Source organism: Durio zibethinus, chromosome 8 (genome assembly GCF_047325235.1).
Source record: "Durio zibethinus cultivar Kanyao isolate XHJ-2024 chromosome 8, ASM4732523v1, whole genome shotgun sequence".
NCBI lineage: Eukaryota > Viridiplantae > Streptophyta > Magnoliopsida > Malvales > Malvaceae > Durio > Durio zibethinus.
Genome location: NC_143169.1, coordinates 3418792 through 3490880, shown reverse-complemented (window position 1 = coordinate 3490880; position 72089 = coordinate 3418792). Strand labels below are relative to the sequence as shown.

The window sequence follows — 72089 nt, the reverse complement described above, 5'->3', positions numbered from 1 at the left end:
ATAAAAATGTCCAAAGCTATGATAATCTTGTCTTTATTGAAAAAAAAATTAAGCCCATTCAACTCCTTACTACAGATGAAGTAAAGAAGAAAGAAAAGCATAGATAGTTGTGCCCCCAAAAAGTCTTAAAATTGATCAGGCCATGAGCAAGCTTGAAGACATATTAAGAGCTATAGAGGGAATGGATTTTTAGATCCAAAGATGCTATCAGGCTTTGCCTAGTACCAGATGTAGTGGTGCCACCTAAGTTTAAAGTACCAGAGTTTGAGAAATATGATGGTACTAAATGCCCTATCACATATATCATAATGTATTGTCACAAAATAGTGGCACATGCTAGTAATGAGAAACTGCTTATGCATGTGTTTCAAGACAGCCTAACGGGATCTACAGCAAAGTGGTATATCCAGTTGGATAGGACCTGAATAAAGACATGAAAGGATTTGACCCGATCCTTCATCAATCAGTATCATCATATTATCGACATGGCATCTGACTACTTCTCTTTGCATGTAATAGAAAAGAAGGCATCCAAATCCTTTAAGCAATATGTCTAAAGATGGTGGATGTAGTTGCTCAAGTACAACCTTCTTTAATAGAGAAAAAAACTACTATGCTATTTGTAAGCACTCTAAAATCACCTTATTATGATAGGATGATAAAAAATGTAACTAAGAACTTTATTGATATGGTGATTTTAGAAGAGATTATTAAAAATACCATTAAAAATGACAAGCTTGAAGGAGGTGAGTCTTCCAAAAGAGCACTTAAGAAAAAAGATAGTAAAACTCAAATTGTGAGTCTTAAAGAACAGCAATTCAAAAGTTACTCTTAACCTACCTATCCCACATACCACCACACGGTGAACCATACCTCTATATTTCCCTACCAATCAACCACTCGACCATCTTATCCATTTTTACCAAGATCTCTTGCCCACCCAATCAGTACTACAAGTAATACTAAGGAACCACGAACCAGAAAAAGCCCCACTTTTGATCCTATACCCATAAGCTATATAGAGTTATACTAAGAACTCTATAAGAACCATCTAATTGCTTATGTCCCCGCCAAACAACTCAAACCTCCTTATCCTAAGTGGTATGATGCCACCGCCTATTGTGGCTACCATTATGGAGTAATGGGCCATTATACTGAAAATTGTTTTTCTTTAAAACAAAAAATGCAACATTTGATTAAAGAAGGGTTGATAAGTTTTGATGCGAGTGGCAGCTCAGCACCTAATGTTAGTGGGCATCCCTTGTCCAGTCATATAGTCAATGCCCTGGACAAAGATAAAAGGCATGCAAAAGAAGGATAGAAGAGATTAAAATGTCATTCAACTAGCTCTATGATGCCTTATATGAAGTCAGGCTGATACAACCAGTGACTCTATGCACTTACATGAGAGGATGCATTCCCAATCAAAAGTGTAAGTATCACAATGGAGCTCTAGGGCATTTTATTAAAAATGTCAACAATTTCACCATGAGATATTAAAATTAATAGACTCTTACCAGATAAAGTTATATGAGGAATCAGGAGCCTTAGAAAACATTAGAGTCGCTATGATAAATAGGTGGATGACAAAACCTATCACTATACGTTGTAAGGAGAAGCCACAATCAATTAGGAGCAAACTTGTTCCTAAACCAATAGCTTTTAAAGTCCCATACCCATTTCTTTATAAAGATAATAAAATGGTGCCCTGGAGATATGAATATGAGGTGATGACTCAAGGGCAGCAAAGGCCAAAAGCTGAAATTGCCAATATAACAGAAGTAGGGGACATAACTAGAAGTGGAAGATGTTATACTCCAGAAACCTTAGAAAAAAACAAGAAAAGAAAAGGAGAAGCAAACTAAATCAGAGATCCTAAAAAAGGATACTTCAAAATCTATGCTTGAAAAAGAGGCTTGTGAGTTTTTAAAGCTAAGCAAGCATAGTGAGTATTCTATGGTGGAGTAAATGAATAAGATACCAGCTATAATTTTTTTTATTATCACTTATCTTGAACTTTGAACCACATCGTAACACTTTGTTGAATCAAGCTTTTTATGGCTCATAATGTATTTGTGAAGCATGTGAATCACTTGGTAGGGAATCTAGTGGTACCACATTACATCTCTTTTAGCGATGATGAGATTCCACCTGAAGGTAGAAGAAGCACTAAGGCATTGCACATCACCATCAAATGTAAAGCCCACATAGTAACTAAGGTCCTTATTGATAATGGATCTACTATTAATGTCATACTAGTATACACTCTAGCTAAGTTATCCTTTGATATGTCCCATATCCAAGACAGTCAAATGGTAGTTCGAGCATTTGATGGGATTAGGTGAGAAGTCTTAAGAGATGCTGAGCTGTCCATCAAGATTAGACCACGTATCTTTAATATAAAATTTTAAGTCAATGATATATCCCTATCATATAGCTACTTATTAGGAAGACCATGGATCCATAAGGCAAGTGCCGTCCCTTCTTCATTGCATCAAAAAATTAAATTTAATGTAAAAAGGCAATTGGTGATTGTGGTCGGGGAGGAAGATTTACTAATAACCCAACTTATAAATGCCTCATATGTGGAAGCAGTAGAAGAATCATTAGAGTGCTCATATAGATCCTTTGAACCTATTAACATAGTAGGCGAATGGCTCAAATTCAGTTGGATTATAGTCAATTAGATGGTTAATAAAGGTTGGAGTATCAGGTTTGACCTGGGCAAAAGTCTACAAGGGATAAGAGAGATTTCCAAGATTGAAGATTACAGTTGCAGATCTGGATTGGGTTATAAAATAAAAAAATATATAGAATGATAGTAGAAAAGCAAAAAAAGAATCCACAGTCTTTCCCTATTTGAATGAAACCTTCATTCCTGAATGATACATTCACCAGGGAGCTGAAGAGGACACAAAAAAAAAAAACCAAAATGGGAAGAAGCTTTTGCTAAGCTATCCATTTATATAGTGGATGATGAAAGTCAAGATGAGGAAGCCTGGATTTATCCATGCCCACTAGGATATGAATTACAGAATTGAAGGGTCATCCAAATGCCTATTGTTTATAATTTTCCTTCAATGTAATCACATCTCCTAATTGTTGATGCCCAAAAGCATTAGGATGAACTCTTATGTTTGGGCCTTTTATGTTTCATTATTTCAATAAAAATAAAAGCATGCATTTTGTTCATTTATTCCATTCCATTCATCACCCCATCAAAATTTCTTGCCAATACTTCCTATTCTATTAATTTTCAGGTCCCCAAATGAATATAAAGATAATCATGACAATGATCCAGGGTTTAGCTATGAAAATTCAATTAATACTGATGAACTTGATACTAAAAAAGATTCTGAAGATTACACTTTATCTTTAGATTTAATGAGGCTAATTGAACAAAAAGATAACTCTATCAAGCCTCATCAAAAAGTTGTTAAACTGATCAATTTGGGTGATGCCAAAAATAAGAAAGAAGTCACGATTGGTACTTCACTCTCAATTGTTGACCATTAGCAGTTAGAGAAGTTACTCCGAGAGTTTATCGATGTATTTGCCTAGTCTCACGAAGATATGCCTGGGCTAAATATTGAAATAGTAGAACATAGGCTACCATTAAAGCCAAAATGCAAATTGATGTAGCAAAAGCTAATAAGAATGAAACTGAAGATGCTGTTGAAAATTAAAGAAGAAGTTAAAAAGTAATTTCATCAAGCTTTTTGCAAGTGACCAAATATCCTAAATGGGTGGCAATATAGTACCTATCTCTAAAAAGATGGAAAGGTACAAATGTGTATAGATTATAAAGATCTTAATAGAGCTAGCCCTAAAGATAATTTTCTTCTGCCTCATATTGATACTTTGGTGGATAATATAGCCTGACATTTGGTATTCTCTTTCATGGATGGATTCTCTAGCTATAATAAGATTAAAATAGCTCCAAACAACGTGAAAAAGATCACTTTTATCACCATGTGGGGAATCTTTTGTTACAGGTTCATACCTTTTGGACTAAAAAATGCTAGGGCAACATATCAGAGGGCCATGGTAACACTTTTTCAAGATATGATACACAAGAAGATTGAGGTGTATGTGGATGATATGATTATGAAATCCAAAAAGGGAGAAGATCATTCTGTCAACCTTAGAAAATTATTTGAGAAGTTGAGAAAGTTTTAGCTCAAATTGAATCTAGCCAAATGTATATTCAGAGCCAGGTCAAGGAAGCTGTTAGGATTTATAGTCAGTGAAAGAGAGATAAAAATGGATTCAGATAAAATTTAGGCTGTCTAGAATTTATCTCTTCTAAGCACACAAAAAGAAGTTCAAGGTTTTTTAGGCAGATTAAACTATATATCCCGGTTCATTTCTCAACTCACTCTTAAATGTGACCCCATTTTCAAACTACTTTGGAAGAATAATCCTGGAGAATGGAATGAATAATGTCAAGAAGCTTTTGATAAGATTAAGTGGTACTTATCAAATCCTCTAATATTAGCACCCCCTGTTTTGGAAAAACCACTGATTCTATACATAGTGGTATAGGAAGGCTCAATAGGATGTGTATTAGGCCAACAAGATGAATCCGGTAAGAAAGAAAGAGTTATTTATTACCTGAGCAAGAAATTTATAGAGTATGAGTCCAAATATTCATCACTAGAGAAAATGTGTTATGCTTTGGCTTATACAGCTAAAAGACTCAGGCAATACATGCTTTACCACACAACTTGGCTCATAGCTAAACTAGATCCCATCAAATACATCTTCGAGAAACCATCATTATCAGGAAGAATCGCAAGATGGTAAGTGATGCTCTCTGAATATAACATAGTATATGTAAGCCAAAAAGCAATCAAAGGAAGTGTCATTGCTAAATTCTTAGCAGAGAGGACTATTGACAATTATGAGCTCATAAAGCTTGATTTTCCAGATGAAGAACTAATGACCATCTCAGAATTAGAAGAAGATGATGATGAGTAAGAAACATGGTAGATGTATTTTGATGCGACCGCTAATGCCATAAAGCACGGGATTGGGGTAGTTTTAATATCTTCAGTAGAACATTATTACCCTATTATGGCAAGATTGAATTTCAACTGCACCAATAATGTAGCTGAGTATGAAGCTTGTGTCATGGGATTACATGCTATTTTAGATAAAAAAAAAAATTGAAACATTAAAGGTATTTGGGGATTTAGCTTTAGTCATTTATCAACTAAAAGGTGAATGGGAAACAAGGGATTTAAAGCTTATTCCTTATCACAAATATATCTTAGAGCTATGTAAACAATTCAAAACAATCCAGTTTGAACACTTGCCTCGTGAAGAAAATCATATTACAGATGCCTTGGCCACTTTGGCTGCAATGGTAAGAATCGATGATATTGCAGAAATTCAGCCCATTAAACTAGATATCAAAGACATACCAATATATTGTGCCAATTTGAAAGAGGAGAATGATGGCAACCCTTAGTATTATGATATTATGCGATATTTAAAAATCAGCAGTACCCAGATCAAGCAACAAAAAATTATAAGAGAATCTTGAAAAGGTTGGCCATGGGATTTTTCTTAGACGGAGAAGTTTTGTACAAACAAGGTAAGGACCAAGTGTTATTACATTGTGTAGGCATTTCTAAGGCCAAAAAGATTATTGAAGAAGTTCACAGTGGCACATGTGAAGCACATGCAAATGGGCATATGATGGCAAGACAAGTTATACGAGCTAGATATTACTGGTTGAGAATGAAAAAAGATTACATCGATTATGCTCGAAAATGTCATAAATGCTAGATTTATGGTAACAAGATTCATGCTCCACCCAGTGCCTTTGCATGTCATAACACCACCTCGACCATTTTCTATGTAGGGGATGGATGTCATTGGGCCTATCACACCAAAAGTCTTAAACGAAAATAGATTCATTTTTGTGATGATTGATTACTTCACTAAATAGGTCGAAGTTGCCTCTTTCACAACCGTAACTAGATTTGTGGTATGTAAATTTATCAAAAGGAAAATAATCTATAGATATGGGCTCTTAGAGAGAATTGTCTCAAATAATACAAAGAATTTGAATAGCAAGATGATGCAAGAAGTATGTGTTCAGTTCAAAATCAAACAGCACAATTCAGCTCCATACCACCCAAAACTAAATGGGGCAGTAGAAGTTGCAAACAAAAACATCAAAAGGATTTTGAAAAAGATGACTAAAACATATAAGGACTGGCACGAGAAATTACCTTTTACTCTACATGCATATTGAATTTCGATGTGCACCTTTACTGGAGCTATTCTTTTTTCTTTAGTTTATGGAATGGAAGTTGTGTTGCCAGTAGAAGTAGAAATTTCATCTCTAAGGGTCCTAAGGAAAATGGGATTAGAAAATTCTGAATGGATTCAAGAATGCTATGAGAAATTGAACTTTATTAAGGAGAAGAGATTGACGGCACTATGCTTGGCCAATTGTACCAAAGAAGAATGATAAGAGCTCATAACAAAAAGGTCAAACCTCATCAATTTCAAGATAGAGAGTTGGTGTTGAAAAGGATTTTTTCAAGTCAGCATGATAATAGAGGAAAATATACTCTGAATTGAGAAGGGCCTTATGTGGTAAAAAGAGCTTTTTCGGGAAGAGCATTGATCTTGTTAGAAATGGATGGAGATGAATTTCCTGGTCCTACCAATTCTGACATAATAAAGAAGTACTTCGCTTGATTCAAAAAAAAAAAAAGAGAAAGTTCAAATCGAAAACCCAAAATGGTTGTTTGAACCTAAAAAAAAACCAAAAAACCACAGAAAAGATAGAGAAGTTCAAGTCAAAAACCCAAAAAGGGTAACTTGGATCCAAAGAAAAAGGTTTTGATTGAAACTAAAAAAGGCAGCTTGAATTGACATCACTTAGGAAGGCATATTAGGGACAGCAAATTCCAAAGAGCTTTGAAGTGTTAAGGCATCAAGTTTTAAGAGATCCAAGATTTGTTGTCATGGTTATCTAATCATTTGTTTTGGGGCATTGCTACCCCAAATAGCTACTCTTAAATACTCTCATTTTATCTTTATACCATCATTTGTAATTTATTATTTATCCAAATAAATGAAAGCCATTTTATTATTCTCTTAGTCCTATACATTGCTCTTTCTCTTTATATCTTGCCATGAATGGAAGAAATGCATAACTTGCATATTTTGAAATTAGGATAGTGATTAATAATTGAACAAAATCATAAGAAGTGTGTGTTACTGTGAAGGATTAAAGGAGACAAAAACTAAGGATGAGGTCTTACTAAATAAGAGCAAAATGGCTTCCACAGCCCTCTTAGAGAAAAGATAAATATGTAGGCTGATGCCAAAAATGTGCTTCTAAGTTTATGACAGATGGTTTCTCTACCAGAGATGCACCTCTAGGTTGATGAAAAATAGTTTCTTTGTCAAATATATGTATTCAAGATGACTTTTTTGCTAAAATGTATAGTGAAGATAAATATTCCAAATAATGGAATATGGTTTCTCTGCTAAAGGTGTGCATAAACGAGAATGCAAAAACCTTAATACCACAATTGATGTTTCATTTACATAAGACATGCACTTGCATTATCCACTCATTTGATCTCGACTTAGGTCAAATTATCTTCAGACCCACGACATCAGTATAATCATTTCTTTTCAACCTCAACTCGATCTTGATTATTTTATTTTAACTTGTGATATCATCCCAATCATTTGATCTCGACTCAGATCAGATCATTGTCAAATTCACAACATTAGTCTAGTCATTATTTTTGACCTTAACTCAGTCCTGGTCGTTTTATTTTGACTTGCGGCATCGTCCCAGTCATTTGATCTCGACTTAGGTCAGATCATCGTCAGACTTGCAACATCAATTCAGTCATTTATTTTCAACCTCGACTCAGCCCTGGTCATTTTATTTTGACTCGCAATATTGTCCTAGTCATTTGATCTTGACTCAGTTCAGATCATTGTCAGACTCGCGACATTAGTTTGGTCATTCATTTTTTACCTCGACTCGATCCTGATTGCTTTATTTTGACTCACGACATTAGTCCAGTCATTTATTCAATTCGACTCCGGTCAGATCATCTTTAGACTTATGACATTAGTTTAGTCATTTATTTACGACCTCAACTTGGTCTTGGTCATCTTTCGACTAGCAATATCATCCTAGTCATCTGATCTCAGCTTCGATCATATCGTATTTTGACTCACAACATCAGTCAATCATTTATTTGATCTCGGCTCTAGTTAAATCATATTTTGATTCGTGACATTATCCCAGTCATTCAACATCGTCTTAGGTTAGATCATTTTACTTTCGACTTGAGGTTCACCCTCGGTCAGTTTTACTCTTTAATTTGACTCAAAACAAAGCGAATGCCTAGGTCTTTGCATCATCTTTGTCTAACAAAGATATGCAAAGAGAAGCAGCTGTAGATACCTTTTTATGTCTGAGTCCATTAAGGTTCAGGCCTGATTGGGCCCATTGAGGTCCGAGCCTAATTGGACCAATCAATGTTCAGGCTCAATTAGGCCCATTTGGGTCCAGGCCTAGGTGAAGAGCTTGTTCATTATTATTATTATTATTATTATTATTATTATTATTATTGTTGTTGTTGTTGTTGTTGTTGTTATTATTACCATTATTATTTTTTTATTATTATTATTTTTCTATTCTTTTTTCCTTCCCCACTACTTTCTTTTTCTGTTTCAATCCACACGTGTATAATGGAATCGAGATCAGAATCCCTGGGTCAAACATAGGATCAAATTATCGAAATTTTAGACTAGAAATCATGCTGGATAAAATGCAATCCCAGGATTTAAGCCTGGGATTGATTCTGTCTGTTTCCTAAAATCATTCCTAAGCCTACCTATAAATTGGATCAATTTTAACACTAACGAATACACAGAAAACACAGAGGAAATTATTGGGGGAATTCTAGGAAAAGTTTGGCAGCAAAGGTTTCTAGGATTCAAAAATTGAAATTTTGGATTTGATTTAGAGTTCTGGTGGAATTTTAGGTTTTTGGAGGTGAATTTAAAGTTGTAAGAGGTTCAAGGAAGGTTTACAATGATTTAGGAATTTTTTTGAATTTTTCTGGATTTTTTTCAAAATTTTTTAGGTTTTTTTGGGTTTTTTGAAAAACTTTAAATTTTCTAGTGGAATTTTTTAGCGAAGGTTGAAGTTTCTTACGAGATCAAGCGAGATTTCTAGAATCCGATATGTTTTCCAAAAATCAGTGGGTTTTTCAATTTTCGATTGAATTTTTTGATGACATTTCCAGAAATCGGTGAGATTTCCAGTTTTCGATTGAATTTGCTAGTGGGTTTTCTAGAGAGAAGTCAAAGGTTTTTTTGCTATAGAGAGAGGCTTTGGGATTTCTGAAGAAAAATGCTAAAGGGATGCCTTGTATACTGCCTATGCATGATGTTGTTCTGGCATCTTAGGATCCGCGTGAACCCGACTTAGGATCCCCGCGTTGGCCCTAGTATCGACCCAACCCGATCGTAGGTTTTCCCATTTCCATTTTATTTTTATTTTATTTTATTTTATTTTCAACCTATTTTTTATATGTTCTGGTTTATTTTTTAAAAATAAATAAAAAGAGATAAAAAAAGGAAAAAAATATAAATATTTCTGTCATTGGTATCTTTAAAAAAAATAATTTTTAAAAAAAAGGAAAAAAAAACCTTTCAAAAAAAGGGAAAAAATAAAAAATATACTTTTTCAAATAATGACAATTTTTATCCTCTAAACTATTTGAGGATTGCTTTGAAGTGAGCCCTACCAAACTATTGGGAGGCTTCACCAATTTTTTCAGGATAAAATAAATTAATAAATCTGATGACAGAGCCCCTACAGAGTGGGATACTAGTCTCCATGAATACTCCTGAGGTAAGAGAATTATCCTAAATTGCTACCAAACTATTGGGACAATTTTAGGGTTGATTCTCAATACTAAATTATTTGGTAAAATTCTAAAATGACCAAGGCTTGGATAATTCGAAATCAAACTAGTACCATCCTTCAAATGGCGCTGTGGGGGTGCTACAATCTTTCCCAGACGTAACTGACTCCCGAATCTAACATCTATTTTATAGATCAGATTCAATCAAGTGACCAATCACACCTAGCCAAAAAAGATTGGTGGCAACTCCTCTTATGCACGTCTAGCGGTAGGTCCATAGATCTATATGTTATGACAACCACTAGGTGACCCGACCCGAGCACTCAACCCGCTTTCAACTCGTGTCCCTACCTTTGGCTTCAACTAAACCGAGCTATAAACCTAGCCTCCAAACCGAGCCTCTAAGCCGTCCCCTGAACTTGAAGCCGAGTCGCATCGAGCAGCTCTAGCCAAGCTGTTTCATTTTTTAGTATTTTTTTTGTTTTTTGGTATTTTTTATTTATTTATGTGTTTATTTTTTTAGTATTTTTAAATGATTAAATTTAGAAAAAGAATAAAAAATAAAAAATATATTTTTTGAGAATAAGTATTAATTATCCAATGATAGAATTTATAGAAATTTCAAATGGTAAATTTTTGTAAAATTCTTAGGTGAGGAATTTTGTCTAAATTTATCCCACGTGATGGAATAATTTAGATAAAATTTTAATGACAATAATTAATACTTATTTTCAAACAAAAAAATAAAAAATTTTGGTTGAAAATATTTGACAATTATCCAATGATGAGATTCTTAGAAATTTCAAATGGTAAATTCCTAAGAAATCTCTAAGCGAGAAATTTCTTTAAATTTGTCCCAAATGGTGGAAGAATTTAAATGAAGTTTCAATAAAAAATAATTTTAATATTATTTTCTTTTCGAAAACAAAAAAAAAAAAGAAGAAAAAGGAGAAAAAGAATTTCTAAATAGACCCAAATGATGACAAATTTAGAAATCCAATCAAAAAGAGAAATACAAGGAATTTCTAAATAGGCCCAAATGGTGGAGAATTTAGAAATTCAAAAGTGAAAATATTTTAAGTTAGCCCAAATGGTGAAATAACTAGATATATTTTCGACAAAAAAAAATCTTTTTGATGACAGAGCCTCTTCAAGAAAACAAATGAATCCTTAAATATTCTTGAGATGAGAAAATATTTTTAAAAGTTCTGTTAGATTGATAAAGAGTCTTAAAAGTTATTTCCAATATTTAATATAAAAATTTGAAATCATTAGAATCTAGACCTTAGGATAAATTTAAAATAATATGGCACCATCCTTCGGATAGGCATGTGGGAGTGCTATAACTTTTCCTACATGTAACCGAACTTTCGAATCTTATTTTGGTTTATAGATTTGAACATATTCTTTTAGAGACCCTTAGTCAAGCTTAAGAGCTCTTTAAGAGGATAGAGGTAGCCAATCACACCTAGTTAAAAAGATTGGTGGCGACTCCATTTGTTAAGTCTAACTATAAATTTTCGAATCTATATGTTATGACAATGGATGAAAAAGATAATGTTTTTTCTTCATGCTTATAATTTTTTCAAGTCAGCTATAAGTCTTTCTAAAGTCTTTAATGTATCCATCTTTAATGTATACATTCCCTAATTAAAGATCATGGCTGGTATCCATAAAATTATTGTAGTCATCGCCTTTTCCTTTTTTATTTTAAGAAAAGATAAAGGAAAATGAGCAACTTTTGACAAAACCCTCCTCTTGTGCCAAAAAAGAAGATCTCACCGTTATCATTGGATATTTGCATGTTTTCCCAGAAAATAAGAGTAGACCCAAGTCCAGTCCTACGCTCTAAATAGTAATATAATTTTTGGAGGATTTGTGTCCAAATCTTTGGACATAAAGATTGAGACAAATGTTCAAAAACAAACTATTTTCTGCAAAATTTCTTCAAAAAAAATTCATACATCATAAATCCATAAATTTATACATGAAATAAACCTACCATTTTTTTATTATTATTTTATACGTGAATGGATTACAGCAGGAAATTTATTAGAAGTCCACAATCATAAAATGGAAAATTTGTCAATTAGTCAACCATTGTGACCCATGTGAAATATCACACCAAAATATTGATGTGAAGACATGAACTTAATGCTTCTATGGCTCTCATTGTAAACTCATAAATTGACAATCAATAGAAGTCTGCAACATCTTTAACACGAAAAATATATGATAGTACAAAGGACATTGTTCATTATAGAAATATAAATCCTTTTCACTTTTCTTTACTTGATCGGTGGTGGTTGAGGGAGTTTAAAAGTGATTTTCAAAGTCTTTAAAGCTGTCTTCCATTACATTTCAAGTCTTCAAGTCTTCTCGACTAACTTACAAATTATTTAATTCAAAAGATGTTTAATTATTATATTTGAAGAAATGGTGAAATCTTGAAAAAGAGGGAAAAATAATAAAATGAGCAAAGTGTTTGTGCCGTGTTAGAAGGTAAAGCTTTTCTATCCCATTTGAGAAGTTAGTCGGAATTGCATATTTTAGTGAGTATTCTCATTTGATTATCTACTTATATTAAAAAAATAATTAAAAAATATATCATAACCTTCTAAATCCTAATTAAAAAAAAAATTATACTGTCTCAACAAACAATCGGCTTCTAAATGAAACAAGGCTAAGATCGGCAACCCAAGGATTTCATATTGCCAAGATCGGTAACCCCATCTTTCTAAAGTCTTTAATGTTCCTTTTCATGCTTTTTTTTTTCCTTATTCCATGCAAGCGTTGTCTTTCTTTCTACCAAACACATTCTTTAATTCTCCGTTTGTATATTTTTAAGTATTTTTATGAGGTAATCAGATAGACACAATCCACAAATTTCAACTCAATCTTTTAACGTCTTCCATTTAATTAATTTCTACATAAATTAATTTTCATGTGTTGAAAATTTGGCAAAAAAAAAAATAGAAAGTACATGTTTAGACGAGGAATTTTTATATATTCTAATAGAGTTTTAATTTTTTGTCAACCGTGGATTTTCTTACTTATCGATGTTTAAAATATCAATAAATATTGATAAAAGTTATATATATATACACGCACACACACACATGTGTGTGTGTGTATGTATGTATATAGAGTATATTATATATAACATTTCATCAAATTAGCAAAAAAAAATTTCTATCGGATACTAATTGACTATTCTACATCTTTTACATGAGAAATTAGGATTAATTATTTTTTGTAATTATTCTTTTTTTTTTTGTAATTGTTCCCACAAATCACAAAAAAAAAAATACTTTTTAATTGATACTGTGATTACATGACATATTTATTTCAATATGCTTATTAATTGATGATTTTCGTTATAAATATTTGATTTTTTTCAATAATGTAATTACGTTGTATAATTTGAATAGAAGTGATATTTGTTAATTGGTTTGATTTTTATATTTTGATTTTCTATTTTGATTTTTTTTATTTTTTGTTTTATTATTTCAGTTTTATTTATTTTATTTTATTGAAAAAAATAAGAAAAAAAAATTTGACATGAATTTTTAAAATTACAATTTATTTATTTGGATGATATTTCACATGGATTTTATTTATTTCTAAGGTTTATTATGATTTTTTTTGCATGATTCAATTATGATATTGTTGCATGATATTTATGATTTTTCTATGATATTTTGATAACATTTTTGTAAGACATTATTTTGTAAATAAATAAAAGAAATTAGAATCTAATTTTTTTGTTAGATATTTAATGAATCTAACAGTAAAACCTCTTCAAGTGAACAACAAATTTATCTTAAATACTATCGAGGTGAGAAAAAAATTTTTTTTTGAGTGAAACCCTAAAGACTTTTTTTCAATGTTTAAAATTTGAAATTAATAAGAGTTATCTTTGATATCAGATGTTTGCATCAAGCCAAATAAAGTGACATGTGATACTTGTATGAACATTTCTATTAGCTTTATGGATGTCATCGAAACATATAAATATAAATATTACATATATATATATTTATATGGATGATGATTTTTTTAATAGTGGGTAATAGTTGATAAATGTCAGAGTTTTAGATTGTGAACAAAAATGACATATTTAGAAAAGTTGTGGATTGTGAATGAATTTTAATGGATGAAATTAGCTAAAGTATCAATTTAATTTTTTTTTTTACATGTAATGTACAATAAGAGATAAATCTCTTCTTATTCCATAAATCTCACCTTTTATTCATCTCAAGATTCAAACCTAAAACCTTGAATTAAAATCCTAATTTTGTTTGTTGGGATATGCCTTTTGATATTAAAATAAATAAGAATGATAAAAGAAATAAGTTTTGACATGTAAAAAATTTTAGTCTTGAGTACAGAAATAACATCGGAATAGAATAGGACCATTAAGATAATTTCCATGTAATAGGCCGTCTTCGATTATTCAGGGGAAAGACTGTTCAAATTAGCTTAATCAATAGGAACTTCAACATGGATTTTTAAGCTAGAGCTCCCAAAAACTTGTGCCAAATACAAAGCAATGATGATAAATATATGGATTGTCTCTAAGGAAAGAACATTACTAAGCCATAATATCATCAAAATTATGTTCGTAACACAAACAAGCTGTTTGCTTCGTTGTAGAATATGTAAATATTTATGAAGTCATCTGCTCTTACCGAAAGAGTCAAATTAGTGGGTTCCTAATATACTACCATCTCTGGTAGTTTATGCAATTGATCCCATAGATGCAAATTGCCACACCATATGAATTTGTTATAGGTTGCAGGTTCAGAAAAAAGGGAAAATGCAAGCTACAATTAACCTCCCTTATATTTCAAGTGTCAAATTGGTTAACTTCCTTTTACACACTAGCTTTAAGGTTTCAGTCACTCAACCCCATAGACACCGTCAAAATCTTTGTAAATAAGAGAAAAAATCATAATATTCTTGTTCCCATAATACTAAGAATTGGTGCTTCCTTATTTGCCCAACAAAATATAGATCTTTAAGATAAGGTATAAAACTTCTTAGACATGGCATAATAGTTATTGATCTGAGGTCTTTTATCTAGTGTACAATGTCCATGATTTAAATCCTCTCCTCAAGTTTTCATGTCCAATTATACTAAAAAGGGAGATCATGCATAGGACCTAAGATATACGATCAAAAATAGGCTGAGTCAACATCGTTGGTCTCTATTTCAAATTTATTACAGCCATAGAATCAATCAAGAGAAAAGCATCATGATTTAAATTTTAAAGAGACAAGGAATTCTAGGCTAGGGTTTTTATATTCATCTGTGCATGTGATACAAAGTAAGACAACTAAAAACAAAATATTCTAGATGATATTAGCTAATCAATTTTTGCTAGATTCCATCCCCCAAGTCGGCACATCATTTTATAAGAAAAAAAAAGAAATTTCTTCCTAATTTTATTCTAAGCATCCAAAGCGGTGCCAAAAAATTAAAATGGATTACAAAACAATTTACTAGTATTGTTATCTCTCTCTTGTAATTTAAGGATGCTTATCATAACTACGTATCAAGAAGTGGTTTAGCCTTTTCAAGACTCAAAAACCATTTACTGGTTATCTTTGCCATTTATGCCAAAACTCACTTAAGCTTATTGAGGTTGCATCATTTGAGGTTGTATACTCTTGATAATGCAACAAGAAGAAACTAATAAGTTTTAATTGCTCTTGAGTTTTTAAGCTAGTCATATGAGTTTATGGAAATCCCAAGTTAAAATGGTTAACACCTTACTAAATGGATCATCTTAAGTTCCATTCTCTTATAAATATGAAAATAGCATTGTACTAGCGAATTTAAACGAGAGGCAGAAATAGAGAAAAAGAGTGGCCACTTCAATATAGCCAACAAGGGATGAAAAAAAAGCCATTTGAATATAGTTAGCTAGGGATTGAAAGAGGCTTTACACAAGATTTTAAACAAAGGTCTTATAACAAATGGCCTCCTAAAATTCTCAAAGGTGTCAAGTGGTCCTATTACAATATCTCATAAGAATACATCTCTTAAATGGTGCTATAAAAATACCCATTTCTTATAGTATTTAGTCACACTACCAACTTGTCCAAGAACATTTTTGCCTCTATTATTTTCAAATAAATTCTTCTTTTTGGTGGCACTAGTGGAATGAAAAGGAAAAAAGAAAAGTTATATCATTAACCGTAGGTCCTAGCCTTCAACTTTAAATTTATCGATCTCTCCCTTTCACCTTTTTTTTACCAGCCTTATAAATTAAATTGTTGTGTAAAATAAAACATAAATTGATAGAAATTGTATAGTGATGATAAATATAAAATATAATGGAAAGCACCTTAACGAAGTCATCCAACATTGGTAAGAGTCTCTCGAGTAACTTGCTTCTTTCAGAAGTTGGGTCAAGACTTGTTGCAGGAGAAAGAATAAAAGAGTAATATGTTTTATCACACACCACTCACATCTAAGTAATCTTACATGATGCTATCCTTAATAGAGAAACCATAAAACAATTTATCTCATTTAAAGTAATTTTATAACCAAATTTATGAGATTACAACCAAATGGAAATATTTAGTTCTAAATTATAGAATGATGTTGAACTTTGAAAATATTTTTCTGTTAGTTAAAGAAAATCTTAAGAATGTACAAGGCACCAGCAAAGAGTATCATATGATACAAACCACTTATCATAACAATTTTTTGTCCATAAGAGACTCAACTGCTAGAGTTAGTGAAAATTTTCGGATTCGCCACCAATCTTTTTTGTAGGGTGAGGTTGATCACCTAAAAATATCATCTTTTAATAAAAATCTTAAAATTAATTAAGATTTACTAAGGTTTGTGAAATCAAGGTTGGGTTTAGGAGTACAGTTACAAGTGAGAAATGTACTAGCACCCTTATGTCACCCGTTCAAGGAACGATACCAATTAAATATATGTAATCCTTAAATTTTGATGATGCAATCTTTTTTATATTTAAATTTAATTTCTTAAAATTTATTTATGAAAAAAAAATTTATTTCTTGTGAAATTAACATTGTTATAATTATTTCATATTCTATAAATTCTCCAACGCTTTAGCAGAATTTATAGAAAATCATTATTTAAAAAAATATTTTTAAAAAATTGACTATTCACAACATTCTCAAAATCTAATCATAAGATATTTTATTTGTTTATTAAAATGATTTTAGGAATATTTCAACTCTTTGGTGAGTTGCCAAAATTTATTAAACAAATTTTAAGGTTATCCTGACTCTTCGACGAAATCCTAAAATTTTGAACAAGTTTTAGGATCATTGTAACTTTTTGACGAAATCCTAAATAAAAATCATTCATTTTTTTATAATTAAAGGATTTAATTAATTAATTAATTTTTATTGAAATTATTTTTATTATTTTATTGTTATTATTTACTATTTATTATTTTTATCTTTTTTCATTATATTATTTTAAAAAATTTAGATTATCCCGACTCATCAACAAAATCTACAAAATATTAATCTTTTACTTGTATTAAAGAAAATCAAACTCGTTTAATTTTCTAAAAAAATTACTTTTTGTAAAAATATTTATTCAATATATTAATTATTCTTATTATTTTATTTTTAATATTGTTTAAATAAACCTTTATTCTAGTAAAAATAATTTCAGACTTTTTTAACTTTATGGTGAAATCCAAAAAATTATTTTTACTTGCAATAATTAAAAAAAAATCAAACTTTTTCAGCTTTCTTTAAAAATTACATTTGAAAGATTCATTTAAACAATTTATCATTTCTTTTTTATTTTATTTTTCTTTTTTATAATTTTATTATTATCTTTTAGCAAAAATTATTTTTTAAATTATCCTAACATTTTGGTGAAATTTAAATAATATTTTTGCTTGTAATAAAATTTTTTTTTCTTAAATAGTTATTATTATTATTTTGTTTATTCTTTTATTTTTTTTAATTAAAATCTTAGTATTTGTTTTTTGTATTGTTTATTGTTACAGATAGTTATTTATTTTTAATATAAAAAAATAAAAATAAAAATATTATAAATTATAAAAATATTGAGCAAAAACAAAATAAAAATAAAATGAAAAAAGAAAAACTTACAAATGGGTCGGGTTACTTGGCAGGTCGTGCACGGATCTTACGCTGGTCAGATGCAAGTCAAGACACCCAAAACGACATCATTTTGGTGCACTTATAAAAGGCTTGTTTTTTTTTTTTTTTCCCCTCTTTACTTTTCAGAGCCTCTCTCTTTAAAAATGTATCTTCTTCATCGACGGTCGTGGCAACCCAAATTTTGGCTTGTCGTTGCCGTGCACCAGCTACTGAAATCTTCAATGGCATTGGAAAATTTAAACCCAACCTAATGTTTGGCCACATTCCCATATTTCGGTCACCAAAGACTTCAAAAGTTACCAGAAAATTCAAAGTTTTTCAAAATCTGATGGCCCAAAAATTTTTTCAAAAATTCCAAAAAAAATCCCAAATTGATCCTTTTTATTTTCTAAACACTCTTTCAAAATCAAATTTTTCAAAAAAAAAAATCTCAAACCTTCTAGATCAAAAATTTCATTCTAAGGGGTCTTTTTTGTTTTTAAGTTTTTTTTCTTTTTGCTGCTTATTCATCTTTAAAAAAGATTGAGCTATTTTTTTTTAATAGCTTTTGTGTTTCTTGTTTCCTTTTTTTTTTTTATTTTACAGAACCCCTAGGCTTCCCCATTTTTCTCTCTATTCTCCTTCCATTTTACTTGTAAAAATTGGCTTCATTTATAGAGCCTTTGGGATTCAAATCCTAAATTTCTTAAAATCTTTTGTGAAAAATTTTGAAGGCCTATCTAGTGACTTTTGGTCATTGGATTTCAAGCTACCAAGTTAGACAGCATAAGGGAGAAAAAGAACCACTTTAGCAGCTTGATTTCAGCTGCCAAAGTTGTAACCAAATTTTTTTTTAATTTTTTTAACTTTTAACTTTTTTTCTTTTCTTAAAGATTAATTAAATAATAATATAAACAAAATTATATTTAACTTAAAACAGAATCAAACAAAATTGGTGCCTACACCACTAAATCACTAGTCCTTAGATACTAGCCACTTGCCCACTCAAATGCATACCTTTAGCAACAAATAGCCTACTTGAGACATTTTTAAAGAATTTTCTTATTAAAACAAGTAATTTAAGTGAAGCATTTAGTGTATGTTTATACTTTCATAAATTGAGTCATTCTTTGTAATATTGTTCTTTGAAAAAAGTTACTCATAAAGGTAAACTTATTAGGAGTGTGTGAATTTCAAAAGGAGTTGGCACATTTCAAGAGAGATTAATAAAATAAAGTGGATTTTCAAATTGTGAGTACTAGCATAAATGACTCAAGAAGATTTGGTTATTCAAAACTAAAATTTGATTGTGCATTTGTAGGTGTACAAGCATTGCTACAAAGTAAATTCAAGCAAAAATAATCAATGGTACCTTGATAGTAGATGCTCAAGACATATGATCGGGAACAAGAGTCAATTGAAGGACTTTAAAGCCCAAAAGTGGAAGATGTGTTGTATTTAGAAAGAACTCCAAAAGTCAAATTGAGGGAATTAGTTCATTGTTGATTTTAATTTTACCGTTATAGATACCAATCTCACTTTTATCACTATTTTTAATCTTATCGAAATTAATTTCATCACTCATCCAAATGAACCTTTAGTGAAGATGAGAATTTTTTTGCTTCTGTTTCCATTTGTATTGATAGTTGTTTTGGTTTGGTTATCTAATAAGTAATATAGCCTAGGAAGTTTATATTTTGGGGGGTTCATTAGTATTTTTAGTTTTAGGATCTTAAAACCCCTGTTTTGGATTTTTTCTATACATAGCCATTAGAGAAGGGAGAAAAGGTTTTGATATTTTGGTTCGAAATCAAGCAAAATCAAAATTTTCATATCATTCTAAGATACTTTTTTGGACCAATCTTTTATGCTTATGAGAAATATCTTTTTATTATCTCTGTTTGATATCCAAAAACTCTATCGATTAGATTAATTGTTCTTAATTAACCAACCTCTAGCGAAATTGTTTAGGTTAGAATGTTAGATAAGATAAATCAACTACATATGGAAAACTAACAAGTGAAAAAGAATTAAAACATGTATGCATATGCATATATATGAACTTACCTTGATCATAAAGAAACCCCTCCATGTCATTGTTAGAAATAAATCAACTTAAGGCTTTAAACCATACAAAGACATGCCTTTCGACATATATATAGTTCAAATACCAATTTATATACTGTGCATACCTTCCTCGTGATTGATAATTCTGCAGACAAGATAAACATTTCCTTTGGAGTCACACTAGCCTTTGTTAAAAATCTGCTATGCTATAGATGATCCTTTATTTCTTTTAACATTTTTTGTCTTTTCTACTGTTTTTTAGCTTCTTTTCAAATTGTGCTTGATCTATGATACTCCATCAGAAAATTCATCAAATTATTGTTCATGAATTTCCAAGACTTCTTGAGAAAATTGAAATTAAATCAAATTTCTAAAATGCCTCTTTTAGTTCATCAATAAAGATAACATTTTTGAAGAATCCTTTGTTCCTTTAGCGGCTTTTTAAAGGGGACAGTTTGAAAGATCTTCCCTAACTTATACAAACGCTAGCAACTAGCATAAGCAAGTATAGTGAAGCTTGGTTTTGTTTGGTTTTAGGATAAATCTCATAACAAATCAAATTTTTTGACACCAAATCAATCCAAATTACAATGAAAACCAAACTAACCAAATTGAAATAATTCGATTTAGTTTAATTTCTTATTTGGTTTAGCTTTTTTAACATATCAAATTTTTTAAAAAATTAAACATTTTAAAAATAAAAGAATAAATATTTAGATATTTTATCTTTTAAAGAATATTTTAGAGACTGAAGAAAACTTATATAATATTTAAATAAAAATATTAATATATAAAAACTTATAAAGATAATATAACAAAAAAACTAATGTAAATATATTGGATAAGATTTGATAAGCTTAGGCCCATGAGATTATTTATATATCAAAAATTTTTTATTGAATTTTAATTTCAAAATACATTTTAAGTCATTAAAATATTAATATCAAAATATTTTCTAATATTTAATTCCAAATTTAAATGAAGTGAACCTAAACAGGTTTTATTTGATGGGCTGACCCGAACTGGCTGGCTTGGCTCGGCCTTGACACTTCTATTTTAAGCTTATCTTCCAACTTTAAAATAGACGACATACCGAAAGGAATGTACTTTTGAAGAACATACATTGAGTTTAACCAATCAAAGCATGGGGTATCTTGCAACAGTCATTAAATGTCATTCTTTAATATCAACTAAAGATATTAATCTTACCCATATCCAATAAAAAATACTATTTTTTATCCGAATAAGGATGGAAATGGATATTATATTATGAGTACAGAGATGAAAATAGGTATGATTTTAAACTTTTATAAGATATGAAGATGGAAATAGGTAATATAACACCCATTTCATACCTATACCCTACATATATATTTATATATATTTAATATATAGATTTTTATTAAATAATATAAATTATTATTTTATATAAAATAAAATAAAATATATTTTTATTGAAAATTATATATTAATATATATTTATAAAAAATTACCTAAATATACAAGATAAAAAAAAAAAAAAGCTAAAAAAATTTAGTTTTTAGTTTTTTTTAAAAGCCATAGGTATGGGGATTACCTATATCTATTAAATACTTGTAGGGATGGAGATAAAAAATAAATTTAAAATATTCGTTGGATATGGATACGAAAATGAGTATAATATTAAAATTTGAAGATGAAAAAAAAAGAATACTCTACCTACCCATAAGCTACACATTAACATTTCTAATATCAACTTGAACCTTAGAATTTTAAGGATTGCATTTCAAGCTTTAATATTTTGCTATACTTATTTACCTTATTAACTAAAAGGATAGAAGTGATGGTAATAGGAACAAAGGGAGCTTGGCCCTCTTAAAATTTTTATAATCCCTTTATTTATATATATATATTAAATCTATTTAAATTGACTTTAAAATTTAAATTCTTAATTTATTTTCTTGGTTTTATTACTTAATCTTATATATTACAATTTAAGAGATGTTCAAAATCTCATTTATTATACCCAATAATCATTATTTATAAATTCTTAATACTAATAGGTTTATCACAAATTTTGAATCATAATCCTGTGAGCTTAATAAAATTTAAATTAATTTTTTTAGAGTTTTCACGAAACTCTATTTCCAATAAGTATCAAATATATGTCTTTTTTCTATTTTTGGTGGAAGAGACCAAAGCCTAAGGGCTTTAGGAAAAGATAAATTGCAAAATTAAAGAATTGAACTCTGATTTGGCATGAATCCATCATATGAAAGTTAGGTAAACTATTTGAACTAAGCCCTACGATCTTTTTTCTTTGTGAGCTTATTTCAACTTTTCCTCTTCATATCATTTTTTATTTTTACTTTAAATCTTTATATTGTCATAATTTTTTTCCAACAAAAAATCATATTGGATTTACTTCAGGAAAAGATAGAAAAGCACCATAATTTTTAATCTCAAAATTTTATTACATTTTGTTAAAAATAATTTAGTTTTCTTGTTTTGATAAAATATTTAAAAATTAATTTATTCATACATTTTTTTATTTTAATTTTTAATTGCTATTTTTTTTTTAAATTTATATTTCATTGATAGAATGTGTAATTAGTAATTCTACCTTTAATTGTAAATCTTATCATTGTTAAAAAATACAATGTTGTGACAATAATATTTTTATTTTACAATTTCATTAACTTTTTTATTAGTATATTATTTTCATATATATTATTAAGTATGATAAAATATTTACAAAAAAACATGAAATAAAGTATTTTGAATATTATTATTTGATTCTAAAACTAAATGTTAAGATTTATCACTACAAAATAGATATATATCCGAAAAAATTAACACTTAAATTCCCCTTCTTCCAAAAAAGCAAAGAAAAACACTTAAATTCTCTAACTATTTACCAATTCCATTATGATAAACCAGTTGAACTAAACTTCAACTTCGAATTTCTTTCTTTGTTTAATTAATAGGAGTGCAGCAAGTGCTATATAACTCAGAAATTAGCCAAGTGAAACTAGCTTTGGTAGTGACAATGTGATTCTTAAGTTTAAAAACTAGTTTTCAATGAGTGTTTTAAGTCCTATATTAACATGTATCACGCCCCAGATCTGTTCCCATGGAATCTTAGCTTTTAAATTGCGTAGGAAAATGATTGTGGAATTTTTGTCCAGGGGGAGTTGCGGAAAACATAAGCATGTGGGAAGACATGATTGCAATGTTTATTTTTTTTTTCCTTTATACATTTGCTCTTTGAATGGGAGAAGGTAGTGTAACGAATTGAGAAACAAAAAAAAAAAACTTCTTTGTAATTCATTCGATGTACATGTTTGGACTGTTTATAAATTATAATTCTACACTTATCAACTGTTACCCTTAATTTGTGTTCTCTTCATGATTTGAAATATTTATGTTATTACAATTTATATAGTGTGAATTGTGTTAATTAAAATATCAAATTAATTATTTTCAAATGAGTTTAAGAAAATACATGAAGTGGTTTAGCCTTTTCAAGACTTAAAAACTATTTATTGGTTACCTTTGCCATTTATGCCAAAACCCACTTAAGCTTATTGAGATTGTATCATACGAGGTTTTGGACTCTTGATAATGCAACAAGAAGAAACTAATAAGTTTTAATTGCTCTTGAGCTCTGAAGCTAGTCATCTGAATTTGTGGAAATCCCAGGTTAAAAAAGTTAACACCTTACCAAATGGATCATCTTAAGTTCCATTCTCTTATAAATATGAAAATAGCATTGTACTACTTGTGATTTTAAACGAGAGACAGAGACAGAGAAAAAGAGTAGCCACTTCAATATAGCCAACCAGGGATGAAAAAGAAGCCATTTGAATATAGTTAGCTAGGGATTGAAAGAGGCTTTTCAAAAAATTTTAAACAAAGGTCTTATAACAAATGGCCACTTAAAATTCTCAAAGGTGTCATGTAGTCCGATTACAATATCTTATAAGAATACATTCTCTTAAATGGTGCTATAAAAGTACCTTTTTTTTAGAGTATTTAGTCATATTACCGTCTTGTAAAAGAACATTTTCGCCTCTTTTTCTTTTTTTTTCCTAAATAAAATCTTATTTTTAATGGCACAGTGGAATGAAAAAGAAAAAGGGAAAAGTTATATCATTAACCGTAGGTCCTAGCCTTTAACTTTAAATATATTGATCTCTCTCTTTCACTTTTTTTTTTAGGTTACCAGCCTTATAAATTAAACTGTATATGTAAAAAAATATATAAATTGCTAGAAATTGTATAGTTATAATAAATATAAAATAGAATGGAAAGCATCTTAATGAAGTCATCCAACATTAGGTAAGAATCCCTCGAGTAACTTGCTTCTTTCAAAAGTTAGGTCAAGACTTGTTGCAAGAAAAAGAACAAAAGAGTAAAATGTTTTATCATACACCACTGACATCTATGTAATCTTACATGATGATATCCTTAATAGAGAAACCATAAAACAATCTATCTCATTTAAAATAATTTTCTAACCAAAATTTTGAGACTACAATGAAATGGAAATATTTAGTTCTAAATTATAGAATGATGTTGAACTTTGAAAATCTTTTTCTATTACATAAAAGAAATTCTTAAGAATGTATAAGGCACCAGCAAAGAGTATCATTTAAAGCAAACCACTAAATCACTAATCCTTAGATATTAGCCACTTACCCACTCAAATGCATACTTTTAGCAACAAATAGCCTACTTGAGACATCTTTAAAGAATTTTCTTATTAAAGCAAGTAATTCAAGAGAAGCATTTAGTGTATGTTTATATTATCATAAATTAAGTCATTCTATGTAATATTGTTCTTTAAAAAAAAAATCACTCATAAAGGTAAACGCATTAGAAATGTGTGAATTTCAAAAAGAATGGGCACATTTCAATAGAGATTATTAAAATAAAGTGGATTCTCAAATTGTGAATACTAACGTAAACGACTCGAGAAAATTTTGGTATTCAAAACCAAACTTTGATTGTTCATTTATAGGTGTAGAAGCATTGCTACTAGGTAAATTCAAGCAAGAATAATTAATGGTACTTTGATAGTGGATGCTTAAGACATTTGATCAGGAGCAAGAGTCAATTGAATGACTTTAAAGCCCAAAGGTGGAAAAAGTGCTACATTTAGAGAGAACATCAAAAGTCAAATTGAGGGAATTAGCTCATCATTGATTTTAATTTTACCATTATAAGTGCTAATCTCACTTTTATCACTATTTTCAATTTTATCAAAACCAATCTCATTGCTCATACAAACGAACCTTTAGTTAAGATGAAAATTTTTTGCTTCTATTTCCATTTGTATTTATGGTTGTTTTGTTTTGGTTATCTAATAAGTAATATAGCCTAGGAAGTTTATCTTTTAGGGGTTCATTAGTATTTTTAGTTTTAGGTCTTAAGACCCCTGTTTTGGATTTTTTTTTGGTACATAGCCATGAGAAAAGGGAAAAAAGGTCTTGATTTTTTAGTTCAAAATCAAGCAAAATTAGGATTTTTATATCTGTCTAAGATACTATTTTGGACTAATCTTTTACACTTATGAGAAATCTCTTTTTATTATCTTCTTTTGATATCCAGAGACTCTATCGATTAATTGTTCTTAATTAGCCAACCTCTCTCGAAATTGTTTAGGTTAGAATGTTAGATAAGATAATTCAATTACATATGGAAAACTAACAAGTAAAAAAAAAATTAAAAAATGCATGCAAATATACAAACTTACCTTGATTAGAAAGGAACCCCTCCATGTCATTGTTAGAAATAAATCAACTTAAGGCCTTAAACATTTCCTTTAGAGTCCCACTAGCCTTTTTTTAAGAATCTACCATGCTATAGATGATCCTTTATTTCCTTTAACATTTTTTTTTCTGTTCTACTCTTTTTAAGCTTCTTTTCAAAATTCTGCTTGATCTATGATACTACATCAAAAAATCCATCAAATTACCGTTCATGAATTTCTAAGACTTCTTAAGAAAATCGAAATTAAATCAGATTTCCAAAGAGCCTCTTTTAGTTCATCAATAAAGAATGACAATTTTCGGAGAATCCCTTCTTCCTTTAACGGCCTTCTGAAGGGGAGAGTTTGAAAGATCTACCCTATCTTATACGAATACTAGCGAATAAAATGAGTGAGAATGGTGCGGCTTGGTTTTGTTTGGTTTAAGGAAAAATCTCATAACAAATCAAAATTTTTGACACCAAATCAATCCTAATTACAAAGAAAACCAAACCAACCAATTGAAATAATTCGATTTAGTTTGATTTCTTATTTGGTTTAGAATATTTAACATGTCAATTTAAAAAAAAATTAAATATTTTAAAAATAAAAGAATAAATATTTAGATATTTTATCGTTTAAAGAAAATTTTAGAGGTTGAAGAAAGCTTATATAATATTTAAATAAAAATATTAATATATAAAAACTTATAAAGATAATATAATAATAATACTAATGTAAATATATTGGATAAGATTTGATAAACATAGATGCATGAGATTATTTTAATATCAAAATTTTTTATTGAATTTTAATTTTAAAATTCAATTTAAGTCATTAAAACATTAATATCGAAATATTTTCTAATATTTAATAACAAATTTAAATAAAGTGGACCTAAACATATTTAATTTGATGGGCTTGTCCGAACTAGTTGGCTTGGCTTGGTCATGACACTGCTATTTTAAACTTCTCTTCCAACTTTAAAATAGATGACACAACCGAAAGAAATGTACTTCTGAAAACATACATTAAGTTTCGCCAGTCAGAGCATGAGGTATCTTGCAATAGTCATTAAATGTCATTCTGTAATATCAACTAGAGATGTTAATTTTATTCATATTCAATAAAAAATATAATTTTTTATCTTAATAAGGATAGAGATGGGTGTTATATTATGAGTAGAAATATGAGAATGGATATGATTTTAAATTTTTATAAGATACGAGGATGAGGATAGATAATATAACACCCATTCCGTACCCATACTCGTGCCATACATATATATTTATATATATCTAATATATATTTTTTATTAAATAATATAAATTATTATTTTATATAAATTAAAATTAATATATTTTATTGAACAAATATATATTAACATATATTTATAAAAAATTACCTAAATATACGAGATAAAAATAAAAAAAGCTAAAAAATTTTAGTCTTTAGGTTTTTTTTTTAAGCTATGGGTATGAGTATTACCTATACCCATTAAATATTCGTAAAAATAAGGATAAAAATAAATTTAAAATATCTATTGGATATAGGTATGAGGATGAATATAACATTCAAATTCAGAGATTAAAATGAAAAATACTCTACCTACCCATATCCTACCCATTTACATCTCTAATATCAACTTAAATCTTAGAATTTTAAGGATTGCATTTCAAGCCTTAATGTTTTGCTATACCTATTTACCTTATTAACCAAAAGGATAGAAGTGATGGTAATAGGAACCAAGGGGGCTTGGCCCTCCCAAAATTTTTGTAATCCCTTCATATATATATATATATATATATATATAATCTATTTAAATTGACTTTAAAATTAAAATTCTTAATTTTATTTTTTGGTTTTATTACTTAATCTTATATATTACAATTTAAAAGATGTTCAAAATCTCATTTATTATACCCAATATTCATTATTTAAGATTTCTTAAAACTAATAGGTTTATTAGGAATTTAAAATCATAATTCTCTGAGTTTAATAAAATTTAAATTATTTTTTATTTCCAATAAGTACCAAATGTATTTTTTGTCTTTTTTTGATACAAGAGACCGAAGCCTAAGGGCATTAGAAAAAGATAAATTGCAAATTTTAAAAATTGAACTCTAATTTGACATGAATCCATCGTACGACAAGTTTGAAAAAGACGGCATCACGCCTGTTAAAAAAAAAAAAAACATGTATCTTTTCTTTTTTTTTAAATTAAACCCTACAATATCTTTTCTTTTTTAGCTTATTTCAACTTCTCGGTATCATTTTTCACTTTTATTTTTATTTTATAATTTTATGTTGTTGTATTTTTTTTTAACAAATAATCATATTGGATTTACTTTAGGAAAAGATAGAAATGTACCGTAATTTTTAATTTCAAAATTTTGTTACATTCTTTTAAAAATACTTTTAATTTATTTGTTTTGACAAAATATTTAATAATTAATTTATTAATGCATCTTTTTTATTTTAATTTTTAATTACCAAAAAAATCTAAAAAAATGTATAATTCATTGATAAAATTTGTAATTAGTAATTCTACCTTTAATTGTAAATCTTATTATTGTTAAAAAATGTAATGTTGTCACAATAATATTTTTATTTTATAATTTTATGAACTCATCTTTTTTGTTAGTATATTATTTTCAAATATATTAATAAATATATGCTAAAATATTTCTTTTGAAGAAAATAAAATAAAGTAATTTACTTGACTCTAAAATTAAATGTCAAGATGCAAAAGGATATATATCCTAAAATATTAACATTTTAAATTGTGTGGGAAAAGGATTGTGGAATTTTTGACGAGTGGGAGTTGTGGAAACAAATGCATGAGGGAAGACACAATTGCAATATTTACTTGATTTTTTTTCTTTATTAATCATTTGTTCTGAGAAAAATTTTGGACTGCTTATAAATTATAATTGTACACTTATAAATAGTTACCTTTAATTTATGTTCTCTTCATGATTTGAAATATTTATGTTATTACAATTTGTATAGTGTGAATTGCGCTAATTAAAATATTAAATAATTATTTTGAAATGAGTGTAAGTAAATACATGAAGTTTTATTGGCACTAATTCAGGGGTGAGTTCCTGGAGGAAGCTACGCACAAACTTGTTTTTGAGTAAATTATGAAGGAGTTTCCTTTGAGTAAATTTGGTGTGTTCAAAGTCATCATCTCGAGTCATAAAAAAGTTTGAAAAGGATGGCATCATGTCTGTGGAAATAAATATGGCCGACACAAAAGGACTTAACTTTTGGAATCCCACTTTAGTAACAAGAAAGAAAATATCCGGTGCAGAGGGTAAACGTGTGGAAGAAGGTCCTGTTAGCGTATATTTTGATTACCCGGTACTATCGAAGTTGAGGCTCGAGGCATTGAAATATTTATGTTTTTACAATTTGTATTGTGTGAATTGTGCAAATTAAAATTTTAAATTAATTATTTTCAAATGAGTTTAGGTAAATACATGAAGTTTTATTGACATGAATTCAGGGGTGAGTTCCACTAGGAACCTATAACTATGTGGGAATTATGTAGGAGTTTTCTTTGAAAATTCAAAATAATAATAATAAAAAAAAAAAAACAGAGTTGCATTTGAATTGCTGGGCTAGCTTGACTTATTAATCACGCAAACTTGGTATGTTCAAAGTCATCATCTCCAGTCAATAATAATGTATAAATGTTGAAAAAGATGGCATCATTTTTGTGGAAATAACTATGCTAGACACAAAAGGACGACTTTTGGAATTCCACTACACTAAGAAGAAAGAAAATATCCGAAGCCAAAGGGTAAACGTGTGGAAGAAGGTCCTATTACTGTATAACTTGATAACCCAATGTTGAAGTTGAAACTTGAGGCCAATTGATGCGTTGCACGTATATCTTATATATTTATATGAAGCTTAGCTTGAGCGCATGCAGTTGCAGCATCAAATTTCAAACAGAAATTTTTATAATCCCTTTGTGTGTGTGTATATATATATATATATATATATATATATATATATATATATATAATCTATTTAACTTGACGGTAAAATTAAAATTCTTAATTTTATTTTTTGGCTTTATTACTTTATCTTATATCTTATAATTTAAAAGATGTTCAAAATCTCATTTATTATACCCAATAATTATTATTTATAAATTCTTAAAACTAAAAAATTTATCACAAATTTTAAATTATAATCATGTGAGCTTAATAAAATTTAAATTAATTTTTTTTAGAGTTTTCAACGAAACTCTATTTCCAGTAAGTATCAAATGTTTTTTTCTTTTTTTGGGGTACAAGAGACCGAAGCCTAAGGACTTTAGGAAAAGATGAATTGCAAAATTTAAGAATTGAATAGGCATGAATCCATCGTATGACAAGTTAGGTAAACTAGTTGAACTAAGCCCTACGATCCCTTATCCTTTTGAGGTTATTTCAATTTTTTCACTCAATATCATTTTTCACTTTTATTTTTATTTTAAATCTTTATATTGTCGTAATTTTCCTCCAACAAATAATTGTCGTAATTTACTTTAAGAAAAGATAGAAAAACACCATAATTTTTAATCTCCAATTTTTGTTACATTCTTTTAAAAATACATTTAGTTTTCTTGTTTTGATAAAATATTTAATAATTAATTCATTCATATATCCTTTTTATATGACTTAGAAATCAGCCAAGTGAAACTAGTTTTGGTAGTGCCAATGTGATTCTTAAGTTTAAAAACTAGTTTTCAATGAGTGTTTTAGGTCCTATAGTAACATGTATCACGCCCCATATCTGGCCCCACGGAATCTTAGCTTTTAAATTGCGTAGGAAAATGATTGTGGAATTTTTGCTCGGGGGAGTTGCGGAAAACATAAACATGCGGGAAGGCATGCTTGGAATGTTTTTTTTTTTTTTTTCTTTGTACATTTGTTCTTTGAATGGGAGAAGGTAGTGGAATGAATTGAGAGAAAAAAAAACTTGTTTGTAATTCATTCGATGTACGTGTTTGTGTTCTCTTCATGATTTGAAATATTTATGTTATTTCAAATTGTATAGTGTGAATTGTGCTAATTAAAATACTGAATTAATTATTTTCAAATGAGTTTAAGGAAATACATGAAGTTCTATTGACATCAATTTAGGAGTGAGCTCCTTGAGGAACCTATGCAGAAACTTGTTTCAGCATAAATTATGTAGGAGTTTCCTTTGAATTGCTGAGCTAGCTTGACTAATCTATCACGCAAACTTGGCGTGTTCAAAGTCATCATCTCGAGTCAATAATAATATTGTAAAAAAGTTTGAAAAAGATGGCATCATGTCTGTAAAAAAAAAAAAAAGATATATCTTTTCTTTTTGAGCTTATTTCAACTTCTCCATATCATTTTTCACTTTCATTTTTATTTTATATTTTTATGTTGTTGTATTTTTTTAACAAAAAATCATATTAGGTTTACTTTAGGAAAAGATAGAAATGCGCCGTAATTTTTAATCTCAAAATTTTATTACATTCTTTTAAAAATACATTTAATTTTCTTGTTTTGATAAAATATTTAATAATTAATTATTCGTGCATCTTTTTTATTACAATTTTTAATTGCCAAAAAATAAAAAAAAATTTATAATTCATTATAGAATTTGTAATTAATAATTTTACCTTTAATTGTAAATCTTATTATTGTTAGAAAATATAATGTTGTCACAACAATATATTTTTTATAATTTTATTAACTCGTCTTTTTTATTAGTATATTATTTTTAAATATATTAATATATATGCTAAAATATATCTTTTGAAAAAAATAAAATAAAGTAATTTATTTATTATTACTTGACTCTAAAATTAAATGTCAAGATGCAGAAGAATATATATCCTAAAATATTAACACTCAAATTCTATTTCATTCATAAATAAATAAATAAAAACATTTAAATTCTCTATCTATTTACTAATTCCATTATGATAAACCAGCTAGGTTAAACTCCAACTTCAGATTTCTTTCTATGTTTAATTAATAGGAGTGCAGCAAGTGCTATATAATTCAAAAATTACCCTAGTGAAACTAGTTTTGGTAGTGTCAATGTGATTCCTAAGGCTAAACACTAGTTTTCAACTAGTATTTTAGGTCCTAAATCACCGTGGATCACGCCCCAGATCAAGCCCCATGGAATCTTTGCTTTTAAATTGTGTAGGAAAATGATTGTGGAATTTTTGACGAGTGGGAGTTGTGGAAAGCATATGCATGAGGGAAGACATGATTTAAATTATTTATTTTATTTTATTTCTTTATTAATCATTTGTTCTGTGAATTTTTGGAATCCGTATAAATTACAATTGTATATTTTTGGACTACTTATAAATTATAATTGTACAATTATAAATAGTTATCCTTAATTTATGTTCTCTTCATAATTTGAAATATTTATGTTATTACAATTTGTATAGTGTGAATTGTGCTAATTAAAATATTGAATTAATTATTTTGAAATGGGTTTAAGTAAATACATGAAGTTTTATTGACATTACTTCAGGGGTGTGTTCCTCGAGGAACCTATGCAGAAACTTTTTTTTGAGTAAATTATGAAGGAGTTTCCTTTGAGCAAATTTTGGTATGTTCAAAGTCATCATCTCGAGTCATTAAAAAGTTTGAAAAAGATGGCATCATATCTGTGGAAATAAATATGGCAGACGCAAAAGAACTTAACTTTTGGAATCCCACTCTAGTAAGAAGAAAGAAAATATCCGGAGCAGAGGGTAAACGTGTGGAAGAAGGTCCTATTACTGTATAATTTGATAACCCAATATTGAAGTTGAAACTTGAGGCCAATTGATGCGTTGCACGTATATCTTATGTATTTATATAAAGCTTAGCTTGAGCGCATGCAAGTTGTAGCATCAAATTTCGGGCAGAAATTAATGGCTAGGTGAAAGTTGGGCTGGCTTGACTGATTTAACAAGCAAACATGGTGCGTTCATAGTCATCATCTCGAGTCAATAATAATATTGTAAAAAAGTTGAAAAAGATGGCATCGTGTCAGTGGAAATGAATGTAGCAGACTTGAACTAAAATGAAAGCAATAAATATGACAGACGAAAGGACTTACTAATTTGTCTTTGGATGTCCTTAAAATCTGAAAAGGAAGACTTTTGGAATCCCACCATAAATACTAAGAAGAAAGAAAATATCCCGAAGCAGAGGACAAACGTGTGAAGCAAGGTCGGATTACTGTATATTTTGAGGCTTGACGCCAATTGATGCATTGCACGTCTATCTTATGTTTTTATATAAACCTTAGCTTGAGTGCATTCGTGCAGTAGCAGCATCAGATTTCAAAACAGAAATCAATGGCTATGTGTAAGTTGTTTTTATTATTGTTGTTGGTCCAATTCCATGAGCACCAAGCTTGCTATGAAGAGGAGAGGAGGAGTCTAATGAAAATCAAGGCATACTTCCAATCAAATGGGTATGCAGACTATTTTCTTCGACCTTCATGGGGTGAAGATAATCCAGACTGTTGCCGCTGGGAGAGTGTCAAGTGTGCTAACACCACGGGTCATGTCATTGAACTTTCTCTTGGCAATGTAGGCGAAAGGATTTATGAAGAACTCTTACCATCTATGCTTAACCAATCTATATTCCAACCATTTAAGGAGTTAAGGATTCTCAATTTAAGTTGGTATGGGATTAATCTGATTCAGAAGGAAGGTATGCTGCTAAATGCTATATAACATAGATCCTGCTGAATGAATGTGTACATTAATTAACAAATTGCTACAATTTCATTGTATATTTTAAATTTATTTGACTAGTTAATTTGCTAATTGTAATTATACATATATGTTATTTATTACAGGTTTAAATGGTTTGTTGAGACTGCAAAAGCTTGAGACTTTGGATCTTTCTGGTAACTTCTTTTCAAATAACTCTTTGCAGTCCTTAAGTGCTCTCACATCACTAAAAAAATTGATTCTAAATAACAATTACATGGAAGGATCCTTTCCTGTCCAAGGTACGTCTAATATTTGTTATTAATATCATATTAAATATTAATTTGTTTTGATTTTTAGTGTAATTAAATTAAGATTTTTTTAATACGATATAACAGAGTTACTAAATAATATTAAATAATAAAATTTTGATATGTATTGTATTTTTAAAAAACTGGTATATTTAAATAATTAACAAAATTTGCCATAAATAATATATTTAAAGTATTTTAAAGCGATATATATATAATATAGTTATTGGAATATGTTAATTTCTTTCATATAAATGCCTAGACACCCGCATATACTGCGCACATGTTTAGTTAGTTATTTTAAAGTGTTGTCAAATACTTATGAGTAAAAAGTATAGTCAAAGATTTAATATAATTTTATAATTTTTTAACAATAAACTTGTCATTTTTTATTTTATTATTAATTTCAAAATTTAGCATAAATAATATATTGAAAGTATTTTTAAGCCATATATTTAGTATATTTCTTGCATTTGTTAACTTTTTTCATATAAACGCCTACACATCCACGTATACTACATAAATGTTTAATGGATAAAACTTACATGAAGTTTAATAGGTGGAGTTTGTGAAGTTTCTTATCAAAAAAATAAAAAATAAAAACTTTAATAAAAAATCCGAACTAATAAATTAATAAAGCTCAATGTAAAAATTAATAATATAGAAAAAAAAATATTAAAAATATTATTTATAATTTCAATTTGATTTAAACTTATTCAACAATAAAAATTCTATCAATATTTTTACTAAAAATATTTATTTAATAAATATATCAAAATTTATTAATTTTTTTTCAAATTTTACATGTTTAATCTATGTGATGAAATCTTTCAATTTATCAATTTTGATTTTTAATTTTAGTTTTTATTTACTTGTTTCTAATAAAAAATTTCACAAACTCTACCTATAAAATTTCATGCAAGTATTTCTTCATGTTTAATTATTTATTTTAAAGTGTTAGTCAAATACTTATGAAAAGAAAGTATAGTCAAATATTTAATATAATTTTCTAATTTTCTAATAATATTTTTATATTTTTATTTTAGTATTAATTAAGAAGAGGTTAAGTGCAATATGGCACGTAGAATACCCACATATCAAAAGTCTTAAAAATAATTAGAAAAAGATAACGTGAGCAACAACTTCAAGCTTGCAATAAACTCTAATGTTTTTAAAAGCATTATTTTACTTTTATTTTTTTAAATAAAAAATTACCAAATGCATTTATTTTTTGTTATTGTTATTGAAAGGAGAAGAAAGCCCTATTTGAAATTCAATTCAAATGTTGTTTTGAATGGAATTTTTGTTGGTTATTGAGTATTATTTTCGTGCAGAATTATCTGTTTTGGAAAACTTGGAGTTTTTGGATTTGAGCGACAACTTTCTAAGAGGTTCTCTAACAATGCAAGGTAATCTCTAAATAAGTTTGAATTTTGCATTTTCCTCGGTTGGTTTTTTTCTCTTCAATGCTCTATTATTTCTCCTTTTCTTTGTCTAATTATTCAAATAAAGTATGGTTTGATGATACTTGAGTGTTGACAATCATTCTTTACAATTTCTTAGATTTAAAAAAGTTATCTAAACTAAGAAAGTTGGAGTACTTGGATCTGAGTTTCAATAGATTCAACAAAGATATTATGAGATTATTGGTATTTCTACTGTCCCTCAAATCTCTCTTTCTGAAAATGGCATGGAAGGGTCCCTTTATGTGTATGCAGTTCCAAAGAAATTTATCTATAACAAAAACAAATCTCTCTTGTATAACAAAAAGCCAAGTTAACGATTACAAAGGATTTGAATACCTAAATTGTTTCCAAAGCTTAACATTAGCACAAAATAAGGTGAATTCCAAAACCTCTCCCAAGACCTCGAAATTGTTTCAACCCAAAGTCTCTCATAGGTCACGCCTCCTTCTCCATTCTATCATGGCTTGTTGTATGCTTGAGTTGTTGTTCCCAAAGGTCATTTTTGTTTCTATTCTGCTTTGCTGAGTTTGATCTTTCTACTTAAGGAAGATAGGTTTGCAGACTTTGGCTTTGGTTTTATTCATTAAAATTTTTATGTTTTTTTTTTTTTTGCTTGAACATCATTTGTTAGTGAAAATATGAATTTGAGAAAGGATTAAACATTCATTTAGCTCCTGTGCTGTACATTTTCTAATCATTTACTATTTAAAAAATAAAAAATTGTAATTAAATATTTGAACTTGCATTTCATTAAACATTTTGATCGTGGGACTATTTTTGTTAATTAAGCAACAATCATAGACAAAACATTTAATAAAATCCTAATACATGTAAAAAAAATGTTTTCTTATTACCAAATTATCCATTGCTATGTCAACAAAAAATAAAAAAGATAAAATTTAAATTTTCTAAAAAATATGAAAAATTTTGCAAAAAGTTTCAAAAAGTCAAAACAAAAAACTAAACATTTGGATTTAAATAAAAAGTTAAATTTTGAATAAATATCGAAAAATAAAATCTTTGATTTATAAAAATCTAATATACTACATTGATCCAGGACAAATCAAAGTTGATCTACATTGGGATACCGGATAGACTCTAATGGCCTCCTGCCTCTTCTCCCTTTTTTCTCTCTCTTCCCATTCAATGCTTCCTCTCTCTCATCCATTCTTTCCCTCTTTTCTTTTCTTTTTGTTTTTGAATTTTTTTAATTTTGTATTAAAAAAATCAAGTTTTAAATTTTTTTTAAAAAAATTTTCAATATTTTAAATATTTTAGAAATTTATAATTTTTTTCCAAGCAATTTTGAATTTTAATAAAAAATCATGTTTTTTTAATTTTTAATAAAAATTTTAGATTTTAAATTTTTAGGATATTTTAAATGATTAAGTAAAAATTCAAATTTTTTTTCTAAAAAATTTGAAAAAATTTTCTAAAATTTAATTTACTAATAAAAAAAGAAAATTGTCTATGGATGGATATATATATATATATATATATATATATATATGTGTGTGTGTCATTTGACATGTAACCAACGAAAATGGATAAAAATTTTGAAATTTCAAATATGATTTAGACATTTTTCGACATGTCTTTTATAAATATTTTATTTCTTGATAATAATTAATATTGTTACAAATTGAATGATCAAAAAATTTTCACACGTAAATGTATGTCTATGTGTCACGGGTCGAGACTTAAGCTTCGAACCAGCGCGGCTCCGGGACCCGGGTATTCACCCTTCCGGCGTCTCAGATCAGTCTGATCGTCACGGTTCACATCCTTGTGAGGTATTGTCCGCTCTGGCCCTCCTGACCTCACGGTTTGGTCCTACAAAAGGCGTCTCACAAGACGGAGATGGTGTGAATCTTTTTATATCCCAGTGACCTTCCTATTATGTTCGATGTGAGATTCAGGACTTCCCCTTAGGTCCGTGACATATGCACGTTGCTAAAAGACTCTGCAATGTTTCTTTTGATACATGACATTATGCAAAGTTGCTTAAATGCATAATGGTAGCTAAATTTTTGTAAAAATAAAATTTTTATTATAAAAATTTTTAATCTTATAAAAAATTATTAATGTTGTAAATTATTTTTAAATTATAATAAAATATTTAATGTGATATTTAAACTATAAATATATTAATTAATATGATATGTAAAAGGATTATTTGTCCGTTACGTACATAATTTAAGACTAATTACATTAAAAGTGGGTATCACATTAATTAATAAATTTATAATTTAAATATCTCATTAAAATTTTTTAAATTTTAAATATTAGATTAAATTCACAATATATTCCAACCATTTAAGGAGTTAAGGATTTTCAATTTAAGTTCGTATTGGATTAATATGATTCAAAAGAAAGGTATGCTGCTAAATGCTATATAACATATACCCTACTGAATGAATATATGTACATTGATTAATAAATTGCTACAATTACATACTATTTTTGAAATTTATTTGACTACTTAATTTGATAATTGTAATTATACATATATATAATTACAGGTTCCAGTGGCTTGTTGAGACTGCATAAGCTTGAGACTTTGGATCTTTCTTTTAACTATATTTCAAATATCTCTTTGCGGTCCTTAAGTGCACTCACGTCTCTTAAAACGTTGATTCTATCTTACAATGACATGGAAGGATCCTTTCCTGTCCAAGGTACGTCTAGTATTTGTTATTAATATCATATTAAGTATTAATTTGTTTTAATTTTTAGTGTGGTTAAATTAAGATTTTTTTAATAATTATAACAGAGTTACTAAATGATATTAAATAATAATTTTTTTATATGTGTCGAATTTTTAAAAAAAATTAACAAAATTTAACATAAATAATATATTTAAAGTATTTTAAAGCCATATATATGTATAAAATATAGTTATTGCAATATATTAATTTCTTTCATAGAAACACCTAGACTATCACATATACTACGTACATATTTAATTAGTTGTTTTAAAGTGTTAGTCAAATACTTATGAAAAGAAAGTGTAGTCAAAGATTTAATATAATTTTACAATTTTCTAACAATAAACTCGTTCTATTTTTATTTTTGTATTAATTACAAAATAAGTTAAGAGCGATATTTTGCATAGAACACCCACATATCAAAAGTCTTAAAAATAATTAAAAAAGACTGTGAGCAACAGCTTCATGCGTGCAATAAACTCCAATGTATTTAAAAGCATTATTTTTATTTTTATTTTTTAAAATAAAAAAATTTACCAAATGCTTTTTTTTTTTTTGGTTATTGTTATTGAAAGGAGAAGAAAGTCTGATTTGAAATTCAATTGAAATGTTGTTTCGAATGTAATTCTTGTTGGTTGTTGAGTATCATTTTCGTGCAGAATTATCTGTTTTTGAAAACTTGGAGTTTTTGGATCTGAGCAACAACAAGTTAGAAGGCTCTCTTAAAATGCAGGGTAATCTCTAAACAAGTTTGAATTTTGCATTTTCCTTAGTTGGTTTTTTTCTCTTCAATGCTCTATTATTTCTCCTTTTCTTTCTCTAATTATTCAAATAAAGTATGGTATGATGATAGTTGAGTGTTGACAATCATTCTTTACAATTTCTTAGATTTAAAAAAGTTATCTAAACTAAGAAAGTTGGAGTACTTGGATTTGAGTTACAACGACTTTGACAAAGATATTATGAGGTTGTCAGAATCTCTGTCGTCCCTCAAATCTCTCGATCTTTCTTTTAATTACATGGAAGGGTCCCTCTCTAACCAAGGTATGTATGTGCAGTTCCACAGAAATTTATTCTATAACAAAAACAAATCTCTTGTATAACAAAAAAACAAGGTAAAGATTACAATGGATTTGAAAACCTAAATTGTTTCCAAAGCTTAACATTAAGCACAAAATAAGGTGAATTCCAAAACCTCTCCCAAGTCCTCGAAATTGTTTCACCCCAAAGTCTCTCATAGGTCACAGCCTCCTCCTCCATTCTACCATGGCTTTTTGTATGTTTGAGTTGTTGTTCCCAAGGTCATCTTCGTTTCTATTCTACTTTGTTGAGTTTGATCTTCCAGTTAAGGAAGATGGGTTTGCAGACTTTGGCTTTGGTTTTATTCGTCAAAATATTTACATAAATTTTTTTTTGTTGAACATCATTTGCTACTAAAGATATGAATTTGAGAAAGGATTAAAAATTCATTTGGCTTAAACACTATACATTTTTTGTTAATTTAATACTTATGTAATAAAAATCATAATTAAATCTCTAAACTTACATTTCATTGAATACTTTAGTTTTAGGGACTATTTTCGTTAATTAGGTAGTTGTTTGGACAAAACATATAATAAATTCCTAACACTAAAGTTCAATAATCGTCATATTATTCATTGTTACATCAACAAAAAATAAAAAATGAAAAATTAATTTGAAATTGCTACAAATGTTTTAAAAAATATGAAAAATTTTATAAAAATTTTCAAAAAATTCAAAACAAAAATTAAATATTTTCATTTAAATAAAAAAAAGTTAAATTTTGAATAAATACAAAAAAATAAAAATTTTAATAGATAAAAATCTAGAAGAAATGAGTCAGATCAACACTAATCCAAGGCAAATCAAGCCCGATTTGCCCCAAACTAGCCAATCGACTCTAACGGCCGCCTGCCCCCTCCCCGATCCCTTCTCTCTCTTTCCTTTCAATCCTTCCTCTTTGTCCCCGATTCTTTCCCTTTCTCTTTTTTTTTTCTTTTGGTTGAATTTTCTTTTTTAGTGTTGTATTAAAATCAATTTTTAATATTTAAAAAAGTTTAAAATATTTTAAATATTTATAAATTTTTTAAAAGTAATTTTGAATTTTAATAAAAAATCATATTTTTAATAAAAAATTTTAGATTTTAAATTTTATTTACATTTAAATGGTAAAGTAAAAAATTCAATTCTTTTTCTAAAACCTAATCTACTAATTTAGTAAAAATGAAAGTTGTTTACGGATAATTATTATAAAAAAAAAAAGTTGTCTACGAACATATATAGGTCATTTGAAACGTAACTAATGAGAATGGATAAAAATTTTGAAATTTTGAAATACGATTTGAAGTTTTTAAATACGCACAATGCATCGTACTCCTATACACCTTTCTTTTATACATTATAGATTTTTTATGTTTTGAAGGTTTAGTTGTAGTTGTAGGCAGATCCTTTACAAGTGTTTCCAATACCATTATTTATTTTTGTTTATTTGGTGATAGATTTGAAGTCTTCAACAAAACTGGAGATATTAGATTTGAGTTTTAATAATTTGGTTGGGAATGTTCCTTCTACCGTAAGGGAACTGGCTTCGCTTAGGGCATTATCTTTGGCATGGAATGGTTTTAATGGCTGTTTACCAATTCCAGGTAATACTTTCAGTTTGGTGCAAAAAGAATAAAAAAGGCTTAAATATATATACTAAAAGGCATGCACCGGATATATATATATAGCGATTAAATTGTTTTTTTTTTTTTTTTGCAAAAACAACAAACTTTAATTAGCATTGAATTATATATAATGTTTTCATGTAAATATTCCTCTAAATTTCTTCCTTTGCCAGGTATATGTGAACTAAATAGACTTCAAGAGTTGGATCTTAACGGTAATAGTTTTGAGGGAATCATTCCCCAATGCCTAAACAATATGACTTCTCTTCGTCTCATTGATCTTGGAGGCAACCATTTTGAAGGCTCATTCAAATTTAGCTTATTTATGAATCACCCCAAGCTTAAGACAATCATGCTTACTTGTGATGGTGACAAATTGAAGATAGATGCGGAACATCTACATCAAAGCCCATTGTTTCAGTTAGAGACGTTAAAACTCTCTAACTGTAATCTGAAAAACACTCCTCAATTTCTCTTTTACCAGTATCGAATAAAAGCAATTGATCTCTCTTACAATAACTTGAGTGGTATGTTCCCTACCTGGTTAGTTGAAAACAACACTGAGTTGGAACTTTTAAATCTAAGGGAGAACTCTTTTTCTGGTCAATTTCATCTCCCAGCAAATTCTATGAGAGATATTCAATTGGTTGACGTCTCCAGCAATCATTTCAGTGGGCAACTTCAAGATGACTTCGGAAAAATATTATCAAATGCAATGTGGATTAATTTGTCCAATAATCATTTTGAAGGTGATTTCCCATCGTCAATTTGTGTCACAAGCAAGTTACAGGTATTGGATTTGTCCTCTAACAATTTCTCAGGAGAAGTACCTAAGGAGTTACTTACATGGTGCACGAACTTGAGACTCTTGTGGTTATCACATAATAAATTTCAAGGTGAAATATTTTCTTCCCATTTTAAATTGAGTCAGCTACGGTATCTCGTGTTGAGAAACAATCAGTTCACAGGTAGTCTATCTCTACCAAACAATGTTGAACTTTGGTCATTAGAAGTTTTTGATATCAGCAACAACCGAATAGAAGGTGAAATTCCTAGTTGGATTGGTAATTTGACAAGCTTACAAATACTTTCTCTGAACAAGAATTTATTTGAAGGCCAGTTTCCTTGTAAAGAGAAACTTTTATCAATGGAATACTTGGACCTTTCTCACAACTTTCTCAGGGGACCCTTGCCTTATTGCTTTAATCAGAATTCTTTAAAGCAACTTAATTTGGAAGGGAACCAATTCTGGGGATCAATGCCAAGTGAACTTTTCAATTTCTCGGCTCTGAAGGTGTTGAATCTTAAAGATAACAACTTGTCTGGCAGTATTCCCTACAATATTAATGGAAACCTCCCTAGCTTGAAAGTCCTTTCATTAGGGAATAACTATCTAAAGGGTTTAATTCCGGAGTTGCTCTGTCAATTGACAAATATAAACACTTTGGATCTTTCCAACAACTGTTTCTCTGGGCAAGTACCTCAATGCTTCTATAATATCTCCTTTGGGAAGATCGAGGCAAAACGTGCTATCCTCAATTCACCAGAATATAGTACTGATTTCTATATTACTCCACCTTATAAGGTACATGGAAATCTCTTAAAATATATCTCTGATGACCTTGAGCGGTCTTACGCTTCCAGAACACGATTTGAGTTTGATTTTGTCACTAAAAATAGGTTTGAGGTTTACAAGGCTGGCTTTTTATATTTGATGTCCGGACTTGATTTGTCATGTAACAATCTAACAGGGAAAATCCCAGTAGCATTGGGGAACCTATCCTCAATTCATGCATTGAACTTGTCTCACAATCGATTAGTAGGTCCCATTCCAATTTCTCTTTCAAAGCTCGTTGAAATAGAAAGTTTGGACCTTTCCTACAACTATTTGAGTGGGGAAATCCCATCGGAGCTGACCAACCTTGTGCGTTTGGAAGTCTTCAATGTGTCACACAACAATTTATCTGGTAAAATTCCATCCACCAATCAATTTTCAACATTTGAAGAGAGTAGTTATGAAGAAAATCCATTGCTTTGTGGACGGTCATTAAATAAACGCTGCACCAACCCTCCGACACCATACTTGCCAATTGTTCCTTCAGATGAAGCACAAGGGAAATGGTTTGAAGTTGATTTTATTGCCTTCTACGCAAGCTTTGGTGTAACATATCTCGTGTTCTTGTTGGGTTTCGTGACTGTTCTATTCATCAATCCTTTTTGGAGGAGAAAATGGTTCCATTTCGTCGAGAATTTCCTCTCTTCCAGCTATTATTTTGCTTATGATAGCCTAGGCAAATTATGGAATTAGCTATGTTTGTAATTTCCATAAATGCTTGTAATTTGTCATGACTCTTGAGTCTTTGTTTATGCTTACAAATAATGGGAATTGTTCCAAGTTAGTTTTTCAGGTAAACAATCTCTTCCACAAAGATTTGCCAAGATCAAATTTAAATGTTGTCCACTTGACCTTTAAGAATCACATATTCAACAAATTTTGGCATATTTTCATTTAGCATTATTATATTATTAAAGGAAAACTTTTTTTACCCCATCCAATCAAGGGCGGAGCCAAATGAAACCCTCACTGGGAAAAAAACTATGTATTTTCTAGATAAAGTTTAAAGAGTTTTCATTGTCACAACTAGTTTTTATGTTCCTTTCTAATCATTTTATAGCATACGTCTGTTAAGCATTAAACTTAAAATCAATTGACAGTAAGTGAAAGAACTCAACCTGAATATAAAGTTATAGGAAATTGAAAATTTATTAGATGGATGATAACCCACTTTAACAGGCGCCTATCACGTGTAGGTGAAGATGAAAAAAGTCTTTCATGTGATAAATTGAGAAAAAGCAACAAAAAAAAATTCTGACTTTGATAACATATTAAACATCTAACCTAAAACCAATTGGCAGTAAGTGAATGGGTCTAACCTAGATATAAGATTATAGGAAATTGAAAATTTATTGGATGTTGGATAATCCACTATAACAATGTCTAAATATCATTTTCTTAAATTGAAAAATGATTTGTACAAACTTTGATAGTATTTTCAAATAAAGAAATGTGTATAGATATGTTTGATTTTATACTATATATTAAATTTCAAGACATGCAAAAATAACAAGATGTCGAAGCTAAAGGTGTAAATAATACACTTGTACTTGTAAATTATTCGAGTTCAACTCAAATAAAATTCGAATTCGATTCGATTATTATTGAATCGAACTCGAATTCGAACAGCTTAATTTATGAAGTAAATCAAATTCAACTATCCTAATACTTCACTCCAACGACTTATGAGCTTAATCAATTTTTTTTATTTAAATATATATTTTTATTATATTAATTAAAATTTTATAATTTTACCCTTATATATATATATATATATATATATATAACCCTAAGCACTTTAACTCTTTTTCTCAAATCTCATTTGCTTTTCCTTTCCCTCAATCTCCCTTTCAACGATGTCTTTGTTCTCTCTTTTCCCATCTCATCCTAGCAATCACCCTTTTCCTTTCTAGCACTCTTCCTTAATGCCTCATTTCAACATAACTGTTTGTAAATTGAGCATGTTGTATCTACATGCCTACCCTTACCTTCAATTAACATCAGTTTACATAGAAAAATCAAAAGCGTCAACTCCAAATATGAACTACTACTGCACATTTGAAGGTTGAGTGAGTAATTTTGCTAAACCTTTAGCTACGCCCCTTGGCTAAAAAATAGCTACTGAATGTTGTTTATTTCTACTTTAACTACTTAACGGAAAAAAAAAAGAAAGTGTTTGAATAATATATGCCAATAATAGTGCTTGTTTTAACGCTTCTTTTTTTTGTTTACAATTTTAATATTGCCTTAGTGAAACTATTGTTATCTTGATATTAGAACTTTCGATTTTTTATGTTGAGGAATTTTTGGATTTGGTTGTTTGAATTTAATTGGTTGAGACTTCTAATTTTTTTTATGTTTAGAAAAATTTTTAATTTGATGTTGAGTTTTTTATATTGTTACGATATTATTTTGAAAATATCATTATTTAAAAAAAAAAACATCTCAATTTAAGTTTTAGTTTAAATTTCAAATCAACTAATTGTGTTTTACGATCAAGCATATTAATTAAATTTCTAAATTTTTATTAGGTAATAAGTTAATATCGAATGAGTTCGAATTTTATCTTGAATCGAGTTTAAGCTTGATAAATAAAATTCGGTCAAATTTGAATCAAGTTTCAAACTTCAATATTTGAGTCGAGCTCGAGCTCAAACTCAAGCCCAAGTATTGTAGTTTACTTACTCGGCTTAACTCAACTTGATTATGTCTTTAGTTGGAGCTTTAATATGTATTTTACTCTTATTTTATCTTCTATGTTTATTTGCAAAATTTCTCAATTCACTTTAACAAAAAAAAAAAAAAAAAAAACATAAAATTTCATTAGAAGTTAAATCGTTTCAAGATTTTGTTGTTGTTGGTAACAAATTTTCTTAATTGGTTTCTTATGCATTTGTAGTTTCTTATAACATGAAGATAATATTTTATGCTTCCAACCTAACATTTATCTGATGTCTTACTCATAAAATTGGTGTTTATTATTTTTTTTATAATTTAATATAGTTAAATTAAGCCCTACTAGATGAGAACTTTAGCCATCCCCCTCTCGTATCATGCTTATCTTTTCACTTTCCTATTGAAAAGGCTCTCTTTCTTAAGAAAAGATTGTATAAAACAATTATGCCATGTTAACGTATATTTGTTTTATTGAAATCATATCATTTAATTATATTATTAAAAAATGTTAGTTATTTATTATATATTATATGTGATAATTAAATAATAAATATTTATTTTAATAAATTAATTAATTATTTTATAATAAATAATTAATTTTTTAATAATATTATTATATGACATAATTTAAATGATATATATATATATATGTATATACTGACCTGATATAATTGTTTTATGTAGTCATTTCCCTTCATCAAAAGTCTTTCTCTTTTTGTCTAAGTTAGTGATTTTTTTGAGCGTTGTTTAAAAAAAAAAAAAAACCCAGTTATCATCCACTCCTACGTCATGGCAATGGCCTTTGATTTTCAACTATAAAAAACAAGAAAAATTTTATAAAATAATTTTTAAGTGAAATTTGTTAAATTTTTTATTAAAAATATTTCAATAAAAACTAAAATCAAAATAAATAAATTGATAAAATTCAATTAGATGAGTAATATTATGTAGAAAAATTATTAAAAATATAATTTATAATTCAAAGTTATCGAGTATTTATTCAACAATAAAAAATTTTTCAAATTTTTTTATTAAAAATATTTATTTAAATTCAAATTTTACATACTTAATTTATGTAATAAAACTTTTTAGTTTATCGATTTTAATTTTTGATTTTAATTTTTATTAAATCATTTCAAATAAAAAACTTTCACAAACTTTATTTAAAAAATTAAACTTAATTTCCCTTAGAAAAAAATCAAGGTAAAAGCGCCAGGGGAAGAGCCAGCTTCAAAAAAATACTAAAGTTTTCGGGAAAAGTAAAAAAGAGCTTGATATTTGAGAGCTAAAGAAATTGTTACTATAAATAATATAATAATTATAGAATTAAATACTATAAATAATTAGATTGTTGACTTGATTTACTGATTGAAATAAAAAAAAAAACTTAAAATTTTAATAAAAATCCAAAAAATAACAAAATTATGTAAAATTAATAAAATATATAAAAAAAGAAAAATTTTCGTAATATTTAAAAAGCTTTTTATAATTTTTCTAAAATTTTTAAATTTTTTTCAAAAATTTTATATTTTCAATTTTTTAAAGTTTTTGATGAATCTTTTTTTATTTTAAGAAAATTTTATTTTTATTAAAATTTTCATTTATGAAATTTTCAGAAATTTTTTGAATTTTTTTAGATTTTTATTAAAATTTTGAGTTTTTTTATTTTTTAAATGTTAATAAAATTTTTAAAATTTTTAAGTATTCCAGTTTTATTTTTAATAATTTTTTAAAATATTTCTAATTCTTTTAAAAAATTTTAGAATTTTTTAAAATTTTTTTGAATTTTAAAAAAATTTTCTTTTAATGTTAATATGACAATTGATGATTTGATGCTAGTTGAACTACTTGACACGTGTTAGCATCTTATTAGATGTTCATGCATGTCAGTAAGTTAACTAACAATGTTAATTTTAAGTACCAAAGTGAATGACGGAATGAAAGTTTCAATACCAAATTAAAAATTTTATTTGTTTAGATACCAAATGACAAAAAAAGTATAGTATATAGGCCATTTTTATATTTAACCTTTCTTAAAATTGGATTTGACAATTTCAAATATAATAAGAAAATAATATGATAAAAAAAATTAAAGTAACACAGTTTAAAATTTTAATAAAAAGAGTTAATAACACACGTGGTTCTTAAACTTTAGGTTAAATTCTATATTGGTTTCTAGTTTTGAAATGTTCTAATTAAATCCTTAATTGCCCAAACGTATCAATGCGATCTGCTAAATCATTTAAATTGATGACAAATCTTACGTGACATAATACATATTCTTCCAAACTTTTATTATATAAAATTTTCTAATGTCTACTAAGCAAATAAAAAAAAGCAAAAAACACTTTTGCAATGTCTACTAAAAAAATTAAACCAGTTAAAAAAAAATTTTTGCAATTTTTTTGAGTTTAACTAAAATTGGTAATTTAGCACATTTGATATTGCAAAAAATGAATACCAAAAAAAAAAAAAAAGAAAGAGTATATTGGTGAGTTGCCTTAGAATTCAGAACCTTCAACGAATGAGTTATCAAAACTTCTTAAACCATATGGAAATCAAATCTACACCCATTTATCCAAATCACATCATAAAATAACTTATTAAAGAAAATTCATTTCTTTTCGCATTTCACTAAATAAAATTCAAAGCCAAATCATTCAAATGGGAAAAAAAATATACCTTTTTTTCTCACAGTGAGTAGGCATCTTCCATGAGCATCCATAAGAATAACTTCACCTTTATCACGAGGATTTGGATGCTACAAATCGACTCGGAAGACTAATAAACAGTGAAGCCATCATTGGTAAAGAAAAGAGAAGTTTTGAGAATGGTAAGATGCTTTTTTCTTCGTAAATATAACCACCATCCATGACCAAATATGCTTTCATTTTATTCCCCTACAATACTATTAACCATTCTCTTCTTCTCCTTGTTTAAACTTTCCCACCTTTAAAATCTAAGGCCTTCGATTTGGAACAAATAAAACAATAATAATAATAATATTATTATTATTAAGACTCTTCTCTCTTTTACAATAAAAGTTACTCTTTTTTAAAGGTTTTTTTTTGTCTGGTCAATTTTTTTTTTTTTAGTCTTTTACCTTTTTTGTTTTATAATTTGTTTAAAAAGTATAAAAATTTCACATAATCTGATTAAACAACAAAAAAAATTTACATAATAAAAGTTTGAAAAATTATGTGTCATTCTATGTAGAATTTACGGTCAATGTAGATAATCCGACAAATGAAAGGACTACATTAACATATGTTTAAGTAATTGATGACTCAATTAAAACTTTTCCAAATTTAAGGACTAATATAAAATTTGATCCAAAATATAGAGACCATACATGCTATTAACTCTAATAAAAATCATATATGGATGGCAAAAATAAAAAAAAAAATTCATATTTAACGTGTCAATAAAAATTATGATATTATAATTTTTACATGCTTATATGTGTTTAATTCAAAATAAATATACATAAATACAACAAGAGTTTGGCTTAGTGACAGTGAAGAGACTTTAAAATCATGAGATCTTAGGTTCAAACTCAATTATGTATGGATTTGTTTCAACTTAATATTTAATTTGTTTAATTATATTCTAGTTTATTGATAAATTTATTTGATTGACTATACTTGTAATTTAAAAATATACATATACCAGTACATGAGTTTAGGTTTTGCTACCTAAGTGGGCTTTACTCTTTAGGGCGTTTCAGAAGAAGTGAGGACTGCTCTCTCAGGAAGATCGGGCTTCACAAGTAATAAGTTCAGAGTTCAAGCCACATCCAAGCCGGACCGAACCAGCCCATTGGATAGCTCCCTACAGTTTGGAGTTGGGTCTTCCGAGCTAGAGATGGTAAAATTGGTTTTCGACTCCATCCTCATTTATGCATAGAAAACACGACGTAGCTTCACACCTCGTGTCTATGTCAGACCCTTCAACAATCACAGAACTCCTTCAATCCCTTTTTCTCCCCGTCTCTCCCCTTCAGACACTGCAACAACCACCTGCCATCTGTCACCTCGCCACCGCCTTCCGCTGCCACCTGGTGTTCTAGATACAAAGGTATTTATTCCCAACTTTAATTTCGACTTTCCTTCTTCCTTTTCCTTCTCTAGCATAGCTTCGTTATCGAATGCACAGAAAATTTTAGGGTTTTATGCTTTATTACTTCGGCAATTGATTTTTTTATTAAACCTTTCCGCCGTAATCAGAACATCATTGTTTAGGGTTTTTTTTTTGGGTAATACAGAACAATAAAAATGGAGGAAGATGATGATTACGTTGAGTATATTCCGGTCGCCAAGCGCCGAGCCATGGAAGCTCAAAAAATCCTACAAAGGAATGGCAAGTCTTCTGCACTTGAAGATGAAACTGAAAAATCCAATCTTGCTGAAGTAAAACCTAGTTTGCTCGTGAAAGCAACTCAGCTTAAGAAGGACCAACCCGAGATCAGTCAAATGGAACAAATTGTACAACAAGAAAAAGAGATGATTGAACATTTATCCGATAGGAAAACGCTTATGTCAGTCCGGGAATTGGCAAAAGGGATTACTTATACTGAACCCTTGTTGACTGGATGGAAACCGCCTTTGCATATTCGAAGGATGTCGAGAAAGGATAGGGATCTGATTCGAAAACAATGGCATATTATTGTTGATGGGGAAGATATTCCTCCTCCTATTAAGAATTTTAAGGATATGAAGTTTCCGGATCCAATATTGAAGAAGTTGAAGGCTAAGGGAATTGTGCAGCCAACTCCAATTCAAGTTCAAGGCCTGCCTGTTATTTTGTCTGGAAGAGATATGATCGGTATTGCATTTACGGGGTCAGGGAAAACACTTGTGTTTGTGCTTCCGTTGATTATGATTGCATTGCAGGAGGAGATGATGATGCCAATACTTCCAGGAGAAGGTCCTTTTGGGTTGATTGTCTGTCCTTCGAGAGAGCTTGCTAGGCAGACATTTGAGGTCGTGGAGCAGTTTTTAGTGCCTATGAGGGAAACTGGGTATCCAGAACTCAGACCCTTGCTTTGTATTGGTGGCGTTGATATGAGGTCTCAGTTGGATGTTGTGAAGAAGGGGGTTCACATTGTTGTGGCTACTCCTGGGAGACTGAAGGATATGCTTGCCAAGAAGAAGATGAATTTAGACAATTGCAGGTATGATTATTATTTTCAAAGCTTTTGGTAACACCATTGTCAATTAGCTAACCTGCTACTTTTAGTCTCATTATCATGAATTCAATATGTATTCGAATTTTGTTGGTTATGGTAACTTAAGCTGCCACCATATGCAATTGATGGGATCAGAAATTCTAAATGCTATAGATGCTTGGTTGGGGGACCAAACTACCAGCACTTTTGTTTTGCCTTTTAATCTGTTCTCACATGTTTAAATATCTCTCTGTACTTTTGCCAATGTGCATTGCTATTTGTTTATTTATGTATGGTGAAAATATGTAGTGTTCTTTACTTCTGCTTTATGTTGCAATTTTTCTTGCATTTATTTTCAAAGATATTGTATGGTGTCAAATCTGTTGTAGCGAGCTTAATTTTGGTTTGTTTGTTAATTTCTTGGCGTTAGATTTATTGGGAAAAGGCTCTGTACTTCCTTTTGGTTTTCTTTGTTATTAATTTTGGTTTATATTTATTGATTGTATGTACTTTTGCTTTTATGTAATCTTAGGTGCTTCTGCGTTTTTCTTTTTTTTTTTTTAGTACTAACACTTAATTCCAAAGTTAGCAAATGTGTTGAATCTGTTAAAGCTGGCTTTTTTACCCCCAAAACATAGATTTTAAATTAAACTTTTTTCCCTCTAGATAGATTATGATACTCAAGCAATAGGTTTTTCTTCTATAGGTACTTGACATTGGACGAAGCAGATAGACTAGTGGATTTAGGCTTTGAAGATGACATCAGAGAAGTGTTTGACCACTTTAAAGCTCAAAGGCAAACCCTTTTGTTCTCTGCAACCATGCCTACCAAAATTCAGAACTTTGCCAGAAGTGCTTTAGTAAAGCCAGTTACTGTTAATGTTGGGAGAGCAGGAGCTGCAAATCTTGATGTGATTCAGGAGGTTGAGTATGTGAAGCAAGAAGCGAAGATTGTTTACCTCCTTGAATGCCTACAAAAAACCCCTCCTCCTGTTTTAATATTTTGTGAGAATAAAGCTGATGTGGATGACATTCATGAATATCTCCTCTTGAAAGGAGTTGAAGCTGTGGCTATCCATGGAGGCAAGGACCAAGAAGAGAGAGAGTATGCCATTTCATCCTTTAAAGCTGGCAAGAAGGATGTCTTAGTTGCAACTGATGTTGCGTCAAAGGGTTTGGATTTTCCTGATATTCAACATGTGATCAATTATGACATGCCTGCAGAAATTGAAAACTATGTCCATAGAATAGGACGAACAGGAAGATGTGGTAAAACAGGAATTGCAACCACATTTATAAACAAGAATCAGAGTGAGACAACCCTGCTTGATTTGAAGCACCTATTACAAGAAGCCAAACAGAGGATTCCACCTGTCTTATCTGAGCTCAATGATCCACTGGAAGATGTGGATGCGATCACCAATGCAAGTGGTGTAAAGGGTTGTGCTTATTGTGGTGGGTTGGGGCATCGTATTCGGGATTGTCCCAAGTTAGAGCATCAGAAAAGCATGGCTATTGCAAATTCCAGAAGGGATTATTTTGGTTCTGGTGGTTATAGAGGAGAAATTTAATTTGTACATTTAAGAACTCTGAACTCATTTCCGTTTGTATCAAATGTAAAGAATCTGGGGTTGTGGCACCGTAATGCAAGTTGTATTTCTTCTTTGGTGTGAATAAATGCAAACTTAAATTACGGGGAAATAGAATCATAAGCGAAGAAACACCAATTTCTAGGAAATTGGCAAGAACATAGTTAAGCAATCCTGAAAGGCAACGTGAAGTATAAAGGAAAAAAATCATTAGAAAAAAAGCTTTGCAATCAAATGGTTCTGCTTTATGGAATTTATTTCTTGCAGTTCTATTCGCATAAAACAAAGCATGATAGTGAATGATTGTTGCTTACCAGAAAGAACGTTTCCTTTTGCATGTCTCTTCTAAGAGAGTTTGCCATTGCAGCAAGCAGTGTGCAGTAGTTGCAGTGGAACAGAGATTGCTTTTGAGTTTCTAGAAAGAACATGAGACAGGTTAAACGAAAAATTGCCATGCACATTCAAGGGGAGTGTTACACTCCCCTGGCACTTAAAAAATGACATTTTGCAGATTTAAAGTTAAAATCTTAACATTTACAACTATAATTCCTTCTCTTATTCTTATGACCTCTTTTGTTCAAAAAAAAAAAAAAAAAAACCCTTGCGTAAATTACCCTCGCTCACAGTTCCCTTGCTGAGCATTTTTAATCCATCAGATGGCATCTGTTACCATGACTTGCCATATGTTTCTTTAGGAAAGAGATAAAAAAACCTATTGATTTATCACATCAGGTCCAGTCTAAGACCATGAATGTCATCATACTGTTTAACTATACAGTTTCCAATATGGTCCAAGAAAATGCTATCACTCAAATAAGAGAAGAAGAAGGAGAAGCAGGACAAGGAAACAAGAATCTTGAACTCCTAAATTACATTTCTCAGACTTGAAAATTTTGAAGATAAATAGAAACATTTACAGAGACCTGAAGCTTATTTTGATACTTAAGTTGCTTAATTATTTATTGGATCTGAGGTAAGGAAACATGAAAGGGGAATAGTATAGGTGTATTATGTATGCTTCTAATATGTGTTTCTCTCGTATGATGCATACAGTTAGTTCGTCTCCAATTATTCAGGGGAAAGACTGCACAAATTAGCTTAATCAACTGGAACTTCAACCTCCATTTTTAGGCCAGAGCTCCCGAAAACCTGTGCCAAATACAAAGCAATGTAAATATATGGATTGTCTCCTAAGTAGAACATGACTAAGCCATAATTTCATCAAAATTATGGTGGTAATACAAACAGGGGTGACCCCGCTTCCCAACAGTTATTTGAAGCTAGCCATTAAAGGATGCTTTGGCAACATAATAACAAGTGGATTATGATAGACCCTTAATGCAGTTTCTAAATGTTTTTTAAATCACATCAGAATTTCAGCATATTTACTTTATTGCAGAAGATGTAAATATTTCTGAACTCATCTGCTCTTATCAGAAGAGTCAAATTCTTGCGTTCCTAATACACTGCCATCTCTAATAGTTTACTCCATTGATCCCACAGATGCAAATTACCACATGGTATGAATCTGTTGCTGGTTGCAGAAAGAGGAGGAAATGCAAGCTACAACTAACCCCTCTTATATCTCAAGTGTCTTTTGCAACCAGCTTCAAGGTTTAAGTCACTCAACCCAGCAGACACTGTCAAAACCTTTGCAACCAGGAGAAAAGATCAAAATATTCTCGTACCCATAATGCTGAGAATTGGTCCTTCCATTTTTAGCCAACAGAATATGAAACTTTAAGATAAGGTATAAAACCATTCAGACATGGCATAATAGTTGTTGGTCAAAGGTCTTTTCATCTAGTGTAAAAGGTCAATGATTCTCTCTCCGCACTTTTTCTTGCTCAATTGTACCAGGGAGGGAGATCATGCATAGAACCTAAAGATATATGGTCAAAAACAGGCTAAGTCAACACCTATGGTCTCCACTTCAAACCTTTTACAGCCAAAGAATCAATCAAGAGAAAGCATTACAATTTAAATTTTAAGTTGGCAACGAATTCTAGCCTGCATGTGATACAAAGTAAGACAACTAAAAACAAAATAATCTGGATATATTAGTTAACTAAAAAAAAAAAAAAATTCTAGATTCCATCATTTATAACAATAAATGAAATTTCTCCCTAGTTCTATTCTAAGCATTCAACATAGTGCAAAAACAAATAGAAATGGATCAGGAAACAATTTACAGGTATTGTTCTCTCCCTGTAGTTTAAGGATGCTTGCTGTAACTACATATCAACAAGTGGTTTAACCTTTTCAAGACTTAAAAACCATTTACTGGTTATCTTTGTCATTTATGCCAAAACCCATTTAAGCTTATTGAGGTTGTATCATGTGAGGTTGTGCACTCATGATTATGCAACAAGAAGAAACTGACAACTTTTAATTGCTCTTGAGTTCTTAAGCTAGTTACTTGAATCTATAGAAATCCTAAGTTAAAATGGTTAACACCTTACCAAATGGATCATCTTAAGTTGCATTCTCTTATAAATATGAGAATAGCATTGTACTACTTGTGAATTTAAACGAGAGACACCGAGATAGAAAAAAAGAGAAGCCACTTCGATATAGTCAGCCAGGGATGAGAGAAAAGGCATTTGAATATAGTTAGCTAGGGATTGAAAGAGGCTTTTCACAAGATTTTTAGCAAAGCTCTTATAACAAATGGTCGTTTAGAATTCCCAAAGGTGTCAAGTAGTCCTATTACAATATCTCATAAGAATACATATTTTAATGATGCTATAAAAATACATATTTTCTAGAGTTTTTAGTCATACTACCATCTAGTCCAACAATACTTTCACCTCTCTTTTTCTTTTTTTTTTTTAAAATAAATTATTCTCTTTGGTGGCACCAGTGGGATGAAAGAAAGAAAAGTTATATCATTAATCTATGTCCTAGCCTCTAACTTTAAATATATTGATCTCTCCCTGTCACTTATTTCTTTTTACTGGCCTTATAAATTAAACTTTTATGCAAAAAACATAAAATTGGTAGAAATTGAATATTTATAATAAATATAAAATAGAAAGGAAAGGACCTTGATGAAGTCATCCAACATTAGGTAAGAGTCCCTCAAGTAACCTGCTTCTTTCAAAAGTTGGGTCAAGACTTGCTGCAAGAGAAAGAACAAAAGGGTAATGTGTTTTATGATACACCACTCACATCTAAAGTAATCTTACATGATGCTATCCTTAATAGAGAAACCATAATAGAGAAACCATAAAACAATCTATCTCATTTAAAATAGTTTTATAACCAAAATTATGAGACTACAACAAAATGGAAATATTTAGTTCTAAATTACAGAATGACGTTGAACTTTGAAAATCTTATTCTGTAATTTAAAGAAAATCTTAAGAATGCAATAGTCAAAGGCACCAGGCAAAGTGTGTCATATGATGCAAACCAATAAATCACTAGTCCTTAGATACTAGCCACTAACCCATTCCAATGCATACTTTTGGCAGCAAACAACCTACTTGAGACATCTTTGATCTAATCAGAGTTTACTAACTGTCATGAAATGAGATTTAGTGAAGGATCATAAACTAACGTAGAAATTCATCAACAGCCTCAATGCTATTTGAGCCCAATGACATTAAATTATTTCTTTCAAATGTTCAACCACTCCTCAACTTTTGCAATATAATATCTTATGGGGACTTTTAATGATATCATTGAAGAAAGCCTTTCAAGTACGAAATCTAGCCCATTAAAAAGGATTTTCTCATTAGTTTAGGGTCATCTCGGTTAAACTACTAATGAAGGTGCTCATGGCATATATTGATCAGATGAAAAGAAAATGAAGAGCGAAAAAGATTCTTTTGAATCCTATCTCTATCCAAAATAGACTGGCTGAATGTGAAAATAGAACCAATCATGTAAATGCCTTTAAGAAGATTCCTAAACACCTGGCTATTCAGGGAAAATGAAAATCATCCGCCTTAAAATAGAAAATAAAGATGCTACAAGATCAGTTTGCTCTTTTTTACTCTATTAGTTAGTCAGAGTGATACATTAGTTCTTTTTCCATTTTTTGCTAGAGTCGAAATGTCTACTGGGTTCAAATCCTACAATGAGATCCACTTGAGATAAGAAAAAAAAAATTGTAGAAAATCAACAACATATTTCTTTCTCACCTTCTAAGTTATCTGAATTCAGATGCAAATATATATATATATATATATATATATATATATTCATTACGGAAAGAGTGATTTGCATTTCTGCACAATGATTCTCCTGTTATTACAGCAGATTCCACAATAGGTATTTCATTTATCTTTTCCATTACAATCAGATATTACTAATAAGATATGCGAACTAAATTTATTCATGATAAAAGATGTTTTCATTGTTTTTTAGTATGCAAACAGCAAGAGTGAGCTGGATTATCCCGCCATGGATAGTGTCAGCAAATCAAATACGTCAATTTACGCATATTGGACATATGAAAAAGCATATCATGGTCAGAATAAAGGTATCATCTGCACCTCTCTAGCTCTTTTTTTTTTTTTTATTGTATGATATAATGATAAAAGGAAAACAAAAAACAAAAAAGGCAAAAATCCTTGGTTTACCTCTCTTTGGTTATCGGAAATAAATGAACCAGACAAATCACGCAACACTTCTAGTATGTCATTGAAAGAAACCTTTCCATTACCGTCAGAATCATACACTTTGAAGATAACTGAGACAGAAACTTAATAGCATTAACTAACTTTGAAACATTTGTACAGCTTCAATGAGCAAGGGGCAAGAAAAAGGCAACCCTAAAAGTAATCAGCTGTAACACTTTTACTTTGTGAATTGTGACCATTGATTCAAAATTAGATTGTACCTAAACCAACAGAGTCAATCACTATACAGAAGAGACAATGAAGACTCACGTTGAATTTTCTGCTGTACACTTGCTTTAGCACTAAACGCTGACAAGAAGGCTACAAAGTCCTTAAAGTTCAAACCATCCACCATCTTAAGCAGCCTCTGTAAATGCAACAAATCAAAGACATCAACAAAACAAGCTCAAACCTTTACATAAAACTCTAACACAACAAGCAAACACTAACATTGAACCATGAATATTTATTTACATCCCAGAATTCAATTAATTACTCCAACAAAGTCAACTCGAAAGACTACCTGAGAGAGTGGATTCATTGCAAACTCTGGAACTGATAAGAACTCATCAGCAGATATAAATCCCTTTGCATTTCGATCTAACTGGCAAAACCTTTGGTACAATGAAACAATTTCCTGCAGAGAGACTGCATTCCCACAGCCAGAAAACATCAAAATTTAGATAATAGAACAACCAAGTTGAAGAATCAGTAGGAAAAAGCAAGCATACAGACAACCTACATAATTTATGGCAGTGCTCTTGAACTTCTTCAATATCATATTGAGTTAGCATTGAAGAAGCATTCCCCATCGCGCCTCACTAATAAAATCTACAAATTTTTCATCAAACAAAAAAGAACCAGCTGATTATTATCACAAAAAAGAAAAAAAAAAAAACCAGCCCCAATCAATCAGAATACACATTACGTAAAGAAAAAAGCTTTGACTCTAATGGGTAAAAAAACCAAAAGGTTGAACTGAAGATGCCTATGCATTAAATTAAGCTTAATAATAGTACTAATTGGCTAACTTCGGCTAGATAATTCTCACTATGAAATATACTACTTTCAGACCCAGCAATCGTTAGTCCAAAATAATCGACACCCATCAATCAGAACCTCAATTACCTTTACAAAAATCCACTGTTCAATGAATTGAAAGTAGAACAACCTTTGCACTGTTTGGTTTCAGCGAAACAGTAGGAAACTAGAAGAAAAGCAAAATTCTGCAGCTAAGATGCTCATACAACAGAGCTTCGGCCTAACTTGAAGTGAAATATTCTTCTCTGTAGAAAAAATCGAGCATGGAACAAAAGAATCAATACCCTTATGATATTTTCTCAGCAATCAAACAGAAACTAAAAAATAAAAAGAGGAGGTGAGAAAAGAATGGAAAATAAGCCAAAGGGTTACCTGAAGGAAAAAAAAAATGAAAAAGAAAAAGAGAGAGCTAAAGTTGGAGAATGGTGGGAAGGAAAGGATATGGAAGTAGAAATAGAGTAACAAAAAGCCTTGTCAACCTCGAAACTCCTGATAAAACAGCAAATCTTCCGTTCGTACTTTGCGACAATTCCACCAGCAATTTATGTTCTTTTTTTGGGCCCGCATCATCTGCCATTGATTTCATCTATTCTTACGCTTTCTCCTTTTTCTTTTTTTTTTTTTTTTTCTTTTTGGAAGCTTCTTTTATTTATTGAATATCCAATTTAAAAATAAGTAAATCTTGGCTTGCATTGCATGGAAATTTTTGTTATTTTTTTCACTTTCAATTTGATTTTTGAATCAAATCTTCAACTATGTTTCATTTATTAATGGGTTTAATTAAAGGTGTTCATCCTGCTAATTCAATTAATTTCGAATAAATTTATTTAAAATTAAATTAATAGAATTATATTATTTTATTTTTATTAATTAAAAAATTATTAATTTTAAAAATCTAATTAAATGAATCTAATTATTAATTATTAATTATTAAATGAATAAAAATCTAATTATTAATTATTAATTTAATTTAATTAATTTTTAAATTAATCAAATAATAAAAATATATTTAAATTAAATTATATTTTAAACTATTAATTTCTTAAACTTGAAATAAATTAAATAAAATCATCCAACAAAATATTTAAATATCAAAGTATTAAGATAAAAATTTTAACAATTTATAAAATGAAACAATCCATTTCATGTTTTTTAGTTTTATATTTGAATTTTTATATTTTGATTAAATTGATTTTTTAATCAAATTAACTAAAAATTAAAATTATTTCAAAATTATTTTTGATAATTAATCAAAATAATTTAATAATAGATCGATTAATTAAATTAAATCAATTTAATTTATTAATTTAATTAAAATCGAAATATGAACACTACTAAATCTAATCATTTCCTTTTGGGATTAGAAGGGCTTATCTAGTTTGATACTAATGATATATTCAATATTAATTTAATTATATTAACTATTTTTTAATAATATTAAATATTATTGATCAATATTAAATATTAATTTAATCGTATTAAATATTCAATTTCATAATATTAAATATTAATTATACAATATACAAAATTTTAATAATATTTTACAATAAATATTAATTTAATAATATTTTAATGTTTAATATTATTTAGTAAAATTTTAGTATTAAATATTAATTTAACAATATTTCATATAAAATATCAATTTCATAATATTTAAATATTAAATATCAATATCTTTATATTATTTAGTTAATTTTATTTTCATATTAAATATTAAATTATTAATTTTTTTAAAATTTTAATATAATTTGCAGAATATTCTAATACAAAATATTATTCAATATTAATTTAATAATATTCAGTTTTAATTTAATATTATTAACTATTATTTAATAATATTAAAATTGTTGATATTAATTTAATTATATTATATATAAAATTTACTATTATTAAATAATATTAAATATATTGTAATATTTTATAATAGATATTAATATAATAAAATTTAAATATTTAATATTATTTTAATCATATTTTAGTATTAAGTATGAAGTAGTCATTTAAATAATCATTCTAATATTCAATATTAATTTAACAATATTTAATATTTAATATATTTTTAATATTAAATATTAATATTTTAACATTATTTAAATAATTTTAGAATATTTTAATGTTATTTTAGTATTAAATGTTAAATTATTATTTTTAAAATTTTAAGATCATTTGAATAATACTTTAATATAAAATATTATTCTAATAATATTTTACTATTATGTTATACTTGTCATAATGTCTAAATCTGGGGATCCATCGCTAGACATTGACTTGAAGAAGTCGCCACCAATTTTTTTTATTTAGGTGCGATTGATCACCTAACGAATCTATCCTTTTAAGGAACACCTAAGCTTAAGGGTTCCCAAAAGAATAGGTTCGGGTCTACTAACCAGAACGAGGTTCGGGAGTTTGGTTACATGTAAAGAAGGTTATAGCACCCTCACAACGCGCCATCAAAAGATGGTACCGACTTAATTTTGTGTTATCCAATAGGCCTTAAAAATTTATCAAGTAATTAATTATTAAAAATTATTCTCAATTGACTATAATATTTTTAGCAGAAAATTGAAAAAATTCTCTCACCTCAAGAGTATGCAAAAAAATTATTGTTTCACTTGCAGAGGCTCCGTCGTCGGATTATTTAATATTAAAAAAATTCCAAAAAATAAAAAAGAAGAAAAAAATGATTGTTTTTGTAAAGAAAAAATTGATATTTTCAACTTTTTTTCAAAAATATTTTTTGAAACTTTTAATTTCGAGGAAAATTGATACTTTCAACTTTTCTCCAAAAATATTTTTTTTTAGAAAGCTTATTTTCAAGAAAAATTAATACTTTCAACTTTTCCTCAAAAATATTTTTTTGAATTTTATTTAAAGAAAATAAAATAATAAAATAAAAATAAAGAAAAGTAAAATAAACATAAAAATAGAATAAAGATAAAAATAAAAGAATATTAAACAATTCTAATCTAATAATAATAATAAATAAATAAAAAAACCTAGGAACGGCTCAGCTTAGCAACTCGGCTCGGCTCGACTTGAAGAAGAAAAACGACTCAGAGACGCGGCTCGGGGGTGTCGGCTCGGCTGGACTAACGGCTCGGAGACACGGGTCGCACGCGGGTCGACGCTCGGGTCGGGTCGGATCGTGACAAAATGTGCGGATCCTCTGGGTTACTTAACGTAGAAACGACGTCGTTTTGAGAGGGTATATGAGGTTGAAGTCGATTTTTTTCTCAGAATCCCTTCTTCTCTTCTCTCTTTTCCCTTTTTTCCTCTCCTCTATCTCTAAACCCCGAAGAACTTCGGTTGAATGCGCGTCGAATTTTGAAAATTTTCGTCGGAATCTGAGTTTTTCATCGAAAGTTCACCAAAAAACTGACCGAAAACTGGGAAGTTGGTCGAAATAATCACTGAAAAATTTAATCTTCATTGAAAAATTCAACCGAAATTTGAAAATTTTCCAAAAATTTCTAGAAAAAATTCGTAAAAAATTCTCCAAAAATTCCTACTGATTCTTAAAGCTGTTCTAAACACACCAAAACCTTTTTAGCTTTTAAATCTTCTCTATGTCTGTCTTTTTTCTCTCAGCCAATATCTCTTTTTCTATCTTCAGTCTTTTGATCCGTGGGTCTTTTTATAGGGATTGATCAGAAGAGTTTCTGATCAATCCCAACTCCTCATTGGATTGGGATTCAATCATTGAATCCAATATAAACTCTGATTGAATCCCAATTCACGGTGGGATTCTCCCAAACCAATCCAATCTCCAGTCGAAAAAAAAATAAAAATCAAATAAAAAAATATCAATAGATAATTAAAGAAAATAATCAGATAAATCAAAATATTAACAGATAAAAATAATAATAGATAAATTATAATATATAAATAGATAAATAATAATAAATATATATAATAATATATAAATAGTTAAATAATAAATATATATTAACATAACAAAAATAAATAAATAAATATTAATAAATAGTAATAATAAATAAATAAATAATAAATACATAAGATATAAAGGAAAAAATATAAAATAAAAAAAAATAAAAAAATATAAAATACAAAATAAAAAAATAAAGTGGACCTACCCATTTAGACCAGGCTCAAATGATCCGGGCCTGGATCATATTGGGTGTCTACAGTTGCCCCTCTTTGCACATTTTTTGTGAAACAAAAATTGTGCAAAGATGTAGACACCCATTCAAGATTCAACTCGACCTTTTTTTCTTTCATTTTATTGTGTTTAAGATTTGATCAAGGCTCCTCTAAGCAGAGGCTTAACAACTTTGAAAAACATAAACAATGCTCCTCTAATCAGAGGCTCAATGACTTTGAAAATGAATAAAACTCCTCTAATCAGAGGCTCAACGACTTTGAAAAATAAATAAAGCTCATCTAATCAGAGACTCAATGACCTTTGAAAAGTAAATGGCTCATCTAATCAGAGGCTCAACAACTTTGAAAAGTAAATGGCTCCTTGACAGTTATGTCCAAAGGAGTTAAAAATCGTGTTTGAAGGAATTTCAGGAGATTATGCCCGAAGGTCTTATAAATCAACCCTGATACTAAGGGACATCCTATTTCTAGGATTAGAAACTTACCTGACAAGCTTTTTCTCAAATTTGAAAATGTCTTCACATCCGTCTTCTCTATGTGAGATGTTGGAATACCTCTGCTTCTTGAATTTATGCACTATATTTTCTTAAATGTAATATATGCTATGAAATGCATGTGAAATTCAATGCATGCTATGCGAATGTTGGTTACTTGATTCCTATTCAATTGTGGTACTCAAATTTCTTAAGCTTTTTTCTTAGGCATCGAACCCTTTGATTCTTCAAAAATCAGATTATGCTGCTCTTCTAAGATCGAGTCAGTGTAACTCTCAATCATCTCTTCCACTCACATTATTTCTGTAAGAAATCTCTTTCCAAATTCAATGTCCTTATCAGGAACAGAACATCTCGATTCTGCCTTTATCACTCTTGACTTATTCAATGTAATGTAAAAATCTTTCATGCCATTATTCATTCATCAATCATTATTTCAAACTCAAAAAGTAAGAATGCATTTACACATTTCTTCCATTGTAGAGTATTAAGAGGAAAAGAATAAGAACGATTGAGAAATCGTCAATAGAATAGGGACACAAAGAGTGAAATAAAATGTCTTTTATTAACAATATGTTGGCAAACTTTGGCCAAGGAAAAATTACAAGGATAGGTATAGGGGACAAAGCCCAAAAATGAACAATCGGATAATCATGATAACACATCTCAAGATTTTTCTGAAAACTCAACCATCTGATGTATTTAATAACTTGGAGTTCCTCCAAATTTGCTAGTCTCCGTGCCAACGAATTTTTCAAATTTAATGCTGTACTCTCCTTATCTAAGCTGTCTTTTCAGGTTTTCAACTTAGATAAACCCCCTATGACTCAAACCGTCCTCTTAGGGTTTTCACCTTGAGTCCTCATTTTTCATTCACTTTTTTTCATTTTTCATTTTCTTTTTTCATTTTTTATTTTTTCATTTTTTTTCAAGCATAATATTTCTTCACAATATCAGAATTTATAAGATGGGATAAATCATTTCCATCCATCTCAGTTAGTATCAGCGCTTCACCCGAGAAAGTCTATTTCACCACGTACGACCCTTTTCAATTTGAAGTTTATTTTTCTCCATTATCGTGCTGGATTGAGAAGATTCTCTTCAAGACCAACTCTTCTTTTCAAAAGCAACAGGGTTGAATCTTTTTATTATGAGCCCTCATCATTTTTCTTTGATATAGCTTACCATGATACAGTGCAATCAATCTCTTTTTTTTTATGAAATTTAATTGTTCATAGCGTTCTCGAATCCATTCAGCTTCTTCTAATCCAACCTTTTTAGAACCTTCAAGGACAGGATCTCCACTTCTACTAGTAGTACAACTTTCATCCCATATACCAAAGAAAATGGGGTTGTCCAGTAGAGGTACGCATTGATGTTCGATATGCATGCAATGCAAATGGCAACTTCTCATGCCAATCTTTATAAGTTTTGGTCATCTTTTTCAGAATCTTTTTTATGTTCTTGTTAGCTGTCTCAACTACCTTATTCATTTTCGGATGGTATGGTGTCGAGTTATGATGCTTGATCTTGTATTGAGTACATATTTCTTGTATCATCTTATTATTTAGATTCTTGGTATTGTCTAAAATAATTTTTTTCAAAAGTTTATATCTACAGATGATCTCTCTCTTTATGAACTTGTAAATCACATATCGTGTTACACTTGCATATGATGCTATCTCTACCCATTTTGTGAAGTAATCTATCATCACAAAAATGAATCTATGCTTGTTAGAAGCCTTTGGGGTGATAAGACCAATGACATCCATGCCTCACATTGAGAATGGCCAATGTGGTGCCATAACATGTAAAACAGATGACAGAGCATGGACCTTATCAGCATATATCTAACATTTATGGCACTTACGAGCATAGTCAATGTAATTACTCTCCATTGTCAACCAGTAATATCCTGCTCTCATGATCTATCTCGCCATCATATGTTCACTGGTATGTGCCCCACAAATTCCATCATGCACTTCTTCAATGATTTTTTTCACTTCAGCTTTGCTTACGCACCTCAATAATACTTGATCCCAGCTTCTTTTGTACAGAACATCTCCATCCAGGAAAAAACTCATAGCCAATCTTTGGATGACCCTTTTATCATTTTCTGTTGCTTGAACTGGATATTGTTGATCCTTAATATATTGTAAGATATCATAATACCAGGGCTTCCCATCTTCTTCCTCTTCTACATTGGAACAATGAGCTGACATATCTTTAACATCTAGTTTGATGGGCTGAATGTCAGTATTATCATTAATTCAAATCATTGCAGCTATAGTAGCCAATGCATCAGTAATCAGATTCTTTTCTCGAGGTAAATGATCAAATTGGACATCTTCAAATTATTTCATCAACTTTAGAATATACTTATGATATGGAATGAGTTTTGAATCTTTCATCTCCCATTCTCCTTTCAATTGATATATAACTAGAGCTGAGTCTTTGAACACTTTTAATGCTTTCACTCTTCTATCTATAGCAGCTTGTAAGCCTATGACATATACCTCGTATTCAGTAATGTTATTTGTGTAATTAAAATTTAACCTCACTGTTACAAAGCAGTATTGTTCTTTTTGAGAGATCAAAATTGCCCCAATTTCATGTCCCAAAGCATTGGCAGCTCCATCAAAATACATTCCCTGATATTTTTCTCAATGCCCTCCTTTCTCCAGTTGGAAAATAGTCATTAGATCTTCATCAAGGAATTTCAACCTCATTGGTTCATATTCTTCAATAGCACGATCTGTAAGAAACTCCGCTATAATGCCTCTTTTTATTGCCTTTTGGCTCACATATATAATATCATACTCCAAGAGCATTGCTTGCCATCTAGCAATTCTTTCAGATAAAAAAGGCTTCTCGAAAATATATTTAATTGGATCCAGTTTTGCTATGAGCCATGTGGTATGATAAAGCATATACTATCTGAGTCTTTTGGCAGTCCACGCTAATACACAACACATTTTCTCCAATAAAGAATACTTGGATTCGTACTCTGTGAACTTTTTACTTAGATAGTAAATAGCTCTCTCCTTTCGGTTAGACTCGTCTTGCTACCCCAACACACATCCCATTGAATTTTCACATATTGTTAAGTATAAAATTAAAGGTTTCCCTGGAACAGATGGCGCCAACACTAGAGGATTTGATAAATATTGCTTAATTTTATCAAAAGCCTCTTGACATTCTTCATTCTATTTTTCAAGATTATTCTTGTGAAAGAGCTTAAATATGAGATTACATTTATAGGTAAGCTGAGAGATAAATTGAGAAATGTAGTTCAATCTTCCCAGAAAACCTCAAACTTCTTTTGGTGTACTCGGAGGTGACAAATTCTAAATAGCCCGTATCTTATCTGGATCGACTTAAATTTCTCTTTCACTAACCACAAATCTTAGTAATTTCTCTGACTTTACCCCAAAAGTGCACTTGGCTGGGTTTAATTTGAGTTAAAACTTTTTCAATCTCTCAAATAACTTTTTGAGACTGGTGACATGATCTTCATCCTCACAAAATTTTGTAATCATATCATCTACATACACCTCGATCTCTTTGTGCATCATGTCATGGAAGAGTGTTACCATGGCCTTTTGATATGTTACCCTAGTAACCCAAAAGGCATGACTTTGTAACAAAAAGTTCTCTACATAGTCACAAAAGTGGTCTTTTCCATATCATCTGCAGTTATTTTTATCTGATTATACCTTGAGAAACCATTAATAAAGGAAAAAATTAAATGTCTAGCTGTGTTATCTACCAGTGTGTCGATATGAGGCAAAGAAAAGTTATCTTTTGGATTAGCCTTATTCAAATCATGATAATCTACACACATTCATACCTTTTCATTTTTTTTAGGAACTGGTACTATATTAGCTACCCACTCTGGATACTTAGCCACTTGTAGAAAACCTGCATCAAATTATTTTTTCACCTCTTCTTTGATCTTTAGTAGCATTTCAGGCTTCATTCGTCTCAGCTTCTATTGAACTGGCTTACATTCTGGCTTTAGAGACAATCTGTGCCCCACTATCTCCATGCGCAGTCCTGACATATCCTGGTTAGATCAAGTAAATATATCTACGAATTTCCAAAGTAGGTCTGCCAAATGTTGTTTATCTCTTGATAAAAGTGAAGTGTCAATTCTGACTTCTTTCTTATTCTCTTTGTTTCCTAGATTCACTAAGTAAACTATCTCCTAATGAGGCTCAATTGGTTTATTTTCTTGTTCAATCAATCTCATTAGGTCCGGAGGCATAACATATTCCTCAAAACTCTCTTCATTGTCAAGTTCATCAATGTTAATTGAATTCTTAAAACTAACTTCTTGATTGTTATCATGATTATTTTCATATTCATTTAAGGACCTGAAATTGGATGAAATGGGATATGTTGGCAAGATATGTTTGGAAAGATGAAAATAATGAAGACACAAGAAGAAATGAATGAAAATGCATTCTTCTTAATTTTTAAAAAATAAATGGCCCAAACAAAAAAGATCACCCAAATGCCTTGGGCAATAGCTATTGGGATGTTACAATTACATTGTATTAGTTTTAAAAGTCACAGGCATCTCAATGGCACTCTAATTGTTTAGCTCATAATCTGACGAACAAAGGTGAACCCACCCCTCTTGATTAAGCCTCACTTCATCTTCAATAGCATTAATGGTTAACTGGACAAAAGCATTTTCCACATTTTTTTCTGCATCTGGGTACATGAATCCTTCAGGTCTGAAAGTCTCGTACAGGTGTGAGATAACCATTAGTCTTACTATTTTTTTTACTGGCCTTCTCTTGATTTCCCATTATGATATCTCATAACCCAAGCCTAACCTTTCACTATTGTCTATCACTGTCAGGGGTTCCTTTATTCCCTACAAGTTCTTGCCCAGCCCTAGTCATGGATACCAGCCCTTATTAATGACTTGGCTCATCACTATCCTTGAAAAAAATTGATTTTTAAATCTTTCACCTACAGAATTAACCAATTCAAAAGATCGATAGGAGCATCTAATGCTTTTTCGGTAACCTCTACATACGGAGTATTCATTGGTTGGGTCATTAACATGTCTTTCTCCCTAACTACCACTGCTAATTAACCTTTTACATTAAACTTGATCTTTTAGTGCAAAGTAGAAGGCACAGCTCCTGCTATATGAATCCATGGGCTTTTCAATAGATAACTATAGGATTAAGAGATATCCATCACTTAAAACTTCACATTAAAAGTGCATGGCCCAATTTACAAGTGCATCTCGATATCCCCTAGGACTTCTCTTATAGTCTCATCAAAAGCTCTTACAATCATCTAACTATCTTTTATATAAGAGTAGTCAATAGGTAGTCTCGCCAAAGTTGACATAGGCATGACATTGATAGCAGAGCTATTATCGATAAGGACTTTGGTTATGATGTGACTTTTGCATTGATCGTGATATGCAAAGTCTTGACATTTTTCTCCTCCAAGAAAATCTCATTATTGTTGAACGAAATGTGATTCGACATGACTAGATTTCCAGCCAAGTGATTCACATATTCAACAGATACATTATGTGCCATGTATGCCTAATTCAATACTTTTAGTAAGGTATTTCAGTGTGGCTCTAAGTTTAGTAGTAGTGATAGTAATGAGATTCGAGCTGACATTTTATTCAACTGTTCAACAACCGAATACTCCCTATGTTTTACTAGCTTCAGGAATTCACAAACCTCTTTTTCTGACATCAGTTTCGGGCGATCTTCTTCAAGTTCTATTTCAAGATTATTCCGTCTTTCTCTTTTCTTGGCCTTTTCTCTTCGAGCTTTCTCCAACATTTTTAAAGTGTAGCACCTTTCACTTTGGGTAATATCTCCTACACCAGTTATATTAGAAGCGTCAGCTTTGGATACATCTCTTCTTACCCTTGAACTACTGTATCACAGCCATATCTTTAGGGTATAATTTTATCATCCTTGTACAGGAAAAGAGTCGAAACTTTAAAAGTTACCAGCCTGGGAATAAGTTTGTCTATGATTGACTTTGGCTTGTTCCCATAATAAATTGTCACTGGCTTTGAAAACAGCTTTGCAGGCTTATCAGTCATAGACACCTCAATACATCCTAAGTCTTCTCTTCTTTGATAGACCTCATCTAGTATGAATCTAAGAGTTTTTGTACCTCTTGCTGAAACTGTTCACAAGTTTCGATAAAGTGACCCATGGCTCCACTATGATATTTACAACTAGTACCGATTATAAATATTCATGATAACTATGTGGACTCACTAGTTGTATCATGTCAGCTTTTCACAAGATATCAAATAGCTGACTAAAAGGCATCTTAATCTCTGCTACTTCTTTCTTCAAATGGCACTCATGTTTTTCACTTAAGACATTCACATTATGATCAGGTAATGAATTGCCACTAACATTTGGTGCAGTCACCCCTTCTGTATCAAAGCTAATCATTCCATCTTTGATTAATCGTTGCACTTTGTGTTTCAAGGCAGTGTAATTTTCGATCGAGTGATCAACAATCCCATAATGGTAGTCACAATGGGCTGTGGGATCATATCACTTAGGGTAAGGTGGCTTGAGGGGTTCTAATTTACTAGGAGCAATCAAATGACTGTTGTAAAGCTCTCTAAATAACTCTATATAAGTCATTGGAATTGGGTCAAATACAGATTTTTTACGAGTAGTTCATTGCTCCCGTGAACCACCCATTGGGTTAGTTGGACAATTTTGAGGTCTTGGGATAGGCTGAGTGTTAGGACTATATGTGGTATTCTGAGTCCTAAGAAGAGGTTGATATGTTTAGGGATAAGATGACTGTATAAATGATTGGTATGGGTAAAGAGAAGTGTTATTTATAGTAGGGTAATATGATAAGTATCTTTATGGTGAGTATGGTTGATAACCCCCAAATTATTATTTATCAAAGCTCACTGCCTGAGCTTCAATCTCTTTCTTTTTCGGGACTCTCTTGTTAGATACTTCACTTTCTTCCAACTTCCCATTCTTGATGGCACTCTCGATAATTTCTTTCGAAATTACCATATTAGCAAAATTTCTTGTTACATTTTCTATCATCTTTTCATAATAGAAAGATTTTAAAGTGCTAAAAAATAGCACTGTAGTCTCTTTCTCAGTCAAAAGAGGTTATACTTGAGAAGCTACATCCCTCCATCTCTGGACATATTCTTTAAAAGACTCATTTGCCATTTTTTCCAAGTTATGTAAAGACAAACGATCAAGAGCCAAATCGATAATATGTCGATATTGATTGATAAAGTCATGAGCCATATCACTCCTAGAGCGAATGCGGGTTCTGTCTAGCTGAACATACCACCTGGCAGCTGAGCCTGTAAGGTTATCCTGAAAGATATGCATCAAAAGTTTTTCATCATGAGCATAGACTGCCATCTTCCGGTAATACATGGTGATGTGGGTTTTGGGGCACTTCGTACCATCATATTTTTTAAATTCTAGTACTTTGAACTTTGGCAAAATGACTACATCCGAGACTAAGCTCAGCCCAGCAGCGTCAACAGAGCCATAAAATCCAATTCCCTCAACTACCTGCAACTTTTGTTCAAGCATACTAATCTTTAGATCTCCTTGAGACTCCACCACTTTTATTTTTTCTTTCTCCTTCTCTTTTAAATCATCTAGATCAAGAATCGGTTCTACTGTCTTTTTAGTAAAGACAGGATTTACATAGCTATGATAATACCCTGGGTTGAGGGCTAATGGCATTCCAAGATATGTATGATATACGAAGTGTTACGGTGGAACCTCTTGTGCAGACTGGGCTTGATGTGACTCGAAACCATAAGGGCACAGTGAGTCATCCTCCTCTTATTGGCTAGCATTCTCCTCTATTGCCTTCCCCTCATTTAGCTTGTTCAAAGCCTCTAAAATCTTATTCAACTCTTCTTCTAACTTCTCCTGAGCTTTCTCTAATCTCTCGAGACGATTGAAATTTTCTTGTTTCATTTATCTAGCTCGAGCTCTTGTGTTGTATTGGTGAATGGAGTTGCTTAGTGGAGCTATCCTTGAACTTTTAGCACCACAATTATGATTAGAAATGCTATGCTATGCTTTATGTATGATACGTTGATGAACGAATGAAATGTGCATTTTTATGGATGAAATCTAATATGAAATGGATGCAAATGATTGTGTTAAAATATGATCATGAAAATAATGCAGATGCATAAAATCAGACAAACAACATGGTTAGTTTCATAGATGAAATGAAAATGATGCCAATGCATAATGTTACATATAATAATGAAAATGATGCACAGAGTCAGACAATCAAAATAATTAGATAAACACCCTTTTGTGCCCTAGTTTCAAAGTATATCTATCATTGGGTATGAAGGGCTCTATCTTAGGTTGGCCTCTTAAGTGTACACTGTATGTGGTTCAAGGCTAAAGTCTAAAGATTCTCAAATTGCTCCTTATATCATTGTCCGTCACAAACTAGTAAGGTACCCCAATCCTCACCCATCACAGGCTACAAACGAAAAAAATTTAATTTGAGTGGGAGTATTTCGTTAGCCACTGCGAAGGCATTAAACCTCACGAAATCAATAAGTACTTTACTCCCTCCTAGAATGACGGAGCTCGGGTGTAGAGTTCATGTTATACACATGCATATGAATGACATAATTAATGAAGTAAATAAACATGAATGAATATATAAAATATATACAAAAAGGTTCAATTTTATTAGGCTTTTGGATAACACAAATTTATTTGCTAACCTAACTCTCAGAGTTCCCAGCGGAGTCGTCAAGCTGTCATAACGTCTAGATCCGGGGATCCATCGTTAGACATTGACTTAAAGGAGTCGCCACCAATCTTTTTTATCTATGTGCGATTGGCTACCTAAAGAATTTATCATTTTAAGGAATACCTAAGCTTAAGGGTCCCTAAAAGAATAGTTTCGGGTCTACTAACCAAAACAAGGTTCGGGAGTTCGGTTACGTGTGAGGAAAGTTATAGCACCCTCACAACGCCCATCAAAAGATGGTACCAACTTAATTTTGTGTTAAATAAGCCTTAAAAATTTATCAAGTAATTAATTATTAAAAATTATTCTCAATTGACTATAATACTTCTAGCAAAAAATTGAAAAAATTCTCTCACCTCAAGAGTATGCAAGAAAACTATTGTTTCACTTGCAGAGGCTTCGTCGTCAGATTATTTAATATTAAAGAAAATTCAAGAAAATAAAAAGAAAGAAAAAAATGATTGCTTTTGTATAGAAAAAATTGATGCTTTCAACTTTTTCTCAAAAATATTTATTTTTAGAAAGCTTATTTTCAAGAAAAATTGATACTTTCAATTTTTTCTCAAAAATATTTTTTTGAATTTTATTTAAATAAAATAAAATAGAATAAAATAGAATAAAATAAAAATGAAAATAAAAATAAAGAAAAGTAAAATAAACATAAAAACAAAATAAAGATAAAAATAAAAGAATATTAAACAATTCTAATCTAATAATAATAATAATAAATAAATAAATAAATGAAAAAAAAACTTGGAAACAGCTTGGCTTAGTGGTTCGGCTCGGTTTGAGGAAGAAAATCAGCTCGGAGACGCGGCTTGAGGGTGTCAGTTAGGCTAACGGTTTGGAGATGCGGGTCGCAAGCGGGTCGACACTCAAGTCGGGTCGGATCTTGGCAAAACGCGCGGATCCTCTGTGTTACTTAAGGCAAAAACGACATCATTTTGGAGAGAGTATATAAGGTTGAAGATCAATTTTTTTCTCAGAATCCTTATCCTCTTCTCTCTCTTCCCTTCTTTTCCTTTTCCCTCTCTCTAAACCCCGAAGAACTCCGGTTGAATGCCCGTCGGATTCTAAAAATTTTCTTCGAAATCTGAGTTTTTTGCTAGAAGTTCACCAAAAAACTAATCGGTTTTTGGAAATGGTTGCCGAAAACTAGGAAGTTGGCTGAAAAATTCAAACTTGGCAGGAATAGTCACTGAAAAATTCAATCTTCGCCGAAAAATTCAACCAAAATCTGAAAATTTTTCA

General features: G+C 29.7%; 3 protein-coding genes across 11 annotated transcripts; 2 read left to right on the top strand and 1 right to left on the bottom strand.

Annotated features, from left to right (window-relative positions):
• Positions 1 to 32284: 32284 nt before the first annotated feature.
• LOC111278801 (uncharacterized) lies at positions 32285 to 43286 on the top strand. Of its 2 annotated transcripts, XM_022865447.2 has the most exons (8): positions 32285 to 33539; positions 33688 to 33843; positions 35187 to 35261; positions 37841 to 37996; positions 38686 to 38760; positions 38915 to 39070; positions 40546 to 40692; positions 40887 to 43286. In XM_022865447.2, exons 1-8 carry the CDS (start codon positions 33179 to 33181, stop codon positions 43019 to 43021), a joined length of 3261 nt encoding a protein of 1086 aa, XP_022721182.1. In that variant the 5' UTR covers positions 32285 to 33178; the 3' UTR covers positions 43022 to 43286. The 2 variants fall into 2 exon arrangements, with proteins under 2 accessions (XP_022721182.1, XP_089620718.1); XM_089764592.1 differs by lacking the exon at positions 33688 to 33843.
• Positions 43287 to 48928: 5642 nt separating this feature from the next.
• LOC111278802 (DEAD-box ATP-dependent RNA helicase 35) lies at positions 48929 to 51864 on the top strand. Its single transcript, XM_022865450.2, has 3 exons — positions 48929 to 49081; positions 49269 to 50177; positions 50878 to 51864. Exons 2-3 carry the CDS (start codon positions 49279 to 49281, stop codon positions 51740 to 51742), a joined length of 1764 nt encoding a protein of 587 aa, XP_022721185.1. The 5' UTR covers positions 48929 to 49081; positions 49269 to 49278; the 3' UTR covers positions 51743 to 51864.
• LOC111278803 (uncharacterized) lies at positions 51440 to 58151 on the bottom strand. 8 transcript variants are annotated; one of them, XM_089764589.1, is made up of 9 exons: positions 57802 to 58151; positions 57560 to 57674; positions 57127 to 57219; positions 56912 to 57036; positions 56659 to 56755; positions 56350 to 56459; positions 54807 to 54881; positions 52075 to 52175; positions 51440 to 51934 (listed from the first exon to the last, which is right to left on the bottom strand). In XM_089764589.1, the coding sequence occupies exons 3-9, from the start codon at positions 57167 to 57169 to the stop codon at positions 51925 to 51927; spliced, it is 561 nt and encodes a 186-aa protein (XP_089620715.1). In that variant the 5' UTR covers positions 57170 to 57219; positions 57560 to 57674; positions 57802 to 58151; the 3' UTR covers positions 51440 to 51924. The 8 variants fall into 8 exon arrangements, 7 of the variants coding, with proteins under 7 accessions (XP_089620715.1, XP_022721189.1, XP_022721188.1 ...); XM_022865454.2 differs by having other exon boundaries at positions 57517 to 57674; positions 57802 to 58149; XM_022865453.2 differs by having other exon boundaries at positions 57131 to 57219; positions 57802 to 58137.
• Between the last annotated feature and the right edge of the window lie 13938 nt (positions 58152 to 72089).

Excerpts from the sequence above, each read along its gene's own strand:
- LOC111278801 (XM_022865447.2), top strand. The coding sequence starts at position 33,179 with ATGGCTATGTGTAAGTTGTTTTTATTATTGTTGTTGGTCCAATTCCAT. Across the intron at positions 37,997-38,685 it reads AGGATCCTTTCCTGTCCAAG|AATTATCTGTTTTTGAAAAC; the intron begins GTACGTCTAGTA and ends ATTTTCGTGCAG. Across the intron at positions 40,693-40,886 it reads TGGCTGTTTACCAATTCCAG|GTATATGTGAACTAAATAGA; the intron begins GTAATACTTTCA and ends TTCCTTTGCCAG.
- LOC111278802 (XM_022865450.2), top strand. The coding sequence starts at position 49,279 with ATGGAGGAAGATGATGATTACGTTGAGTATATTCCGGTCGCCAAGCGC. Across the intron at positions 50,178-50,877 it reads ATGAATTTAGACAATTGCAG|GTACTTGACATTGGACGAAG; the intron begins GTATGATTATTA and ends TTTCTTCTATAG.
- LOC111278803 (XM_022865453.2), bottom strand. The coding sequence starts at position 57,200 with ATGGGGAATGCTTCTTCAATGCTAACTCAATATGATATTGAAGAAGTT. Across the intron at positions 57,037-57,130 it reads AGAGCACTGCCATAAATTAT|TCTCTCTGCAGGAAATTGTT; the intron begins GTAGGTTGTCTG and ends GTGGGAATGCAG. Across the intron at positions 56,460-56,658 it reads TGTACAGCAGAAAATTCAAC|TTATCTTCAAAGTGTATGAT; the intron begins GTGAGTCTTCAT and ends TTTCTGTCTCAG.